Source organism: Hyperoodon ampullatus (assembly GCF_949752795.1).
Source record: "Hyperoodon ampullatus genome assembly, chromosome: 5".
In the NCBI taxonomy this organism is placed as follows: Eukaryota; Metazoa; Chordata; class Mammalia; order Artiodactyla; family Ziphiidae; genus Hyperoodon; species Hyperoodon ampullatus.
This window is the reverse complement of record NC_136918.1, coordinates 1,312,604-1,382,024: the sequence shown is the minus strand read 5'-3', so window position 1 is coordinate 1,382,024 and position 69,421 is coordinate 1,312,604. Positions and strand designations below refer to the sequence as shown.

Here is a 69,421-nt window from a genome sequence, read left to right as displayed (position 1 = left end):
ACGTAATTTTAGGGTTTTCTTAAGTTACTTATCCAACCCAATCAGATTATCATTGTTTTTGGTTTTATTTACACAAATTTACACCAGACTTAGAAGATATCTCAGTAGTGCCATTTTATTTTAGTTCACCTGTGTTTGTGATATCGGAATCATCTTCTAGGTCTAGTTTCTTTGCAGGAATCTTTCTAAGGTGCGCCTGCATTCTGTGAGATCTGATGAGTTAAATCACGTTACTTAATCTGTACATCCGTTTTACTGGGCATATGCAAACCACAAAATGTGGAACCACAAAAGCCAAAAGTAAAGGACAGTTCAGGGCGTCACAGCCTTCCAGCATCCCCTTCCCCACCCCACCCCTTGTGAGGCTTTCCCCGTCTTCCCTCAGGAACCTCAAAGGCCCTCCATGACGTGCGTCTGCCTGCCTTGCAGACCAGGTGGGAGGCAGTGCCAATCCTCATATGAAACAAGAGTGAGTGTTAACTTATTCATCATTTGCACGAGAAGTAAATATAATCGGAAGCTAGCATAAACTCCCCACGCCCCAGTAGACTGTCTCATGTACAAGGGGCTACACACGCCCCATTTCAGACAGTGCTACTTTAGCAGGGACTTTCTGTTTACAGGGGGACATAAGACAAGCCCGGCCCTCCAAATCCCTGCCTCACCGGGAAGAAGAGTGGCGGCTGCTGCCCTTGTGGACCCTCCGGCTCAAGCCATGGGAAACCCAGAATCTTGGCAGAAGGGGCAAATTCCTGCTGCCCACTGCAGCGGCATTAGGGGGTGGCCTGCCCTCATGGGGCACCTTGAGGTACAGAGAGGGGGATGGAGGGGGAAAGTCAGGGGCAGGGCTGGCTGGGAGAGGCTCCACAGAGCAGGACGCCCACACTCAGCTCATGCCTTCTACAGGTCCTGCCGTGAGCTTGCAGAGTCTGCCCAGAAGCAGGAAGGAGAGCTGTCGAACGTTGAGCTAATCCACAAACACACGGGAGCTTGGTGGAGGGCATGCGAGGCAGATGGACATTGATCCTCCCTGCTGGGCCCCTTCTGCACTCACACAGTGAGGCTTTCCTGAGGCAGCTCCTCCGGGGACAGGCCTACAGCCTGGCCTGAGCCCTCAGAGAGAGCACTCTGGCCAGGCTGAGCCCCCTCTGGGCCAGCCAAGCCCCTGCCTTGCCTCAGTGGAGCCCTCTGAGTCTGAGCCCAAGACATGCGGGGGAGGACGTACGGAGCCCACGGGATCCGAAGAGGGGCCGGACGAGACATGGAGAACAGGATCCGCACCTACTACACACAAGAGCCTTGGTTCTTGCTCAGGAGGACAGGAGAGAGGCCTGTGTCTGCCACTCCTAGGAGGCAGGGGTGAGGCCAGCTGTGGGTGCACATGAGTGCATGACCCTGGTTGTATGGCTGCGCCCACGTCTATAATGTGTATGGGGGTGTGTGGTGGTGAGAGGTGGAAGTGTCAGTGTTCTGTGTCCTTGGTGGCCCAAGACACTTGTCCCTGTGCTCTCCCTTATGGTGTTTAATTCTTTACTAGAAACACTCTGGAGTCAGGAAACTCATTGTCCCTCTTTTATAGCTTAATGATGGCTAATACTTGCGGAGAGATTCACTGGGCCCTCACCACAGCCCTCTGAGATCGGTGCATTAGAATCCTCATTTTACAGGTGAGATGAGGACACTGAGGCCCGGAGCGGTTATTAACTTGTCCAAGGTCAGCTGGCGAGCCAGGTGCAAAATCAGGCTGTCTGGTTCCAGAGCGTATGTACCCATCCACCAGGGACACTGCCTCTCCCATGAAACAGGGGCACACACAGAGGCCAAGAGGCTTGTCTGGGGTCACATTGAGAGAGAAGCAGACCAGAGGCCTCCAGGACTGCCATTTCTCCACAGACACACAGCCCCCATTTTCTGCTGCAGAGGGGTTTGTCTCTGGGAGAGGTGTGGGTGCCCCAACTGCAGCACCTCAGGCATGCACTGGCTCTTCATGCTCAGATGGAAGGAAAGGATCATGTCTTCAGCTGTTCCACATGCCAGGCACTGTTCTGGGGCAAGACCTTGTGATCTTGACGAACTGCCTAAGGAGGTAAGATCAGTCTCCCATTTTTTAGATGTGAACATTACAGTAAAATGACAGGTCCTCATTCACAGAGCTCTGGGACCTGAACTCAAATCTCCTAAGTCCCAGCTTTCTCTAGACCACAGCTGCCTTCTTGATACTGATCTTTTCTCCTTTTTTTTTTTTTTTAATATTGATCTTGTCTCCTTTTTTTATATTGATCTTGTCTCCTTTTTTTATATTGATCTTGTCTCCCTTTTTTTCTATATTGATCTTCTCTTTATTTGTCCAGAGAGGAGGGGAGAAAGGGAGGAAGGGAGGGAGGAGAGAGAGAGAGAAGAGAACTTCCAGTTACAGATGAATCTAAGTCATGATCCAAATCTTCCACCATAAGCTGAATAAAACTCTTAAATTTCAACAGGATTGGCCCTCTTGTTGAAAGAGGTGGACTTGTGTGTACATGCAGGGAGGTTGGGTAGCTGACCTAAAGGAGATGGCATGAAGGCACTGGTCCTCTGAACCAATATTTGTTTCTAAGTGTTGCCTCATTTACAAAGAAGCAGAACAAACAAAGGGCCTCTGTCTGCTTGAACCCGCCCTTCCTCCCCCCTCCCTCGCTGCTCTCTGCCCAACACCAAGGCTTCTCCTCTGAAAGACCTGCCTGTGGTCATTGGGAAGGTGGGATCAGGCAGCCTGAGAACTACACTCGTAGACTCCTTATCCTGCAGACCTGCCAGCTCAGGGATGTGTGGCGTGATGGTTGGTCACAAAGAGCAGAGTCGTTTTAGGAAAATGCCAGGTAATTTGTAATGTCGTACACCACCCACCTCTGTCTCTCTCTTAGTTCTACCTCTCAGAAGTCCCTGAACAATGGATGGTTCTTGGGTTTCTATTCTTTCCCCAGGGGAGCCCATAAAAATATCCTTTTCATGAAGAATAGTCCAGGAACAGATAGTTTCATGGATGAACTCTACCAAACATTAAAGAAGAATTCTTCTTCTTACACACACTCTTCCAGGTAATAGAAAAAGAAGGAACACTCCTTGACTAAATTTTTAAGGCAAGTACAGCAAAAACCAAAAACTGTCAAGGATATCATGAGAAAGATAAAAAAAATTCTTTTAATGAACATAGATGCAAAAATCCTAAGCAAAATCTTAGCAAATTGAATCCAGCAACATCTAAGAGGGATACTAAATCATTGCCAAGTTGAGTTTATTCCAGGAATGCAAGTTATCTTTAAAAAAAAAAATCAGTGTAATTGATCACATTAACAGAACAAAGGAGAAAAGTTATATGACCATCAGTGGGTAGAGGAACAGCATTTGGTAAAGCCCAACAACCATTCATTTTATCACCCTCTTAGCAAACTTATTCTAGGAAATTTGCTTAATCTGATAAAGAGTATGTACATGTGTATGTGAAATATACATAAAAGAAATATATATGTAAATATACATAAGAAATGTATATGTGAAACCGTCATATTCAGTGGTGAAATGGTGAATGAAAGTTTTCCCTTTGAGATCAAGGAAAAGATCAGAAGGTCTACTATTATCATTTCTATTCAACATTTTTACTTGCAGCCCTACCTGCCAGTCTGCTCAGGTATGAAAAAGATATAATATATAAAAGGATTGAAAAGGAAAAAATAAAACTCTTATTTTCACTAATGATATGATTGAAAATGTATAAAATTCTAAAAAACTAGATTAAGTATTAGAAAAATAAATGTTAGGCAGTGTTGCTGGATACAAGATAAATATACAAAAATCAATTATATTTCTAGATTAAAAATTTATTTAATGAAAATGCTATTTAAAGTAGTATAAGAATCACAAATGTCCAGGAATAAGTCTATCAAACGATGTCTAAAATTTTTACACACCAAACTATAAAATATTGGTGAGAAATATTAAAGAAACTCTAAGTTAATGAAAGGCTATACACAGAAAATGGAGTGGTGACTCAATATTATAAAGATGTCAGTTCTCCTCAAATTATAATATATAGGTTCAATGAACTCCCAATTTAACTCCTAATAAGTTTTTTAATATTTTTTAGTGGGAATTGACAATATAATCCTAAACTTTATAAGGAAATGCAAAAGACCTTAAATAGACATTTGTTTGGCTGTGTAAGTTGTAGCATTCCAAGATTAGAACAAAATGCATTTGATTTTTCTAAACTTTTCTGCCTAACTCTAAGTACTGACATCTGAAATATAATTGCCATGTCTATCCAATTCAGGTTTTCATTATCAATAAAATTACCTAAGTGCTTTCTATAACTTGATACTGGACTAGTAGTATGAATAAAAATTATATACAGTCCACTAAATATTTGTAGGCATACATCCACCACAGTTGGTATATAATTTAGTTCTTACGTTTATTCCAATTCTTTCACATTAAAAAGCAAATTAAACTCTTCACTAGCTATGGTTTAAGGTCTATTTCAAATTCCTCTTCTCTTCCAGATTCCTCTTCTCTTCCTCCTCCTTCTTTTACATAGATATATGAAATTTTCAAATATACACATAAGTAGAGAAAATGATGTAATAAACTCCCATGTACACCTTACCCAACTTCATCAACTGTCAACATTTTGCCAATATTATTTCATCCATCCTTCCACTTCCCCATTTTTTTCTGGAATAACAGACAGTGCGTTACTTCACCCACAAAGGTGTGCATCTCTAACAGCTAAGGGATTTTTAATATATAACCATAATGTATTTATCACACCTGTCAAAAATGAACAATTATTCCATATTATTATCTATTTCCCAGTTAATATGCCAGTTTACCTGGTTGTCAAAAAATTTTATTACCTCATTCAAATTAGAACCTAAAACAAGATCCAGGCATTGAATTGGTTATATATCTTAAATCTCTTCTGCTCTTTTCTTTTACCCTTTATGCTATTTACTTGTTGAAGAAACTGCATCATTTGTCCTTTGGAATTTCCAACATTCTGGATTTGGCTGGTGTGATTTAACATGTTATTTTGCATTTAACAGCATTTTACAGAAAGTCCCTCAATTTGGGTCTGTCTGAAATTGCTTCATGATTTGATTCAGGGTGTGCACTTTTGACAGCAACATCACAGAAGTGAGGCTGGGTTCTCAGAGTATTGCATTAGAAGGAACACAATAGTAATTTGTTCCATTATCACTTCTGTTACCTTTATTTGCTTGGTTAAGGTGGTGTCTGACAGGTTTCTACACTGTAAATTTTCCTTTGTAATTAATGAGTAGTCTGTGGAGAGACACTTTGAGACTACTTAACATTTTGTTCCTCATCAGACTTTCATCCTCCAGTTTTAGCATCCATTGATGATTCCTGCCTGAATCATTATTACTATATTGGTTGCCAAATAGTGATTTTTCTGATTATATCATTCCGTGTGCATTTATCAATTGCCATTCTAAAATAGACAAGTACTTCTCTTTCTCCATTTATTTATTGATTTCCTTTTATTTGTTTTTATCAGCATGGGCTTGGGTTTCTTTTATATTCAGTGGGTTATAATACTTTACTATTATTCTTTTTTTCCATTTTTTATTGTGGTAAAAAACACGTAATGTAATTTATCATCTTAGCCATTTTAAAGTGTACAGTTCAGTGATATTAAGTACATTCATATTGCTGTGCAAATTGTCACCACCATCCATCTCCAGAACTCTTTTCATCTTGCAAAACTGAAACTCTACACCCAGTAAACAATAATTCCTCATTTTCCCTTACCCCCAGCCCCTGACAACCACTTACCTACTTTCTATCTCTATGATTTTGACTACACTAAGTGCTTCATTTAAGTGGAATCATACACTACTTGTCTTTTGTGACTGTCTTACTTCACTTACCATAATATCCTCATTTCATACATGTTGTAGCACATGTCAATAATTTCCTCCTTTTTTAAGGCTGAATAATATTCCATTGTATGTACATACTATATTTGCTTATCCATTCATCTAGCAATGGGCACTTGGGTTGCTTCCACATTTTAGCTATTGCAAATAATACTTCTATAAACTATGAGTGTATAAATATCTCTACGAGACCCTGCTTTCAATTCTTTTGGGTATATAATAAGAAGTGAATTTCTGGATCATATGGTAACTCTACATCTAATTTTTTTTTGAGAAATCTCCATACTGTTTTCCACAACGGCTATACATTCTCACCAACAGGGTTTTAATTAATCCACATCCTCACCAACACTTACTACTTTCTGGTTTTTTTGATAGTGGCCATTCCAACGAGTATGTGGTATCTTAATGTAGATTTAATTTGCATTTCTCTAATGATTAGTGATGTTGAGCATCTTTTCATGTGCCTATTTACCATTCATATAATTTCTTTTCAAAAAAATTAAAGTTCTTTGCCCATTTTTGAATGGGTTGTTTGTTTTTCTCTTTTTGAGTTTTAGGAGTTTTCCATATATTCTAGGTATTAATCCCTTAACAGATATCTAATATGGAAATATTTTCTCCCATTCTGTGGGTTACCTTTTACTGTTCATAGTATCTTTTTTTTTTTTTTTTTTTGCGGTACGCGGGCCTCTCACTGTTGTGGCCTCCCCGTTGCGGAGCACAGGCTCCGGACGCGCAGGCTCAGCAGCCATGGCTCACGGGCCCAGCCGCTCCGCGGCATGTGGGATCTTCCCGGACCGGGGCACGAACCTGTGTCCCCTGCCTCGGCAGGCGGACTCTCAACCACTGTGCCACCAGGGAAGCCCCATAGTATCTTTTGACGCACAAAAGTTTTAATTTTCATAAACTTCAATCTGTCTGTTTTTGCTTTTGTTGCCTGTGCCTTGAAGTCACATCCAAGAAATCACTGCCAAATCCAATGTCATCAAGCTTCTTCCCTATGTTTTCTTCTAACAGTTTTATACTTTTTAGGTCTTAAGTCTAGGTCTCTAAATAATTTTGAGTTAATTTTTATATGGTATTAGGTGAGCATCCAACTTATTTCTTTTGCATGTTTATATCCAGTTTTCTTAGCACAATTTGTCAAAAAGACTATCCTTTCACCTATTGAATGACTTGAACCCCTTTGTGGACATATGTCAGTGATTATTTCTGGGCTTTCTATTCTATTCCTTTGATCTATGTGTCTATCTTTATGTCAGCACCATACTCTTTTGAAATCTGTAACATATAATGTTATGTTTGTTGGTATGTTTTGAAATCAGGAAATGTGAGTCCTCCAGCTTTGTTCTTATTCAAAAGTGTTTTGGCTATTCAGTATCACTTGAGATTCCATATGAATTTTAGGATTTTTTCCTATTTCTGAGAAAAAAAAGTCATTTGGGTTTTGATAGGAATTGCATTTAATCTGCAGATTATTTGGGGTAGTATTGACATCATAACAATGTTAAGTTTTCTAATCAATAAACATGGAATGTCATTACATTTATGTCTTCTTTAACTTCTTTTAGCAACGTTTTGTAGTTTTCATTGTACAAAACTTTTACCTCTTTTGTTAAGATAATTCCTAAGCATCTTTTTTTTTTAAACATCTTTATTGGAGTATAATTGCTTTACAATGGTGTGTTAGTTTCTGCTTTATAACAAAGTGAATCAGCTATACCTATACATATGTTCCCATATCTCTTCCCCCTTGTGTCTCCCTCCCTCCCACCCTCCCTATCCCACCCCTCTAGGGGGTCACAAAGCACCGAGCTGATCTCCCTGTGATATGCGGCTGCTTCCCACTACCTATCTATTTTAGGTTTAGTAGTGTATATATGTCCATGCCACTCTCTCACTTTGTCAAAGCTTACCATTCCCCCTCCCCATATCCTCAAGTCCATGCTCTAGTAGGGCTGTGTCTTTATTCCCATCTTACCCCTAGGTTCTTCATGACTTTTTTTTTTCTTAGATTCCATATATATGTGTTAGAATACGGTATTTGTTTTTCTCTTTCTGACTTACTTCATTCTGTATGACAGACTCTAGGTCCATCCACCTCACTACAAATAACTCAATTTCGTTTCTTTTTATGGCTGAGTAATATTCCATTGTATATATGTGCCACATCTTCTTTATCCATTCATCCAATGATGGACACTTAGGTTGCTTCCATCTCCTGACTATTGTAAATAGAGCTGCAATGAACATTTTGGTAAATGACTCTTTTTGAATTATGGTTTTCTCAGGGTATATGCCCAGTAGTGGGATTGCTGGGTCGCACGGTAGTTCCCTTTGTAGTTTTTTAAGGAACCTCCATACTTTTCTCCATAGTGGCTGTATCAATTTACATTCCCACCAGCAGTGCAAGAGGGTTCCCTTTTCTCCACATCCACTCCAGCATTTATTGTTTCTAGATTTTTTGATGATGGCCATTCGGACTGGTGTGAGATGATATCTCATTGTAGTTTTGGTTTGCATTTCTCTAGTGATTAATGATGTTGAGCATTCTTTCATGTGTTTGTTGGCAGTCTGTATATCTTCTTTGGAGAAATGTCTATTTAGGTCTTCTGCTCATTTTTGGATTAGGTTGTTTGTTTTTTTCTTATTGAGCTGCATGAGCCGCTTATAAATTTTGGAGATTAATCCTTTGTCAGTTTCTTCATTTGCAAATATTTTCTCCCATTCAGAGGGTTGTCTTTTGGTCTTGTTTATGGTTTCCTTTGCTGTGCAAAAGCTTTGAACTTTCATTAGGTCCCATTTGTTTATTTTTGTTTTCATTTCCATTTCTCTAGGAGGTGGGTCAAAAAGGATCTTGCTGTGATTTATGTCATAGAGTGTTCTGCCTATGTTTTCCTCTCAGAGTTTGATAGTTTCTGGCCTTACATTTAGGTCTTTAATTCATTTTGAGCTTATTTTTGTGTATGGTGTTAGGGAGTGTTCTAATCTCATACTTTCACATGTACCTGTTCAATTTTCCCAGCACCACTTATTGAAGAGGCTGTCTTTTCTCCACTGTAGATTCTTGCCTCCTTTATCAAAGATAAGGTGACCATATGTGCGTGGGTTTATCTCTGGGCTTTCTATCCTGTTCCATTGATCTATCTTTCTGTTTTTGTGCCAGTACCATACTGTCTTGATTACTGTAGCTTTGTAGTATAGTCTGAAGTCAGGGAGCCTGATTCTTCCAGTTCTGTTTTTCTTTCTCAAGATTGTTTTGGCTATTCGGGGTCTTTTATGTTTCCATAAAAAATGGGAAATTTTTTGTTCTAGTTCTGTGAAAAATGCCAGTGATAGTTTGATAGGGATTGCATTGAATCTGTAGATTGCTTTGTGTAGTAGAGTCATTGTCACAATGTTGATTCTTCCAATCCAAGAACATGGTATATCTCTCCATCTATTTGTATCATCTTTAATTTCTTTCATCAGTGTCTTATAATTTTCTGCATACAGGTCTTTTGTCTCCTTAGGTAGGTTTATTCCTAGATATTTTTTGTTGTTGTTGTTGCAGTGGTAAATGGGAGTGTTTTCTTAATTTCACTTTCAGATTTTTCATCATTAGTGTATTGGAATGCCAGAGATTTCTGTGCATTAATTTTGTATCCTGTTACTTTACCAAATTCATTGATTAGCTCTAGTAGTTTTCTGGTAACATCTTTAGGATTCTCTATGTATAGTATCATGTCATCTGCAAACAGTGACAGCTTTACTTCTTCTTTTCGGATTTGGATTCCTTTTATTTCTTTTGCTTCTCTGATTGCTGTGGCTAAAACTTCCAAAACTAGGTTGAATAATAGTGGTGAGAGTGGGCAACCTTGTCTTGTTCCTGATCTTAGTGGAAATGGTTTCAGTTTTTCACCACTGAGGATGATGTTGGCTGTGGGTTTGTTGTATATGGCCTTTATTATGTTGAGGAAAGTTCCCTCTATGCCTACTTTCTGCAGGGTTTTTGTCATAAATGGGTGTTGAATTTTGTTGAAAGCTTTCTCTGCATCTATTAAGATGATCATATGGTTTTTCTCCTTCAATTTGTTAATAGGGTGTATCACGTTGATTGATTTGCATATATTGAAGAATCCTTGCATTCCTGGAATATACCCCACTTGATCATGGTGTATGATCCCTTTCATGTGCTGTTGGATTCTGTTTGTTAGTATTTTGTTGAGGATTTTTGCATCTATGTTCATCAGTGATATTGGCCTGTAGTTTTCTTTCTTTGTGATGTCTTTGTCTGGTTTTGGTATCAGGGTGATGGTGGCCTCATAGAATGAGTTTGGGAGTGTTCCTCCCTCTGCTATATTTTGGAAGAGTTTGAGAAGGATAGGTGTTAGCTCTTCTCTAAATGTTTGATAGAATTTGCCTGTGAAGCCATCTGGTCCTGGGCTTTTGTTTGTTGGAAGATTTTTAATCACAGTTTCAATTTCAGTGCTTGTGATTGTTCTGTTCATATTTTCTATTTCTTCATGGTTCAGTCTCTGCAGGTTGTGCATTTCTAAGAATTTGTCCATTCTTCCAGGTTGTCCATTTTATTGAAATCTCTCATGATCCTTTGTATTTCTGCAGTGTCAGTTGTTACTTCTCCGTTTTCATTTCTAATTCTATTGATTTGAGTCTTCTCCCTTTTTTTCTTGATGAGTCTGGCTAAAGGTTTATCAATTTTGTTTATCTTCTCAAAGAACTGGCTTTTAGTTTTATTGATCTTTGCTATCGTTTCCTTCATTTCTTTTTCATTTATTTCTGATCTGATCTTTATGATTTCTTTCCTTCTGCTAACTTTGGAGGTTTTTTGTTCTTCTTTCTCTAATGGCTTTAGGTGCAAGTTTAGATTGTTTATTTGAGATGTTTCCTGTTTCTTAAGGTAGCATTGCATTGCTATAAACTTCCCTCTTAGAACTGCTTTTGCTTCATCCCATAGGTTTTTGGTCTTCATGTCTCCATTGTCATTTGTTTCTAGGTATTTTTTGATTTCCTCTTTGATTTCTTCGGTGATCACTTCATTATTAAGTAGTGTATTGTTTAGCCTCCCTGTGTTTGTATTTTTTACAGATCTTTTCCTGTAATTGATATCTAGTCTCATAGAGTTGTGGTTGGAAAAGATACTTGATGTCATTTCAATTTTCTTAAATTTGCCAAGGCTTGATTTGTGACCCAAGATATTATATATCCTGGAGAATGTTCCATGAGCACTTGAGAAAAATGTGTATTCTGTTGTTTTTGGATGGAATGTCCTATAAATATCAATTAAGTCCATCTTGTTTAATGTATCATTTAAAGTTGTGTTTCCTTATTTATTTTCCTTTTGGATGATCTGTCATTGGTGAAAGTAGGGTGTTAAAGTCCCCTACTATGATTGTGTTACTGTCGATTTCCCCTTTTATGGCTGTTAGTATTTGCCTTATGTATTAAGGTGCTCCTATGTTGGGTGCATAAATATTTACAACTGTTATATCTTCTTCTTGGATCAATCCCTTGATCATTATGTAGTGTCCTTCTTTGTCTCTTGTAATAGTGTTTATTTTAAAGTCTATTTTGTCTGATATGAGAATTGCTACTCCAGCTTTCTTTTGATTTCCATTTACATGGAATGTCTTTTTCCATCCCCTCACTTTCAGTCTGTATGTGTCCCTAGGTCTGAAGTGGGTCTCTTGTAGACAGCATATATATGGGTCTTGTTTTTGTATCCATTCCCTAGTCTGTGTCTTTTGGTGGGAGCATTTAATCCATTTACATTTAAGGTAATTATTGATATGTATGTTCCTATTCCCAATTTTTTAATTGTTTTGGGTTTGTTATTGTAGGTCTTTTCCTTCTCTTGTATTTCTTGCCTAGAGAAGTTCCTTTAGCATTTGTTGTAAAGCTGGTTTGGTGGTGGTGAACTATCTCAGCTTTTGCTTGTCTGTAAAGGTTTTAATTTCTCCATCAAATCTGAATGAGATCCTTGCTGCGTAGAGTAATCTTGGTTGTAGGTTTTTCCTCCTTCATCACTTTAAATATATCCTGCCACTCCCTTCTGGCTTGCAGAGTTTCTGCTGAAAGTTCAGCTGTTAACCTTTTGGGGACTCCCCTGTGTGTTATTTGTTGTTTTTCCCTTGCTGCTTTTAATATGTTTTCTTTGTATTTAATTTTTGATAGTTTGATTAATATGTGTCTTGGCATGTTTCTCCTTTGATTTATCCTGTATGGGACTCTCTGTGCTTCCTGGACTTGATTAACTATTTCCTTTCCCATATTAGGGAAGTTTTCAACTATAATCTCTTCAAATATTTTCTCAGTCCCTTTCTATTTTTCTTCTTCTTCTGGAACCCCTATAATTCGAATGTTGGTGCATTTATTGTTGTCCCAGAGGTCTCTGAGACTGTCCTCAGTTCCTTTCATTCTTTTTTCTTTATTCTACTCTGCAGTAGTTATTTCCACTATTTTATCTTCCATGTCACTTATCTGTTCCTCTGCCTCAGTTATTCTGCTATTGATCCCTTCTAGTGTAGTTTCAATTTCATTTATTGTGTTGTTCATCATTGCTCGTTTCCTCTTTAGTTCTTCTAGGTCCTTGTTAAATGGTTCTTGCATTTTCTCTATTCTATTTCCAAGATTTTGGATCATGTTTACTATCATTATTCTGAATTCTTTTTCAGGTAGACTGCCTATTTCCTTTTCATTTGTTAGGTTTGGTGGGTTGTTATCTTGCTCCTTCATCTGCTGTGTGTTTCTCTGTCTTCTCATTTTGTTTACTTACTGTGTTTGGGGTCTCCTTTTTGCAGGCTGCAGGTTCGTAGTTCCCGTTGTTTTTGGTGTCTGTCCCCAGTGACTAAAGTTGTTTCAGTGGGTTGTGTAGGCTTCCTGGTGGAGGGGACTAGTGCCTCTGTTCTGGTGGATGAGGCTGGATCTTGTCTTTCTGGTGGGCAGGTTCATGTCTGGTGGTGTGTTTTGGGGTGTCTGTGGACTTATTATGATTTTAGGCAGGCTCTCTGCTAACGGGTGGAGTTGTGTTCCTGTCTTGCTACTTGTTTGGCATAGGGTGTTCAGCACTGTAGCTTGCTGGTTGTTGAGTGAAATTGGGTCTTGGTGTTGAGATGGAGATCTCTGGGAGATTTTTGCCATTTGATATTACGTGGAGCTGGGAGGTCTTTTGTGGACAAGTGTCCTGAAGTTGGCTCTCCCACCTCAGAGGTACAGCACTGACTCCTGGCTAGAGTACCAAGAGCTTTTCATCCACACGGCTCAGAATAAAAGTGAGAAAAAGTAGAAAGAAAGAAAGAAAAAAGAAAGAAAGAAAGAAAGAGGATAAAATAAAATAAGATAAAATAAAATAATGTTATTAAAATAAAAAATAATTAAGAAAAAAATTTTTAAGTAAAAAAAAAAAAAAAAAGACAGACAGAACCCTAGGACAAATGGTGAAAGCAAAGCTGTACAGACAAAATCTCACACAGAAGCATACACATACACACTCACAAAAAGAGGAAAAGGGGAAAAAAGAATATATCTTGCTCTCAAAGTCCACCTCCTCAATTTGGGATGATTCGTTGTCTCTTCAGGTATTCCACAGATGCAGGGTACATCAAGTTGATTGTGGAGATTTAATCTGCTGCTCCTGAGGCTGCTGGGAGAGATTCCCCTTTCTCTTCTTTGTTCGCACAGCTCCCGGGGCTCAGCTTTGGATTCGGCCCCGCCTCTGCGTGTAGGTCGCCGGAGGACGTCTGTTCTTCACTCAGACAGGACGGGGTTAAAGGAGAAGCTGATTCGCGGGCTCTGGCTCACTCAGGCCTGGGGGAGGGAGGGGTACGGGGTGAGCCTGCGGCGGCAGAGGCTGGCTTGTCATTGCACCAGCCCGAGGCGCGCCATGCGTTCTCCCAGGGAAGCCGTCCCTGGATCCCGGGACCCTGGCAGTGGCAGGCTGCACAGGCTCCCGGGAGGGGAGGTGTGGAGAGTGACCTGTGCTCACACACAGGCTTCTTGGTGGCGGCAGCAGCAGCCCCAGCGTCCCACGCCCGTTTCTGGGGTGCGCGCTTTCAGCCGCGGCTCGCGCCCCTCTCTGGAGCTCCTTTAAGCAGCGCTCTGAATCCTCTCTCCTCGCGCACCAGGAAACAAAGAGGGAAGAAGAAGTCTCCTGCCTCTTCGGCAGGTCCAGACTTTTCCCCGGACTCCCTCCCGGCCAGCCGTGGCGCAGTAACCCCCTTCAGGCTGTGTTCACGCCGCCAACCCCAGTCCTCTCCCTGCGCTCCGACCGAAGCCCAAGCCTCAGCTCCCAGCCCCTCCCGCCCCAGCGGGTGAGCAGACAAGCCTCTTGGGCTGGTGAGTGCCGGTCGGCACCAATCCTCTGTGCGGGAATCTCTCCGCTTTGCCCTCCGTACCCCTGTGGCTGCGGTCTCCTCCGGGGCTCCGAAGCTCCCCCCTCCGCCACCCGCAGTCTCTGCCCGCGAAGGGGCTCCTAGTGTGTGGAAACCTTTCCTCCTTCACGGCTCCCTCCTACTGGTGCAGGTCCCGTCCCTATCCTTTTGTCTCTGTTTATTCTGTTTTCTTTTGCCCTACCCAGGTACGTGGGGAGTTTCTTGCCTTTCGGGAGGTCTGAGGTCTTCTGTCAGCGTTCAGTAGGTGTTCTGTAGGAGTTGTTCCACGTGTAGATGTATTTCTGATGTATCTGTGGGGAGGAAGGTGATCTGAGTGTCTTACTCTTCCGCCATCTTCCTCAACTCCCTAAGCATGTTTTTGAAGCTATCATGAATGGAATTGTTTTCTTAAATTCCTTTTAGGGTTGTTCATTGTTAGTATATAGAAAAGCAACTGCTTTTTGTGGATTGATTTTGTGTCTTGTTACTTTGCTGAATTTGTTAGTTTTTTCTTTTTTTGGTGGAATCATTAGAGTTTTGTACATCTAAGATCAGATCATCTGCAAACAGAGAAAATTTTACTTTTTCCTTTCCACTTTGGATGAGTTTATTTTTATTTCTTGCCTAATTGCTCTGGGTGGAACTTTCATTACTGTGTTGAACAAAAGTGGTAAAAGTGAGTATCCTTGCCTTGTTCCTGATCTTAGAGGAAAAGCTTTCAGTCTTTCACCATTGAGTATGATTTATGCTGTGCGTTTTTCCATGTATGGATTTTATTATGTTGAGGTAGTTTCCTTCTATTCCTAGTTTGTTGAGTGATTTTTTCAATGAAAGACTTGAATTTTGTCACACTCTTTTTCTGCCTCAATTTAGATGGTCACATGGAGTTTTTCCTTCATTCTGTTAAAGTGATGTATTACATTGATTGATTTTCATATGTAGAACTCTCCTTGCATCCCAGAAATAAATTCCTTTTGGTCACGGTTATAATCCTTTCAATATGCTGCTGAATTCAGTTTGGTAGTATTTTGTTGAGGATTTAAAAATCAATCTTCATAGTGATATTCATCTATAGTTTTCCTGTAGTGATCTTGTCTGGCTTTTGTATCAGGGTAATTCTGGCCTCATAAAAGGAGTTAAGAACTGTGCCCTCTTTTTCTATTTTTTTTTTTTTTTTTTTGGAAAAGTTTAAGAAGGATTCGTTTTACTTCTTTCCGCGTTTGGTAGAATTGAGAGTTTCTATTTCCTTGTGATTAAGTCTTGATAAGTTTTGTGTTTCAGGGGATTTGTCCATTTCATCTATGTTATTAGATTTGTTGGTATATTACTATTTATATTACTGTCTTAAAATCCCTTTTATTTCTGTAGAATCAGTAGAAGTGTCCCCACTTTCATTTCTTATTTTAGTAATTTGAGTCTTCTCTCTGTTTTTCTTAGTCAATCAAGCTAAAAGTTTGTCAATTTCGTTGATCTTTTTGAAGAACCAAATTTTGGGTGCATTGATTTTTCTCTAAGTTTTCTATTTTATTCTCTGATTGCATTTATCTTTAGTCTTTATTATTTCCTTCCTTTGGCTAGCTTTGAGTTTAGTTTGTATTCTTTTCCTGGTTTCTTAAGTTGTGACATTAAGCTGTTGATTTGAGATCTTTCTTCTTTTTTATTAAGCATTTATAGCTATAAATTTCCCCCTTAGCACTGCTTTTGCTGTGTCCCATAAGTTTGGTATGTTGTGTCTTCATTTTGATTCATCTCTAAGTATTTTCTAGTTTCACTTGTGATTTCTTCTTTGATCCATTGGTTGTTTAAGAGTGTATTGTTTAACATCCACAAATTTGTGAATTTTCCATTTTTCCTTTTATTGTTGGTTTTTAATTTCATTCTGTTCTAGTCAGACAAGATACTTTATATTATATCTATCTTTTAAAGTCTATTGAGGCTTAATATGTGGCCTAACATATGATCTATCCTGAAAAGAGTGTGTATTTGCACTTAAAAAGAATGTGTATTCTGTTGTTATTGGGTGGAGTGTTCTTCATATGTCTATTTGATCTAGTTGATTTAATGAGTTGTTGAAGTCCTCTATTTCCATGCTTACCTTCTATCTGGTTATTCTGTCCATTATTGAGAGTGGGATATTGACGTCTCCAACTATTACTGTAGAACTGTCTATTTCTCCCTTCAATTCTGACAATTTTTGCTTTATATATTTTGATGGTCTATTGTTAGGTTTGTAAATGTTTGTAATTATTATATCTTTTTGCTGTATTGAAATCTTTACTAATATATAATGTTCTTCTTTGTCTGTTATAAGCTTTTTTGATTTAAAGTCTATTTTTTCTGATATTATTGTAGCCAATCCTGTTCTCTTTTGGTTACTATTTGGATGGAGTATTTTCTTCCATCATTCCACATTCAATCTATTTGTGTCTTTGGATAAAAGTAAGTCTCTTGTAGACAATGTTTTATTATATCATGTTTTTTTCCATTCTGCTAATTTCTGTCTTTTGTTTAGAGAGTTTAATCCATTTACATTGAAAGTAATTGCTGATAAGGAGGGACTTCTGTCATAGTACTATTTGTTTTCTACAAGCCATACAGCATTTTTCTGTTCATTCCCAGCATTACTGTCGTCTCTTGTGTTTAGTTGATTTTTTTTTTTGGTAGTGAAACATTTTAATTTCCTTCTCATTTCCTTTTTTGTGTATTCTATACCTATTTTCCATGTGGTTATTATGGAGATTACATCCTAAAGTTATAACACTCTAAGTTGAATTTATACCATCTTAACTTGAATAACATACAAAAACTGCTTGTTTACAGCTCCATTCCCCACCCCTTTCAATTGTTGATTTCATAAAATTACATCTTTATACATTGTGTCTGAAAACATAAGCTAATAAATTTTTATGCATTAGTCTCTTATATATGTAGAAAACAAAATGTGGAATTATAAACCCTTGTTACAATAATACTAGCTTTTATAATCACTCATGTATTTTCCTTTACTGTGATCTTTATTTCTGCATAAGGCTTCAAGTTATTGTCTAGTGTCCTTTGATTTCTTTCTTTTTTTAATTAATTATTTTTTATTTTTGGCTCTGTTGGGTTTTCATTGCTGTGCGCAGGCCTTCTTTGGTTGCGGCGAGTGGGGGTTACTCTTTCTTGCAGTGCACGGGCTTCTCATTGCAGTGGCTTCTCTTGTTGCGGAGCATGGGCTCTAGGCATGTGGGCTTCAGTATTTGTGGCTTGCGGGCTCTAGAGTGCAGGTTCAGTAGTTGTGGTGCACAGCCTTAGTTGCTCCACAGCATGTGGGATCTTCCTGGACTAGGGCTTGAACCCACGTCCCCTGCATTGGCAGGCGGATTCTTAACCACTGCATCACCAGGGAAGCCCCATGTCATTTGATTTCAACCTGCAACACTACCTTTAGTATTTCTTGCAGGGCAGGTCTAGTGGTAACAAATGTCCCCAGCTTTTGTTTATCTGGGAAAGTCTTAATTTCTCCCTCACTTTTGAAGAACAATTTTGCCAGACATAGGATTATTGATTGATAATGTTTTTTCTTTTAGCACCTTAAATGTATCAGCCCACTGCCTTCTGTCCTCCAAAGTTTTGTTTTTAAATATTTATTTATTTATTTGGCTGCGCTGGGTCTTAGTTGGGGTATGTGGGATCTTCATTGTCTATGCGGGATCTTTGTTGTAGCATGTGGGCTCTTAATTGTAGCATGTAAGATCTACTTCCCTGACCAGGGATTGAACACAGGCCCCCTGCTTTGGGAGTGCAGAGTCTTAACCACTGGACCACCAGGGAAATGGTGGCCCTGCAAAGATTTTGAAGAGGAATTTGTTAATAACCTTGTTGAAGATCCCTTGTATGTCAAAAGTTGCTTCTTTCTTTCTGCATTCAAGATTATTTTTTTGTCTGTACTTTTGACAGTTTGGTTATTATATGCCTTGGTGTGGGTCCTGAGTTCATCTTACTTGGTGTTCACTGAGCTTCTTGGATTTATATTCAGGTCTTTCATCAAACCTGGGAAATTTTTGACCATTAGTTTTTCAAATATTCTCTCTACTCCTTTCTGTTCTCCTTCTGGGACTCCCACAATGTATATGTTATCCTGCATTATGCAGACACACTTGTCCCTTATTCTCTGTTGACTTTTGCTCCATATTTTTTCTTTTTGCTCTTCAGACTCAATAATTTCAATTGTCCTTTCAGTTCACTGACTCTTCTCCCTGTTCAAAAATGCCTTTGAATTCCTCTAATGAATTTTTATTTGTTATTTTATTTTTATTATATTTTTCTTTTAGGTTTTCTCTCTCTTTACTTATATTTCCATTTTGATTATACATCATTTTTTTCTTTGCTTACTTTCTGCACATATCCTTTTAGTTCTCTCTCTGAGCATTTTTAAAACAGTTGTTTTAAAGTCTTCATCTAGTAGACCCATCATCAGGTCTTTTTCAGGAGCAGTTTCTGTTGATTTTTGTCTCTTTTGAATGGTCCATGCGTTTCTGTTTCTTTGTATGCCTTGTTTTGTTGTTGTTGTTGAAAACTGGACATTTGAATCTAACAATATAGTAACTCTGGAAATCAGATTCTCCTTCCTCAGGGTTTTCAGTTTTGTTTTGTTTTGTTTTGTTTTCTATTGCTGTAGACTATCTCTGTGCCAAGGATCAGCTGAAGTACAAACTTAAGGTCTTTTCAGTTATTTTTGATCCTGCTCCTTTCCCTGGGTATGCACAATGACTTTCTAATTTCTCTTGAACATGCAGTTGCTTTTTAGTGCCCTAGTCTTAAATGTCTCACTTTCAAAAGGGAGAAAAAGAAAAAAGTGAGGGGGGGGGAGTGATAAAAAGGTATTGGCCCTTTAAACCCTCTGGAAGTCACTCAGAGGAGGAAAGTCTTGCAACAAAGAGGAGAAGTGCAATAACAATGGCTTCCCTGCTCTGTATCTGCACCTCCATGTTCGGAAGCCGCAATCAATGACCATAACACAGATCCCTAATATTTCATAACAGGATCCTTATTGCCCACCTTGGATCCCACAAGCTGTGTGCAAGCTGCTCCCGGAATACATACACAGCTGCCTGATGCGGGGCATGGGGAGGGAGATGGGAGCCACTGCTAGGCTAAGAACTGAAATTGACTGAAATTAATGGCAATTTACCCTTTAAACATTCCCCTGGAAGTTGGAAGCCTTCAATGGATGCCAACGTTCAAAAATACTTACATCAAACAGATTCTACCAGTGTAATTGTTGTTTGAGTGGGAAGACTGATTCTTGGTGCTTTATACTCTGCCATCTTCCCAGAACCCTCCTCCTCATTTATTTTGATGATTAGATTGTTGTGGCCCTTCATGCTTGCTCCTGTGTATTTGTTACAAGCCCCATAATTTTTTAGGCACTTCACTTTCTGGCAGAATAAGACATTCAGGCCTATCTTATACTTTCCCTATACTAGCTCTGGAATCTCTGTTTCAGGAATCTCATTTCTCTAAGACACTTTATCCTTTTAGTATAGAATAGTATTTAGGAACCAAAATGTGGGTGCTAGGTATGGTAACTGCTTTGGAGAGAAATTGATACTAGGATCTTTCAGCATATGTATAGATGATACAGATATAGATATATAGATATAGATCTCCATGATAACACACATCTACATCCATCTCTTCCTCCCTCCCTCCCTCTCTCTCTCTCTCTCCAACCATGAGTTCACACTGATTCCTCCAATTCAAGTTGAACATCGCAGCAAATCTTTTAGTTTTCTCCCTCCCCATATTTGCAGCTCCCTTATTCCTGACAGTGAGAAAGCTGGATCTTGATATTCTCAATATTTTTAGCTCCTTGTTCCATTCCCCTGTATATTATCAATCTCCTGATCCTCCAGCTGCCTCTTTGGCTCCAGTCTCTCAAGCTTCACTCCCCCTGGCCACCTCAAGGAGAGGAAATGAAGGAGAACAAATAAGTATTTTTTAACTGAAGAAAAGAACAAAAAAGGGAAGAGAAAGAGAAAAGTAGAGAAGAGGAAAAGGAAGAGGAGCTTTTTACCTGTCTCCACAGTCACACAGTAAACTGTGAAAGGCAGAGAGCAGGATCGTGTGCAGAATGAGGAAAAACTGAACAGAGATAGTTAACATTTTTTACCATTAAACAAAGCTCTGGGCTCCTTTTCCTCAACACAATCATTCTTCTATAATGTACTGGGAGAGACTAGCTGGTGTTTGTCCTTGTTTCAAAAGCCAGAGATGTCCATTCTGCAAGCAAAAGAACCTCCTAATAAAACTCTCTCCTTATCAGTATAATGTTCAACCTAACCTGGCTGTATCTGACCACTAGGCCAATAGGTGCAGAGGCCACTGACCCTGGAGCTAAGTGGACTATGGAAACTGTCATGTGTAAAGGAACAAAAGTCCCTGATCAAAGGCAGGTGTGCAGGAAAAGTTGGTCTTCTCTGGCATGCTCTTGGCAGGGCACTCGGACAGGTCTGGCAAAGATGGGAAGAGAGTTAGACGTCAGAGCTGGGGGACAGTTTAGAGCTCCATGGCAGGGTTGATTTCAGGCAAAATTGTGAAACAGGCAGGGTCAGTCCCAGGATGGAACATCTGTTCAAAAACCCCTCTGGCAATTGACTTCTCCCAGGCCATACAGCAGGATACTATGGAGGGGAAAGGAAGGCTGGGGAATTCTGAGAGCCTGGTATAAAGTGGGCCAGGACATCAGGGTGTCAAGGACTCTTCATTTTAAAATGAAAGAAGGATCTCAGGTAGAGGAATCTGCTCCCAGAAGTGGAGTTAATTTCCAGATTTGTATTTGGAAATCACCTGCCCAGTGCTAAGCAGGAATGTAGTGGTGATAGAAGGAGCATTAAGTAAGCATAAGAAATGATCACAACTGCAAAGACTGGGACAAGAGGAGAACCTGGCCCTGGTTCTCCTTGACTGGGGACACCACTATATCTAGTGTGATTTGGTCATTTGCTTCTACACATTTATTTCTATTCAGTAAGACTTTCAGTTGTTTAGTGACTTAGGCAAGTTACTTAACTCTCACCGCCTTTTGTTTCCCACCTAGAAAATGAGAATAATAATACCTACTTCATAGGGTTATTATGAGAACTAAATTAGCAATTAAAGTAAATCACCTGGTACGGTACCCAGCACATTATTCTCCTTCTTATTTTTATTTATGTCATGACCAATATCTTCCCCTTCAATTCCCGTGTGCACAGTGTTGTGACCCCAGCTCCTGAGTCACACCACATCAGGGAGCCCTGAAAGCATGCTCACCACTAGATCCTAGACAATGCATCATAAAGAATATAGCAAGCAGATGCTGCAATTTTTTTTCACCTTATGCTAGTTACCTATGCACGCTTTTTATTCACCTGTCCATTCTTGAGGACAGATACTGGGTATTATCATGTGCAATCTGTAGAATAAAATGGGTATGAAATTGGAGTCAGAGACTCCTCGTTTTGAATCATAGGCCACTTAGAAGATACATAATGCTGGACAAGTTACTTACCTATTCCTAGCACGTTTTCTCTTTAATGATAGGAATATGAGACCTTCTTGGGTCATTTCGAAGATTACTTACAGTGCTATTAAAGTGCTAGTCCTGACTGACATGTAGCAGTCAACAATATATAGCAATGCTATCATTATTATGGAACACTCAGCACAGACTGAGTACTAACAACACATTCAGTGAATTAATGAAGTGACCCCACATAATTTCTTTATGGCACCTTCCATTGCTAATGGGCCCTTCAGCAAAACACACCCTGCAAGTCCATTTAGCACAATGATCTCATTTTATAGAGAGAAAAACTGAAGCCCAGCCAGAGGACATAACTGGTAGGGTGCCCAGCAGACAAAGCCAGAACCCAGGACTTTGGACTCAATATCCTGAGCTATCCCCACCATCCTGTGACATGCTTTCTTGAAAGGTGTCATTCATAATGTCTTCTAAGTCATTTAGGGATTTCACTTCCCATGCTCTTTCACCAAGAGAAGCCAAGTCCTGAGATCATCAGGTGGGCCCATGAGGAGTGGCTGGTTAAGCTGAGCAGAGTCTAGTGCCCCTGGGGCAAAAGAAAAAGATCACAGATTCCTCTACTGCCCTGACAGCAAATGCCATTGTTTGATGTCCCTGCTCTGCATGGGAAGAGGATAGCAAAGTCCACCTGGTTTCTCAGCTGTTTCAAAGTAAACCTTTGATCTATACAGATTTGTAGACAATTGGTGTCAACTCTTGGTGTCTACAATTGAATTATCCTACCCTTTTAGTTGTCCTAAATGTTCCACAGATAGGCCTTTTACATAAATATATGCAACTTGTCTATATGTGCAACAAGACTTATTAGCCCCACAGGGTAGTATCTGCCTGAAAATAGATCAAGTAGCCTCTATCCCCACCCCTCCACCCCAGGGGAAAGTGGTGTGAGGTTGCAGAAGAATCAGTAGACTGGAGCTATGAATACACAAAAATTATACACCAAGGTGTGTGTGTGTGTGTGTGTATGTGTGTGTGTGTGTGTGTGTGTGTGTGTGTGTTTTATGATGGTGAGAGTCCCAGGATTTTATGAATACTCAAAGGGGTCCATTAGTACCCCAAACATGTTGAAATTCTAAATATTTATTATCTGCTCTGGTCTTTTTTCCAAGTCTTAGAATTGGGAGAAAGTAGAGGTAGAGTGCTTGATAGCTTTTCCACAGACAGGGAGAAGTCCCTGTTGGACCACGATCTTCAGGCTCCTGCCTCAAGTCTATTGCACTCAAGACTGCAAGGGTGGCTCTCCTGGTAGCAGAAACTGGTGGCAGAGACTCAAGCCCATCATAGGCAACAGTGTGTGAGGCTTCAGGCAGCAGAGCCTGAGGACCCTGTAGCAGGTGAAACTCTAGAAGAGAGTCTTCCTAGAAGCCCCAGTTTGAAGGATAAGCATGCCTGTGGCTTCCTAGGGGTATCCTGTAGGGAGACAGCCTAGGACGAGATGTGAAAATACCTTTCCCAGGAAGGACAAAAGGACCTGGAGCAGTCTGGAGCAGGAGACTGCTGAATGTGGAATCAAATGTGTGTAGGAAAGGGAAAACAAGGATGAAGTAAAAGGAAGGTTTAGACCAAAGTGGACAAGGGAATAAAACCAAAAAACCCAAGAAAGCAAGCTACTGTGTTTTTGAATAATGCACAGAACAACAGAAGACGGAGCTCTGTAAAGTTAGAAAATCTTTCCTGAAAATAGCCTTAGTCTAAAAGTTCAGGAAAGCAAATTTCACTTAAAATTCAGTAACCAAAAGTACTGCAGTCAAATACTATACAAAGTTATTACAAAATATTAAATAAGAAGGAAAATAACATCTCTACAGACAATGAAAGCATACCAGAAAGACATAGCCTCAAAATATCTAAAATCTATAACCTACACAAAAGTATGGAGAGAGCTAGAAACAGTCGAGATGTGGGTAAATATTAAAGATTTTTTTCATTTTAAAATTTCTTTAAAAGGTAATTGACAGCTTGATGTAAAAATAATAAAAATATACTGTGGAGTTTCTAACATATGTAGAAGTAAAATGTATGATAGTAAGAGCACAAAAGATAAAACAGGGAAATCAGTGGGGTAGTACAGCCAGCTTGTGATGGCTTGCAAAGGCTTATTGTGTGTATCTCTACTCAACTCTGAATTCATTGACATCACTTTGGTAGCTTGAAATCATCCATGGCGAGAGTACATACTCCATGAAACTGGCAAATGATACAAATCAAGGCTTTTTTTACCTTGAAGATCTGGTTGTTAAAAGTTTATCCGCACATCACTGAGGAAAGTGGAGCTGTACTATTACAGGATCTTATGTTAGACACAAAGTGATATAATGTTATTTGATGCTGGTATTAAGCTAAAGATGTATATTACAAACCTTGGAGAAGATATTAAAAGTAAAAGAATAGCTAATAAACCAACAGAGAAGATACAATGAAATACTAAAAATTATTCAATTAATCCAACAGAAGGCAGAAAAGAGGAAATAAGGAACAAGGAACAGACGAGACAGATAGAAAACAAATATCAACAATTACATTATATATAAATGAATTAAACACATCATTTAAAAGGGAAGAGAATGTCACACTGAATTAAAAAAAATAAAAAAAAAAAACAAAAACAAAAACTATGTGCTCTTTATAAGAAACCCTCCTTAATAGAAAGAAACAGATGGATTAAAAGTAAAAGAATGTAGAACAATAAACCAAGCACAGACTATCATGAGAAAGGTGGAGTGGTCATATTAATATCCAATGAAACAGACTTAAAGAGAAAAAGTGTTACAGGGACAACTAGGGACATTTCATAATGGTAAAGGAGTCAAGTCATCAAGAAAGCCTAATCTCCTAAATGTGTATGTAACAAAGCCTCCAAATATATAAAGCAAAATTTATTTAAACTGGAGGGAGAAATGAGCAAATCCATACTTACAGTTGGAGAGTTCAATCCTCTTCTCTCAGTAATTAATGCAAAAAGCAGATAGAAAATGAGTCAAGGCAGAGGATTTGAACAATAACTTTAGCCAACTTGACCTACTGCTACTTATAGTACTACACTACATATTACAGAACTACACCAAACAATTAAGAATACTTATTTTTTTTAAGTATACATGGAACATCCACCAAGATTGGTCATATGCTGGCCAAAAAAAAAAAAAAAAAACTTCAATAAATTTAGGAGGATTGAAGTTATATAGAATATATATCTTCTGACCACAAAGGAATTAAATTAGACATAAATTACAAAAGCATATCTGGAAAATTGCCAAATATTTGGAAATTAAAAAGAACTTTTAAATAATCAACAGATCAAAGAAGAAATCTTTGAAAAACTAGAAAAAAAAGTACCTCAATGATAATGAAAATAAACATATCAAAATTTGTGGGATTCAGCTAAATCAGTGCTTAGAGGGAAATTTATCATTTTAAATGTCTATATTAGAAAAATAAAATGGTCTAAATATTGATATAAGCATGCACCTTAAGAATCTAAGAAAAAAAGAAAAATAAATGAAAAATAAGTAGAAAGGAAGTAAGGCTAAGAACAGAAAATGAGATTAAAAAATAATAGTGGGACTTCCCTGGTGGTGCAGTGGTTAAGAATCCATCTGCCAATGCAGGGGACACGGGTTCGATCCCTGGTCCAGGAAGATCCCACATGCCACGGAGCAACTAAGCCCGTGTGCCACAACTACTGAGCCTGCGCTCTAGAGCCGGGGAGTCACAACTACTGAAGCCCCAAGCCTAGAGCCCGTGCTCTGCAACAAGAGAAGCCACCTCATTGAGAAGCCCACACACCGCAATGAAGAGTAGCCCCCGCTCGCCGCAACTAGAGGAAGCCCGAGTGCAGCAACAGAGACCCAACATAGCCAAAAATAAATAAATTAAATAAATAAAAATTTTTAAAATAATAATATGAAAATTTATAAAACTAAAAATTCATTCTTTGAAAAGTTCAAGAAAATTGATAAAGCTACAGCTACACAGGTCAAGAAAAAAGAAGAAAATACAAATTACCAGTATGAAAAATAGAAGAAGAGATATCACTACACAGCCTATAAATATTAAAATAATAATAAGGAAATATTTTGAGCAATTTTATGGCAAAAATAGACAATTTAGATCAAACAAATTCCTTGAAACACAAATTTTGCCGCTCTAGATTTTCACTGGTTCTTTTTTAAACCTTACACTTTTTACTTTGTTATGTTCATATATGTATGTATGTATGTATTTTTGGCCACGTGGCTTGTGGGATTTTAGTTCCCCAACCAGGGATGGAACCCGGGCCCTTGGCAGTGAAAGCTCCGAGTCCTAACTATTGGACCGCCAGGGAATTCTCTTCATGTTTTCATTTAAATCCTTGTGCCTGTTTATAACAATGGTTTAAAGTTAATTGTCTGAATACCATCATCTCTGTGGTTTCTAGGTGAGTTTCTACTGGTTGATTTTTCTGATGACTCTGGGTCACATTTTGTGCTTCTTTGCACATCTGGGAATCTTTGTATCTGATGCTGGATATTATGCATGCCACACTGTTGAATATTTAGATTTTGTTGTATTCCTTTAGTAAGTATTGAGGTTTATTTTAGAGGGCAGTCAGGTGACTTGCAGATCTGCTTGATCTCACCAAGGCTAGTGTCACTCTCAGTAAGGGCATTTATGGAGCAGCCCTTAGTCTACAGCTATTTCAGCCCCAGCTGCCTTCAGAGAAAAGCTTAGGTGTTCAGTGAGGTCTCTTCACACTGGTTGGTAGGAACGTGATTGACTCCTTGCCCCGTGGGAGCCTTGGGCATTGTTCAGCTTATGGATCTCTCACAGTCATTCTTTGCCTAGCCGGACTGACTTCAGTTCCATTCTATACACAAGCAGATTAGTATTTTGCCAAACATTTCAAGAAGACTCCTGTACAGATCTCTCTGTATACAAATTCCGGTCACTCTGGCTTCCCCAAACTCCTATCTCTGTTTCCTCAACTCAGTGTGATGGGCTCTCTTGGGTTCCTGCTCCCTTTGCCGTGATCTGGAAATTTCCTCTAAGGGAAAATGTAAGGTCATCACTCTGCACACCTCTTTTCTTTTCCTTCTTTCAAGGATCATAGTCCTGCACTGTTATAGTCCAATGTTTGAGAACATTTGTTTCACATATTTTTTCCAGTTTTTTAGTTGTTTATGGAAGGACAGCAAATCCTGTACTGGTTACTCATTCACAGGCAGAAGCAGAAGTCCACACACCAAACTGACACTTCACAATATATAACTTGGGTTCCCATGCAGCATTTATTGAGGCACTACCATAGGCTGGAATCATGGTAATAATAGATAAGGCAAAATCTCTGGTAAGAAACTGACTTAAATGAATGTAAATCACACTTCTAGGAAATTTACTGCAAAAGGGTAGTAGGATGAGATTTTTGTGGTAATTTTCATATTTTTCAATTAATATGATCAGGAGTTTGATTCCGCTTGACATTATGGATTTTAAGTGCTCAAATATATTTTTAAAATGCAGAAACTCATTTCTTATCCTTTATTTTCATTATGTAAGTCCTTGATACTGCACACACTAATGCTTTTTTTTGCACACTCAGACTCCCTTCAGACAGATTTATTGCTTAAACTCTATTTAAGTGAGTTGACTCTTGGGTAAAATCATCAAATAGGGAGGGAAGTTGAGCTAGTCTGGTAGAGGTCTAGAAAAAGATATAATTTAATACACACTAAATTCAGAAGCACAATTCTAGCATAAACAAACCATTTTCTACCCCTGCCTCTGCCAAAATCTGAGAACATTTCATGAAGTTTTCTGAAAGACACAATAATTTTTATTCATTTTATTTTTTGCATCAGTTACAGGACACAATTATAAAGATTAACTGATGTTAACACAGACCCACCATGCAGACAAGTGAGAATGTGGCCCCACTGGATTTGCAGGCTCTGAGCATCTCTGTGGTTGCCCACTTTGATCAATTTTTAATTTCCATGGAATGTGCAGGCATCCAGAAGTTCTGTGACAGGTAACATAAGAGAAAGACCATCAGGTACTGCCTATGCTTATTAAGTACGATGTTGTTCCTATTTTCTAAAAGTAAATGGTAGGTAATGAAAATTTTTTTTAAAAAATCTCTCTCTCTCTCTCTCTCTCTCTCTCTCTCTCCTCTAACTGATGTCAGTGCTATCCTTAAACATCTACATTTTCCTCTCCTCCTATTCTCCACGTCTCTAATACATGATATAATTTAACAAAAATTCAGGCACACTCCCAATAATTAGATTATTCCAGCTCTAATTTTATTTCTCCAACTTATTTTTTTTTGAGGCAGCTATGCCATGTCCTCAGTACAAAGAAATAGAGAGAAATGACTTACTTAGTGCCACTTCTACATATGTATATATGTAGAAGTGGCCTGCTTAGGCTAACAACACTTGTTTCTATTAATATTAATTATACATTTTATTTAAAATCTTTGAAAATTGGTCCACTATGAGTGGTATGTATGTGTCATTTCCAACCTCCTCCCTACACTGAAGTGCTCCAACACACAGACATTTTCATTCTATTAGCCAAAAAATGGAAATATACATGTAAACAAGTTCAATTTCCAAATGATCTTCAGTTCTGTTGCACTCTCTGGTTCCTTCAAATGATTTGGCCTTTTCAGCTAGTGTCTTATACTGTGGCCTAATTGACTGCCTCCCTGGTGAGCCTGAATCCTCCTGCAGGGCCAGGAGCAAGGCTTCCTAATCTTTGTGTCCTATTCGTACTGGCCCAGGCTTGGCACACCGTCGTCCTTAAAACAAACATGTTTACCTTGACCCCCACGTTATTGCTCCTTGGTGTTTATTCTACTCACCAGAGCGTAAGCACTGTCTCATGTTAGCAATAGCCCGAAGATACTCTGGCCCTAAGTATTTTTGATAAGTTGTTCTGTCCTGAAGGTTAGCCAGACATTCTGTATCATCGCTGAAGAGCAGATCCTTGGTTGAGGATTTGAACAGCTGGAACATCATGTATTCAAACCCGTTTCTTCCAAAGAGCTCCTGGGTTAGACAGACAGACAGTGAGTGACCAGCAGCACCGGGCAGCTCGGAGCTGTGTGTTCTGCCTCAGAAGCCCCGAGTCTGCTGGACTGCTCAGCGCCAGGCCCTGGGAAACCTGGGACGCAGAGACAGCTTAGGAGGTACCGTAGTAAAACGGCACAAAGCATGGCCGCTGGGTTCAAACCCAGGCCCTAGCTTTTCCTGTTGAATGACTTCAAGAAAATTCTTGACGGAGCTCAGTGAACCTCAGTTTACTCATTTGTATATGGAGGTAATTACACTAAATACTGAGATGATGTATGTAAAGCAACTGCTAAATAGAAAGAGCTCCAAGTTCACAGCTATATCACTATCCCAGCCAATCACTGCCGGATGTTTTCAACTCTCTGGGTCATCCTTCCATGTCTTCCTGTGGCCGGAGCCCTTGCTATCTTGCCTCTTCTGTTCTCTGGACCTGCCCCAGGCACTGACCCTGCCCCTCCCCTGTTTCCTGCCCTTCCCCCCTTCCTTTGTCCACTTTCCTTGTAGCCCAGTTGGCAGCTCGCCCTGTGTGGGACCCATCCCTTCAAAAGTCCATGACCAAGAGCCTCTGTATTTCCACCTGTCCCTGGGTCATCACCTTTTAACTGGGATGTGTGGGCAGCATGTGCTAAGATATGTATTACTCATTTGGGGCTCCTCCAGGAATGGGGTGTGCTAGGGAAAAAGGCAGACAAGGCTTTTGGTTTCCTTACGATCATCTGATTCAGACAGCCACTACTCCACAGGGTCATCCCTTGTTGGCTGCCTGTAGAGGTCATGAGTTGTCTGAATGTTGGCTCTTCGACTTTCACGAAGCCCAAAACAGTCTTAGCCTGCCCAGGTCCAGGAAACACACTGGGATCTTCCCTAGGTCACACAGAGCAACCTCCGTTCTGCCTTTTCCACATGTAGCCCAGCCTACTGTGAAGGCACTGGGCCAACTCCCTTATTTCTGTGACAGAACAAGCCCAAGAGGTACCACGACTGTGCTTAGAGAGTCAAGTGAGGCTCAGGGAGACGCTTGAGATACCCATGCGTCTGGGCCTCTTCCAGTCCACTGTGATATCCTAGACAGCCCCAGAGCAAGAAGTGAGTGCAGCCACCAGCCTTCCGCTTTCATCAGAGTCAGGGCCCACTGCCGAGGGAGAAAGAGCATGCGACTGGGCTGGGATGTGCCTGTGCAGCTCTGCAAGTAACCTAAGCATTTGTTTGGGGGATGAGGACTGAATTCCCACACCTGTTGGTTGAAGAGCATTCTGCGGACAAAATCTGCCTTATCTTTCCTTGAGACCACAGCATGACTTGGGACTATGGCCAGGTGGCAGCTCTGAGCCTCAGTCACAGGCTTCCTGGTGCCATCGAGGCACAGCAGCTGGAAGTCCTCCTGCTTCAGATCCTTCGCCCAGGCTTCAGGGTTCTTTCCTGGGGAGAGAGAGGAGGTGGACGGGCCACAGCTGACAGCTTTGGTCAAGGCACCCTCAATGGGGGGGTGTGACCGACCACCAGTGCCTGGGAGAATCACAGAGGCCAAAAAAAACCCAATAAAGCCTTTACAATAAAGCAGAAGAGAAACATTCATAAACTCATAGATTCTATTAAAGGCAAAGATTTCTTCAACAGACCTGAAAAGCACTAGGTAGAAAGGAGAAGATTGATGGATTGAACCATACTAAAATGAAGAATGTTTATCAAAAGACATCATCAAAAAGTGAAAGGTAAGCCTTTTCAGAGAGGGACAAGATATTTGCAATACACATAGCTGACAAAAACTTCTATCCTGAACGCCTAAAAATCAAGACAGCCAGATGTGCTCATATGGACTGCAGCAGCTGTGTGTTTGTCAGTTGAGTTCAAGACCAATGTGATAACCAGCCCTGTCAAGTCTGCCCAGACATGAAGAATTTTCTCAGTCCCTAAATAAAAAAGGTTAGGACCAAAGTTACCAGAGTCTGATGGAGTTAATAAACTTCCCCGCCTTGCCCATCTGGGGAGTGATTTCCCAGGAAGGATTCCGAGTTTTCCGAGAGAGGAAAGGACAGCGTAGGCGCCTACCGTCAGTGTTCCGCTGGACCGTGGGGTCCTTCACAAAGGCCACGTCTCCCTTCTCAACCAGACACCTGCACAGAGAGGTTCAGGTCAGCAAGGAGGACTCACAGCAGTGGGAGGGAGAGGCTCCAAGAGGGAACCACTGGGAGCTCCCAGCCCTACCCCGGGCCACTGGGCACATCTCACAGGGCCCACTCATGCCACACACGCTACTGTGATGCCTGCTGTCCCTGGGGACTCACGGGGAAATGCCATGGAAAAAAGAAGGCTGCTTATTTCGATTCTATTGTAGATACCTATGGTTTGGTTCCTTATTTTAAACACTGATTGGTTTCTCAACAAGAGATGCTTGTGTTCTCCTATTAATAGGGATATCCAAGGATAATTCTCTGGTTGGATCAAAACACACATCAGAGATTAAAATCAGCGTGGAAGACGTGATTCTGAAGGAGTCCTATCACATCCATATGTCTACTCAGCCTTAACGAAAGTTAATGTGCATCATGAGATATTTTTCATGCTTCATCCCCTGAAAAATGTTTCTCTGTGCTTAAGGTGCATTCTTTGTGAGAAATGTTGAGCGCATTAAAAATCAGTTTTGTGACATTCAATCAGTTGGAATTGATCCAGTTCTCTCTCTCTCCTAATCTTCGGGTCCCTCTATCATTAGCTAGGCTCAGCTGCCCCGTTCAATTTTCCATCTTGCTCTATTTCCTTGCTTCAACACCACGCCCTCCACCCTGGCCAGTACAATCTCAGTCCTGAAGGAGCCTGATCGTCTGCCTCAGGTGTGTCTGCACCTCGGCAGTGAGGTAAACCAGAGCTTCCCGATCGTGAACTTCACCTGGGCATTCCTGTTGTCCTTTCTCTACTCTAGATCTGCGATTCTCCAAGTGAGGGCTGGACCAGCAGCATCAGCACCGGTGGGAACTAGTTAGAAAGGCACGTTCTCGGGCCCCACCCCAGACCTACTGGCTCAGGAATTCTGGGGGTGGGGTCCAGCCATCTGTGTTTTAACAAGCTCTCTGGGAGATTCTGATTTGTGCTCAAGTGTGAAACAGTGCACGCCACCCCGCTCTATAGAGCTTGAGACAGCACCCCCTCAACTCTATAGAGCATGGACTCCAAAACGTTCTCCCACTTCCTGTAAACCTCTGTCTCTCCACACACCCCTACCCAACACTCACACTCTGACATGTGCTTTGGCTTCCCGGAGGAAACACAGAAATCATCACGTGGGCTTCCTTTCAGCATCCTTCTGGCAAATCTGGCAGCCCAAGGCTCCAGGACTCTCCTGCCCTCCAGGGACAAAGGAGGAGGGAAGGTCTCTCTCCAGCAAAAGTCTCCTCCCTGGGTGGTCTGCACCTCACCCACGCTCAGGCACTTTCCACTATAGTCATCCTCTTTCTCTTCTATAACCGTCTTCACTCTTCTCATCAGCTTCCACACTTCTTGTAAAAACAAACAACAAGCCCTGCCTTGACCCGCACTGCCCTTAGCAACGGGCCTCTCTCCGGGACTAATCCAAACACCTGAAAGGATCATCGCACCTGCCATCAGCACCCCTGCACATGACTCTCTGACCCTTGCCAGTCATCTTAGGGGACTGACTCAGTATTGAATCTCCTCCCGCCCGGTTCACCAGATCCAGGAGCCAGTTCACTGTACTCATTTTATTTGATCTCTCAAGTTCATCCTTTCCCCAGTGATCTGAAATGTCATCTTTGTTTTAGATTAAATATAGTATGTCCATGTACCTGTCTTGGAAATTTTTTCTCTTCCACTGATTTATTTGTCATTTTTCACATAAACCAGCCTGTATTGATCACAGCATTACCGTATTAAGTAGTATTATAATATGATTTTTATATCTAAGAAAACAAAATTCCCTTTGTATAATTTTGTCTTTAAATTCTTGGCTCTTGTTTGGTCTACCAAGCGTTACTCCTTTTTTGAGTACTGACTCCCCCTCCCCATCCGCTTTAATCCATCTGGTCACAGCTGAGGCAGCTGGAACTTCACAGTGCAACTTCACGGCATGAGTTATGTGAGTGGGAAACTTTCACCTGAACTGGGCTGACAATCCTATGTCCTGGGACCTGGGACTAATACATTATGGTCTGTGTTTGCTTCTTTATAACTGAAGACCTGTAATGCTGGGGCTGCTGGTCACAGACATTCCCTCTGTGTAGACTGAGAAACAGAGAAAACCACCCTGTGGGGAAAGAGAAATGAGGCAGATGTGCAGGGGTGGAGGGGGGGAGAAGCAGAGTGCTAAAAATTCAGTTGTCATTTATCTGGAATTCTAATTTAACTGGATGCCCTGAATTTTACCCGGCAACCTTCACCTTAAAGTATCTTGGCTACTCCTGAGGCTCAGGTCTTAGCCCTTACAAGGAGGAAGCTCCCATAGCACCTGTTAAAATATGCCCTTGCCTTAAGATGGTTCACATGGGTGTTTTCACTTGCAACCAAAGTCCTCACTCACTTTATTAAAGAAAAATGATGTGAACCAAGATCAGCAGATAAAATGTATAGTATTCTAGAGAGTGAAAAGTGTTAAAGAAAACATAAAGCAAGAAAGGCAGATATGAAATATTGGCAAGGGTATGTGTGTAAAATCAGAGAGTGGCCAGAAAAGACTTCCCTGAGAAATCTTAAAGGAAATGAGGGAACTAGCCATGATGCTATGAAAAGGAGGAGCACTCCAGATGGGGGTAAGAGCAAGTGCAAAGGCCCTGAGGCAGGAGTGTGCCTGATATCTTCAAGGAGCAGCTGTGATGCCAAGATCACAGATGGAGCAGAGACAGCAAGGGGAAAGATGTAGGAGATGAGGTCACACGGAGCCTTCCCAGATCACAAAGGGGCCACACAGGTCAAAGAAGGACCCTGACTTACTCTGAGTAGTATGGAAAATTACTGGGGGGCTTTAAGCAGAGAAATGTGATGCTCTGACTTGTGTTTAAACAGAATCACTCTCGTTGCTGTGTGGAGACAGCACAGCAACGAGAGTGGGGGAGGAGGAGAGGACAGATGCATGGAGAGCTGTTGGGGGTTATAATCCAGGGAGGGATGATGGTGGTTTAGATCAAGGTGGTATCACTGGAGATGGCCGATGAGGACAATTCTCGTTACCCTTTGCAGGCAGAGCTAACGTGATTTGATGATGACCCAGACATGGGGTTTGAGAGAGAGAGAGAGTAGACACGGTTCTCACACACCAAGGCTTTGACTTTTTCCTAAAGGAAAAGTGGAGTTGCCTTTAACTGAGATGGAAGACCTCAGGAGGTACTGGTTTGGGTGGGAGTGTGTGAATTCCAGAAGGTCAGCTTGGGACATTTAAACTTGACCTGGTGATTAGAAATCCAAGTGGACATGCCCAGGAGGCAGTTGGATATATGCGTTTGGAGTTTCATCTGGAGTTTTGAAAAGATGTCTGAACAGGAACATAAATTTGGGAATTGTCAGCATATAGATAGATCGAGACTAGATAAAACCACCAAGGTCTGAGCATGAAGAGAGAAGACCAAGGCTGGAGCCCTGGGGCACGCCAGCTTGTACAGGTTGGGGAATGAGGTAGAGCCAGCAAAGAGGCCGAGATGCAGTAACAGGAGAGGGAGGAGGGAATCCAAGAAAGTGTGGGGTCCTGAAACCAGGGAAGAAAATGTATGCAAGTGGGGGAAGAGATCGGTGGTGTCAGTGATCTGGGCTTTGGATTTATTTAGCAACACAGAGGTCCGTGGCAATTTAAATGTGCAGTTTCAGCTGCGTGGTGGGTGGTGGTATACAGGGGAGGGGGGGTGGGAGGTGGGGAGTGGGGAGGTGTGGTGGGAGTAGTCTTCTCACGTGCCAACGGTAAGGAGGAATGTTTTCTGTAGATAATTTAAATACAATAATAAATCCAACTCCACTGGTTGGGGTCGGGGAGGTGAACAGATTCTTAAACTAGGCTTTGGGGAGATTGAAAGGAGAGAAAGTGAACCGAGCAAGGACATTAAAGTATCCTCCTTCAAGGAATTTTGTTGTAAAGAGGAGAGACATGGAAAGCTGCTGCAGAGGAAAGTGAGATCAAGAGAAGTTTTACTTATTTCTTTATGTTTAAGGTGAGAAAACAGCAGCAGGTTTGTATGCTGATGGAAATGATCCCGTAGAGAATAAGATGCGAGAACACAGGAGAAAAGAGGGGGAGGAGCGCTGGGGCAACGCCCTTGAGCGGGCTGCCTGCCGGAGCCAGTGGCTGCAGGTGCGGGCTGGGCTCGGCGAGGAGATGGCCCGCTCCTCCCCAGTAAAAGGAGGGAGGGCAGCACACACGCCAGCACTCAGCAGACGTGGCAGTGGGACGCTGTGGAGTTTCTCTTTTGATTGCTTCAATTTTCTCAGGTGAAACAGGAAACAAAGGTGTGACAGATGGAGGAAGAAGTGTTGCAGGATTGAGGAGAGGAAAGAGGATGGAAGGGTCTCGTAGGAGCGTGTGGGGTGGGAACGCACCAGAGGCTTCTGGCTCATCCGAGCCGGGTTCGCGTTACTTTAAAGGGAGGCCGGGGCTTCCCTGGTGGCGCAGTGGTTGAGAGTCCACCTGCCGATGCAGGGGACACGGGTTCGTGCCCTGGTCCGGGAAGATCCCACATGCCGTGGAGTGGCTGGGCCCGTGAGCCATGGCCACTGAGCCTGCGCGTCCGGAGCCTGTGCTCCGCAACGGGAGAGGCCACAGCAGTGAGAGGCCCGCGTACCGCAAAAAAAAAAAAAGGGGAGGCCAGTCAGCCTGGAGGCGCTGGCACCGAAGTAGAATGTTGCACCCAACCCAGGTCGAGGTTCAGCCAGGAGAGATGACCGGCATTTGAGGATGTGCCCAGTGGAATAATTATCAGGGTTGGCTGTGGAATGTATGCTGCATCCGGAGGGGGAAAAGGACATGAGGGTGTGTGTGAACAGGATCAACGGACCTCAGGTCAGTAGGAATGGTGGAGCCGGGAAGCTAGAAGGAGTGCAAAGGCAGGCAGGTGGTGGCGGGCAGAATGGGATGTCTAGAGGTAAGATTGTGCTTCGTGTGCTCGTCTTCGCTTTGGAGCTTCCGTGGTTCTGGATAGACCTCTGAGGACACAATTCCAGGTCTCTGTGATTCTACTGTAATCACACCAAAATGGGACCATGGACCCTAATACCAACGTGCTTCCCAGTGTAAAGAGAAGTTCAACTAGTTTAGTCTAGGTTTAATGTTCAGCATATATTTTTGTAATGGGATCTGTGAAAATATGTAATTTATGTATGGCTTATGAAAGAGACAAAACTTTGGAGAGGGAGGGACGAAGCAGTCTGGCAGTGTGATGCATAGAAGGCTCCTTTCTAGAGGCTCACGCGTTCTCCACACCACCCTAACTCCACAGGGTGCCCTTCATACTGAGAATTACCTCTACCTCCTTAGCCAGGCCCGCAAGGCACCGAGACAGCCAATGCCTGCAGCTCCAGCCTCCTCCCTCACCTGACCCCCTCCCTCCCAATGCTCTACTCTGGCGCCTTCTCTGGCCTCAAATATGGCATCATTTGTCCAGCTCCAGCCTTTGTCCTTGCTGTTCCTTCTTCCTGGATTACTCTTCTCCAGATTTTCTCAGGCCTGATTCCCTCTCAACATTTAACCCTCAGTTCACATGGCCCCTCTGATCCTGAGGCCTTCCCTGACCACCTTTTCTAAGATTGTCCCTGAGTCACTGCCATATCACCCCCCTTGGTCACCACCCCCACCCCCAGCACTTATCACAGTCAGGAAGTGATTGTGCTTTATGTGTTTATTGTCTTACTCTCCCCACGAGACTCAGAGGCTGTGTCTTGCTGTTGCTCTAACCTCTCTACTTAGAACAGTGCCTGCCACATACTAGGTGCTCAATAAATATTTCTTGAATGGATGGAGGAGCCCAGGAATATGTGTTTTTAAATATACTCTTCAACCAGGTGTAAGAAGCATGTAGCCAGTGTCCTTCCTTTGATCTTAAACTGGGGCTCTGAGAGATGCTGTGACTTGTCCACAATCACACAGAAGAACAGACCAAAAGTAGAAGCAGTGGTGTGACATGTGTCCCTCAGTCTTGCCTCTCCCCAGGTGCCCTGAGTCCACCCAAAAGTGCTCCAGGAAGGGGCCGGGCTTGAGTCCTCAGGGCCCCTGGGAACCTGCAGTTCTGTTCTCTAATTCTGGCTCCTCCTAAACGCAGCACCCAGATGGTGGGATGATGAGAAAGGTGAAAGGGCAGGAAGTTCACCGGGCTGGTGCCAAAGTGAAAGGTGGTGGACAGATGCTACTTGCCTGAGCGCCCCACTCGAGCCGTAGTACCCCTCGTGGCTGTTGGGAGCACACGTGTGGGCTGGCGTGCCGCTGCCGTTGCACAGAGCACAGAGACTGGACGCTGGATCAGACCCAGGGGCACAGCTTTGACTGAAGAATTCATCTGCGCAGGAGGACAGGAGAGGTCAGCTCTTCCTGCCTGTGTTGGCAAGAAAGCCTCAGACTTTGTTCCTAAAATTGCCTGAGTGACATAAAGACACACTCAGGTATTTAGTACCATATGATTAGAAAGAAGAACCTTATGGAATTAAAAAAAAAAAGGTTGCAGCTGAAGCAAAGTAAAGGGGGCCTGGCTGAAGCTGGGACAAGGGTCTTTGAGATCACAGAAGTCCCGGCACAGGTCAGTGGTGTGGACGGGTGGACACAGGTTTAACCCTGAGAGAGTGGACAGAATGGGAAGTCCTGGGTGGTTGGACCTGTCCCGTGTGCTTTCCGATCTCTACTGCCCTTGGCCATCTTTACAAGGTCTGCCATCGTGACTCGAAGGCCAGGAAGGGGCCCAAGAGGTCCAGCTGCCCACCCCGGTGCTGAGTCCCAGGGCACTGTGGTGAGGAAACTACACAAGCCCCGCCCTCCTGGACCCCAAGTTTCTGTGGGGACAGTCACGACTCAAGTAACCACGCCAGTGAATTCGTGTTTCCCCATCATCGTGTTTCCCCACCGTGCTCTGGGAAAAAGAACATGGTTCCACGGCTACAGATAAAGGAACCTGGTGCAGACCTGGGAGTCAGGGAGAGGCCTCAAGTGGAGAGATGAGGAATGAATAGGAATTACCCAAGTGAAGCGCAAAGGGACGAGTTTTCCAGACAGGGAGCAGCATCTGCAAAGGCCTAGGGCGGGGTTGGGGGAGGGGCAAACAGCACAGAGAGCTTCATGGAGGCCACTGGGCCCGGACCACCCGGTGGTCCAGTGAGTGGGAGGGGTCAGGGTCCAGACCACATGTGATATTTTACACCTTCGTGTACATTTTTTATCCGTAGAGAAACGGGGAGCCTCTGACGGGCTTTAGACAATGTGGGGCCAGGGGTCTAGCAGCAGGGTGAGCCAGGACAGATGTGGGGTGCAGGCAGCAGGCTACTGCAGGGGTCCAGGGGACATGGGGGCAGCTTGAAGTAGCACAAAGGGGAGGGAGGAGCTACATGGAAGGAGGAGAAGCGGATATCACTGGTGATGGACAGGTGTGTGTGGTGGATGGCAGATTCATTTCCAGCTGGGGCCAGTGGATGGACTGTGGGGGGCCTCCACCAAGCTAGGCAGCTCTGGAGCAGGACCAGGCTCGGCAGAGATGATGCATTCCATGTTGTACAGGTTGAGTTTAATGTACTTTTTGAAATACTGGACTAGATGATGTCAGACAAGCAGTTCAATATACATAGGTTTGGAGATCAAGGAGAGATCTGTGCCAGGGACAAAAACTTGCCAGTTATCAGCATATAGACACAATAATAGTACAGCAGCAAACATTTATCTAGTGCTTGTTATGTGCCTAGCTTTGTATGTATAATGTTTGTTTAGATCGTCATATAGGCTATAGGCATGGATGTGAGGGCTTGGGGGTTGAGGTTAGAGTGGGGAAAAAAGTTGCTTTAAGCAACTCAAACATTTATTAACCAGGTTGGGAAAGGGACTTTGTACGGATAGGAGAAAAAAGAAGCCAGTGTGTTTTCACAAAAGCCAGGAGATGGTGGTTTAAGGTGATCTGAAGCAGCAAAGGTCATGGAAGCACAGACTGGAGCCCATCCTTCCAGTTGAGCAACATGGAGGTCCCGGTAGCCTTGACCAGAGTTCTCCCTGTGGAACCAGGCGGAGGAGCCAGAGGGCAGTGAGTGCAGCCGTGAGTGGGGTGAGTGGCTGAGACCATGATTTTAAGAGGTCTGGCCATAAAGGGGAGAAAGAGAAGGCAGGAGCTGGAGGGGAATGTGGGGAGAGGGAGGGTTTTTAAAGGTGGGAGACACTGGGTGCGTTCACATGCTGAAAGAAATTGTTGGGCATATTGGAAGAGGTAGTAACTGAGGGTGCAGCTCTGGGGAGGGGCGAGGCAGGGTCCACAGCCAAGTGCAGGCAGGAGGACGGGCTGCGTTGTGGAGGGAGGCGGAGCAGGTGCAGCCCGCAGGAGCCCCCAGCTTTGGCGGTGGGGTGTTGATGGGAACCTTCCTGAGGGTTTGAAGTATCTCTTGCAGGTGTGGATGAGATCATGTGCTCAGAAAGGGTGATAGGTAGGTAAGCGTGGGATGGACATGTGCGGACAACTAGGACATCAGGATAATTATCGGGAAGTGTGGGTGTGGGGCAGAAGAACGGCGGGGGTGCTCGTGAGCGCCAGGGCAGGGCAGGGGTGCTGGGGTCAGCAGCTGGAGCCTCTGCATGGAATCAACGGCTCTGCCCTGCGACATCCTCCAGCTGTGTCCAGCTGATCAGGTGCAGAGGGCCAAGAGAGCGGGAGGCGGGGTTCCTGCAGGGCTCGGATTTGTCAGATGGCTGGGGAAAGCCGGGGAGCAGGAGCCTTTTAGGTGTTGGCAAGAGCGTTGCTGAAATGACTAATAACGGAAATTTAGGAGCGGTGAGGGCGGAAGTGAAAGCTAAAGCACTCAGAGACTTACTGGTGTAAGGTTTTCAATTAAGAAAGCAGCCAATTCAGTTTATGTGGGAAAACAGCACATACACACAAACACACACACATACCACATGCGCACCCCTACGCCCCACTCTTTTTTTGTGTGTGGTACGCGGGCCTCTCACTGTTGTGGCCTCTCCCGTTGCGGAGCACAGGCTCCGGACGCGCAGGCTCAGCAGCCATGACTCACAGACCCAGCCGCTCCGCGGCATGTGGGATCTTCCCGGACCGGGGCACGAACCCGTGTCCCCTGCATCGGCAGGCGGACTCTCAACCACTGCGCCACCAGGGAAGCCCCCCTACGCCCCACTCTTGCTTTGCAACCCAGGCCGCTTCCCTGAGCCAGATTTGAAAGACATAAAGAGTAGCGTATTTCCCTGAGATCTGCCCTTTGGGCCAAACCACTCCCTCAGAAGCAATGGGTGAGGAGAAAGGGGAGTCCTGCTAAGGAGATGTGAAGCTCACCCACATGGCTGTCCAGCCCTTGTCCACACCATCCACTTATGCCATTCATTGAACTGAATTTCTCCCCTACACAGGCACAGGCCCAAGGAAGGGGCTGCCGCACCACCACCCAGAGCACACTTACCAAATTTACAGGACCCAGTTTGGTTGTATATGAAACCCATCGGGATGGTCCAGCCTGCAGAAGTGCCAACTGCAGTGTGGCAGGACTTCTTGCCTCGCAGAGAGGTCCAGGTGAGGTCAGCATCTGACTTCTTGACCACTGCCACGACGTAATAACCTTGCAACAGAGATACCAAGATGCAATTTCAATACCTCAGGGCCCTCCCGAAATGTACTGCAGAGCTGCTGCCTGCCACTCTCCCAGTGGAGGGGGAACAGCTCGAAGCCCTCATCTTGCTCTAGCAGATCCTCCCAGTAACCGTCATTGGTAGGTACTCAGCCAAACAGAGTGACTCTGCTGCTCTCCAGATATGTCTACAGGCATACACTCACTAATATTTACACACACACACTTCATACTTTTTCAACAGAATCCTGCCAGTGCATTCTTTTCTGCCAGTGCTTTATTCTTCCTCAATGATATACCTTTTTGATTCAGTAGAAATAGATATGGCTGTCTCATTCTATTTATTAGTTGAATCTAAGTTATGTCCACTGTATAAAAGTACAGTGTTTTATAATCCCCCTACTGGTGGGCATTTAAGTTGTGACCCATTTTTCCCTATGAAAAATCATTTACCTAAATAAATCTTTGTATGGGGTGTGCACCTACTTAAATATTTCTGTTGAATAGAAGTCCAAAAGAAAGAGCGTTAATGGCTTCTATTTTAAAGTCAAGTCTCTGATTTTCTAGGTTTATAATAATACCATTTTCTAATAATGACAATTTAATCTCTTCCTTTCCCCAATATTATTTTTTCCTTTTTTTTTTTTTTTTTTTGCGGTACGCGGGCCTCTCACTCCAAACCCAGGTGAGCACTTGTTTTCATCTCAAGATCCTCCATCACAATGGTTTTCAAAGCTTAATATGCATCAGAATCATCCCGAGGGCTTGTTAAAACACAGGGCAGTGGCCCCATCCTGGACCCCAGCAGACCTGTGGTCAGACTCAAGGACACTCACATCTAACAGGTTCTCAGGCGATGCTGATGCTGCTGGTCCAGACACCACACTACCTAGAGAACCACTGCTCTAGCTAATGCCCAAGACTAGGTACCTCAGGGACAGACACAGAACCTCTCTGCCCATGTGGAGACACAGAGGGGAAAACTTGTCACCTGGTCTCCTATTCTGAAGAGGAGGTCAACTCCCCAGCTATTCCAAGCCAGCCACGAAAAGCTAAAGGGTCGATTTCATTTTCATCCTCCTCCTCTTCAGTAGCAGCATCTATGGCTGCCCTCGTCCTCCGCTGAGCATCCACTGGGCCCCAGAAATGTCAGGAACGGGCTCCCGCCCCGGTGCAGAGATGGGTGGCAGGATGTGACAGGGAGCACTGCGGTGGGTCAGGAAGGGCAGGGGGGCTCCAGTCACGGCGCCTCTGCTCAAACCCAGGTGCAGCCACCTCCCGGCTGTGTGGCCCTGGGCAAGTCACACCGCCCCTGGGCCTCACCTTCCCATCTACGTGATGCGGCCAGCGATGTCCATGCTCTAGAGGACTGCTGAGCAGAGTGAGCAGAAGCAGTGCAAGCATGAGCCCTCTGTCCTCTGTGACATGCCCCACGATAGACCTGCTCCTTCACGGTGGACTGTGGCGGTGCCATCTCTCTCTCACTTTTTTTTTTAAACAACTCTAGTAACTTTGGTTTATTTGTAATGCTTTACTCACCCCCTCCCTGACAACAGGCCTTCACCTTTTTTTCTTTTTTTTTTTTTTTTGCGGTACGCGGGCCTCTCACCGCTGTGGCCTCTCCCGTTGCGGAGCACAGGCTCCGGACGCACAGGCTCAGAGGCCATGGCTCATGGGCCCAGCCGCTCTGCGGCATGTGGGATCCTCCCGGACCGGGGCACGAACCCGCGTCCCCTGCATCGCAGCTGGACTCTCAACCACTGCGCCACCAGGGAAGCCCAGGTCTTTACCTTTGAGCCCCAGTGTTACTGATTCTGACTCACCTTCCGCAGGTGTGTTCACACACTTAGACCCAAGCTGCTCTTTGCCATCTTGAGACACTAAAAAGAGAAAGAATTGAGGTACAGGTCATTAAATTCTCACATTACTCAAGTCCTAACTTTCTCAGTCTCAATAGTCAAGAATAAAATGAGAAACGCTAGCTAATCAGTTTGTCATTGGCCATCAACAAGCCGAGATCCTGCAGTCCTATTTCACCTCCTCTCTCCTGACCTTTGCCACTGGAACATTAGGTTCTGTCCCAGAACACGCCCAACACTCGGGGAATTACAGAGAAAGAAAATGAGATGCTCATTGAAGGGGGTGGGTGGGGAACAGAAGCCACTGAAGACCTTGACAGAGATCCTTTCGATTTGCTGTGTGATTCTAGGCATACGGACATTCTTCCCTTCAGAGCTCTGGGCTGTGTAGACGATCCTTGTAGTCATGCTGTGTTGGAGGGGAAGGATCCAGCCCATGGGTCAGAAAGACCTAGTTGCAGTCTTTATTCTACCTTGGACACATCATTCAACTTCCCCAAGCCTTAGTTTTTATACCTGTAAAATGGAGATACCACTATTTACTTCATAGAGTTGTTTTGTTTTGAAGGATAATGTATGGTTTCTCACTCACTGCATAGCAGATGAGGCGTTTAACAAATAGTGGTGAAATCCTCTTTTCCCCTGGCTTTATTTTTCCAAGGTGGATGGATCCCCACAAAGACCATGACCTTGTGGCCCCACCCCTCAATGTCCCAGTGCAGCTTGGGTGAGCTAATTTTGGATTAGTAAATTTGGCAAAAGGATCTAGGCACCTATGGCTCTTTCTTTGTTGAAGAGGATGGGGAGAGGGTGGCTTCGCTCTCATCTATGACGGAATGTGTTTTCCCTCCGCCCTCAGCATGCGGTCTGCCAGCAGGCCTGTCCTCCTGAATTGGTGGGTGACTCGAACTCAAGGACAATTTGACAAGCCCCATGGCTAGTTCTATGCCATGCCCTCCAATATCACTCTTTCAGTAATAAAGGTTTTATTTTGATTTCTTTCTGCCTAATTCCGCATCTGTATCTTAACTGGTTCTGACTCTGGGGAAGATAGATGTTATCTACTAGCTCCCTGCACTGCAGATAACAGCTATTGTTATCTCCGCACTGAACTAAATTATTTCCTCACCTTTCTGTGTCCATAGCCCAGAGGGAAGAAAACACAGAGACCCTCCCCTCCACTTACAGTAGTTCTCTGCCAGGACAGGCACCAGACCACATTTGCCTGCTGTGTAGATGAAGCCTCCATCCAAGCTCAGGGCATCAGCCTCTCCTTTCTGAAGTTAAGAAATAAACCAATAGCACAACAGTGAGGCTGTTGTCCTGTCTCACCCTCAGAGGTTGCCATCTCATTGGCTTCATGTCACACATCCTTGTGATAAACCAAATGGTGTATGACCTAAAGCTTCTGCCACATAAACACAGGGTTTAGAAAACTGGACATGCCTTTAGCCTGTTAACCCAGAAGCAAGCACGCAACCCAGGTCATGCTCCCTGGTCATCTCTGTGCCCTCGCGTGAGACCCCGACCTGAGGACTGGACATGCCATCACTACACTTTCTTTGTGACCATTGTCACTCACTCGACAATCAGACTCAGGGTATGTGTCTAATCTGTTTCTATGGAACACGTTTTCTTCCGTATGGCAGAGTTCAATTCTGTTCTTATAACCCCATTAGTACTCTACTGTAATTAATAATTCATTAATAATTAACTTATGATTTTAACCAATGAACTTTTCCAACAACAGAGACAAAAAAATGCATATTTATATTCATAGATAAGGTCATCAAGAAACAAACACACAGACACAGGCACACGCTTTGCTCTTCCCCTGTTAATTGCTCTTCTAGAAATCTATCTTAAAACAGTAGTAACTATAGAAGCAAAAGCTTATCAAGTCCGTACTATGTGTCAGGTCCTTTTCTAAACACTTTACAATGATTTCCTCATATACTCCCTCACAGAACCCAGTAAGGTAGGTACTATAATTCTCCCCCTTTTATGCCTTAGTTAACTGAAGCAGAGAGAAGCTAAGTAATTTATCCAATAGATGGTCACTAAGACTTAGGTAGTTTAATTCCTTAGCTTCTGCTCATAACCACTATGGAATGTGTCAGCCTCCAGGATCTGACTAATCCAAAGGACACATCCCTAAATATTATTCTAGGTACGTTTTTTTCATGCACAAAATGGGTGAAAAATCTACCTCATAGGCTCATGATGAGGAATAAATGAGTTAATACCAGTTAAGAGCTCATACATATGCATGACACAGACACATTCACTGTCATTAATATTAAAGATATACTTAGAAATATTGATGGGTATAGAACAAAAATCGTCAATCCCATATTATTTATAACAGCAAAGGATTTGGAAATCATTCAGATATAGACATTTAGAAATTGGTTGAATAAGTATTTGGTGGACTATTATGCAGCCATTGAAAACATATTTTAAATGAATACTTCATTACCTAAGAAAGTGCACCAATTGTGTTCGATACTTGAAATCATAATAACAACCGTTAACATTTATAGACTGCTTATTATATGCCAGGCAATGTTACTAGCGCTCAAATTCATTTAATTCTTATAATTGACAATTTAGGAGACTGTATAAATAGCAAGACTTTAATCTTAGAAGTTGGTCCCAGGGACGTTTACCAAAATTAGATCTTCTTTCTTAAGAAAAATTGTAGTCTCCTAAGTTTGTCATTTTTTCAATCTTTTATTTATAAATGTATTTTTTTCTAATCTCAAAAATATTGTCTGCTCATAGAGAAAATGGACGGTTGATACCAACACAACATCATAACTCAGAAATTACGTGGTGGGTGCTGATTTCTAAGTTATGAAGCTGTAAATGATATCATTTATTTTTCATTTCTCTTCCAGCAAGTAATAATTTTATCACCAGAAAAAAAAACTGAACCTGTCCAGAGAACTGAAAAGGTTGATTTGCTTTCCCAATCCACAGGGGTCCTGACCACACCCTGGGGTGTCACCCAGCTTCCTAGGCAGGACCCCTCAGAGCTCCCTGGGCTCCAGAGCTGAGCTCCTGAGGAGTCTGGGTCCTGGGCTGCTCTGTGTTTCCGCCCGCCCTGAGCAGGAGGGGCCTGTGGGAGCAGCGGGTTGGGGCTTTGGAGAGTTGGGGGTGGGGGGTGGGGGAAGGCAGCACGTAACAGGTGCGTCTCAGCCTCACAGCTGGTGGGAAGACATCCGGGAAGGGGGCTTCACCGCCAGCCTCGCAGAAGCGCCGCGTGTCCGGGTGTCAGAGCCCAGCTGCAGGGGTGGGGCCCTCCTTACCGCGACGGAGGCGATGCAGCCCTCGGTGGTCTCCTCCGCAGTGCACTTCAAGATGCCACCGCTCAGGGCACTCCACTCGTCACACTTGGCCTTCTCGTGCTGGCCCACTGCGCACCACATCACCCTCTGGGGGTCTTCTGTCCCTAGGTCTGGTGGAGAAGAGCCAGGGATCCAAAGGAAGCCCCCGGATGGGGGAGGGAAGGGGGGCGGTTAGCGCCACTGTCTTCCGAGCGGCTGCCCAACAGCAGACTTGGCAGCAGTGTCTCATGCCCATGTCACCGCTCATTCCTGCCTATCACCTCCCAGGAGAAATGGCGAACTCGGTTCCCAGAAAGAGCAGTGAAGGCAGAGCCAGCACCCTCCTGACCTCCCCTACTCAGACGTCACCATCCCACCACATCAATCTCAGTGGCTTTTGGTAGATGCTCCATAACTACTGGTTAACTAAATGAAGGGGGGAAAAAAAGGAGAGAAGGAAGGAAGGAAGAAATAAACCATGGGGAGCCAAAGGAAAGCAGGCACTGGATTAAAACCCTCTGAAATTCTAGCTGTGCTCCTGATGGTGGCAGAGGCTGTGTTCCCACTGCAGTTTAGGATAGGCTATTTTCCCTGTCAAACAGACCTACTGCAGGGTGGGGCGACCCTGGTTCACACAAGGGAGCCAGGACCATCATTACTTCAAGTTGCCTGTAATCTGAAGGTCTTTCAAAGCCTTTTGTGACCCCCTAATTCAGGCCTTTTCCCCAGCTCAGCAGAAAATCCTTGCATGAACCCAATGCAGGTGGTAGCTCCCTTGGGCCCTGCAGCCCAGTGAAGGTTGGGTGAGGTGAGGCTTGCGGGCACCAGGAAAACCTCCATGGCCACACCCTTCCCCATGCCCAAGCTCTCCAGGTCCCCCCCAGGACCTTACACACCACTCATTAGATGCTGGATGGCAGAAAAATACTCGTATCCCAGGTATAGCTTGGCGTCCATCTTAGGTGGGACTCTTAAAAACCCAAGGGTGGCGTCCGTAAACAGCAGGTCCTTTCCATGAGGAGAGCCAAAGAGCTGGAATTCTGCTGACTTGTTTTTTCCAAAATTCTCCTGTTCAAAGGATAAAAGAAACAGTGAAGGAAGGAGGCTAGCATAAGGAAGTAAAGGAAAAACAAACCCCAAACCAGACAAGGAGAGCCGAAAGCGAGAGAAATATGAGCGCCTGAGACTAAAGACCATGCCAAGGCCCTCCAAAGTCCCTGTGGCTCATGGGGTTCTCAAATCTTCTCCAGCAAATCCCAGCTTGTCTGCTTTGTGGGCCTCAGGGAGACTGCCAGGTGCTGCCCCCAGGTCTGCATAAAGGGAAATGGTCACCATGGGCCAGGCAGCTGCCCAGCTCCTATGGTACATTCCCATGGGGCAGTCAGTGATGGTGGCCTTGCTGCTGGCCATCTGATTGCCCCAAGTGGCTCTGGTGGGCTTCATCCTGGAGCGGGTGGTGATCCAGGACCATCAAGCCTGGAGATCAGAAGTCCTGGGCGCATCTGCCACCCCAAGCCTGCCCCTGAAGGCCTTCAAGCAGTCCCTTCCTCTTTCTGGCCCCCCAAAAAACGAAGGGCCCTTTGTGTATAACTCCCGCTGACTGGCCCAAAGCCGTTCCTGATGGTAGCTGACGGTAACACCTACCCACACGTTCTTTGCGACGTCTGTCTGCTTTTTGCTTTTGCAGTGGCTCTGCATGTTGCCTTCTCTGGCAAACCCCACATTTCCTTGGGGTGCCCACAGCTTACCCCGGGGCCCAGGAACCTTTCCAGATACGCCCTGCAAATCATTCCCTTCAAAGTACATAATCCATGTCCCTAAGGTTGTGCCCTCTGGTGATTATCTGTGTGTATAATGTGCTCACCGTATCTTCCACAGTCGTCTGTGAGTGACCCAAGGGCAGGTCTGTGTCTAGTTCATCTCTGACCACCCAGTGCTGAGCAGAGGGTGCTGACAGAGATGGGACGGGTGACCGGATGAGGGCGGGCTGGGAGAGTGCGCTGCCAGCGCAGGACACAGAATGCTCACGGCCGAGAACCTGCCGCTAGGGGTCCCCACCAATGGGATAAGAGGGGAGCACCTCATGGAGGAACAGCACCTGTAGTGTAGCCTGAGGACCTCTTTACAACTGAGAAGAATAAAATGGGGCAACAAGGGGCTTCTGTGGAGTCTTTGGCCCGTGGCGTCGATGATGCCAAGGGAGGGAGTTTTATGGCCACTGCTGCCCATCACGTAACCAGACCGAGTACTTGTCAGTGAAGCGGAGGACGTGTGGTGTGCTTCCCGCTGTGCTGGACACCCACAGTGGCTAGAAGGGAGTGAAGGAGAGCGCCCCAAATCCAAGCAGGGACCCCTACGCAGGAGGGGAGGGTGGTGGGCGGGGCTACCTGGGCCAGGTTGAGAAGCTCCCAGATCAAGTCTTCCTCGCCGCCCACGCTTCGGGCCACGACGGCGTGGGAAGGGACCCGGGCCAGGTGGCACCTCTCGTACTCGTCCACAGGCGCCCGGGTGTTGTCCCTGCAGAGCAGCTCATACGCGTCTCTGTCAGCCTTGTCAGCTAGGTTCTCTGTGGAGGGAAGCCCACGTGAGCCGCCGGCAGGCAGAGCAGGAGGTGTGGTCCCTGCCCCTCCCAGTATCCCAGATTGTTCGGGGATTTGCTGAAATAACTTTCTAAGCCCAAGATGGAGCCGCTCCTGCCTGGGATGCCACGTCACCACGGAAACTTAGATCACTTCCTGTGCCTGTAAATGTTCTGCTTGACCAGAAACGCAGCCTCTCCCGTCAGCCAGGCCCCCAGTGCCAAGCCAGCTCTGGACTCCACACTGCCTTCCTTCCTCCTTCTCACCCTTGGCAGAGTGGCCCCAGCCAATCAGATATTATCTATTTTTCTCTCCGTTGTCCTTTACCCTCTCAAAGCTTCCTGCCTTCTGCCCTTTTTGCAGTTCTCTGAATGGAGACTGCCCACTTCAAGAAGTGTTGAAGTCTGTATCACCTAAACTGTCTTCTTTAATCATTTTCTAACAGCCTGAGGAGGACTAAAAGAGAATCTTTTCCAAATACATTTTATATAGGTGAGCATGCTGAGCCCTCAGGAGGTGAAGTGACACGTTCTCACTGCAGAGAGACCCAGGGCTGGGAGGCATGCTGGGCCCGAGGCTCTGCTAACAAGGATGGTGACAGCAAATGTTTTCTGACTGACCTGAAGGCTCTCCAAGCTCTGTCTCCTTTAATCCTCATAACAACTGGGGGAGGCTGGAGATTATCCAGATTATCCCATTCTAGAGATGAGGAGACTGAGGCTAACAGGGTTAAGGGAACTCATCAAAGTCTGAGTTAGTCTGTGGCTGACACAGCGCTAAGCTAGGACAATCCAGGTCCCCCACTAAAGCGGCAACACTCCCTTGGGGGCAGACCCTGCTGGGGAAAGGTGGCAGAGAGGTTGAGGGACAGACGGAGGCCTAGGGGCCCAGTCAGGACACTGTATAGGTGCAAATAAGGACCGGAAAACCGTGTGAGGAAAACAGGCTCTTTGGTTCCCCTTGTCTAGGTATTGGAAGGTGTTCTAAATTGTGTCCCCCTAAAATTCATATGTTAAAGTCCTAACCCCCAGCACCTCAGAATGTGACCTTATTTGGAAACAGAGACAGTGCAGATGTGATTCGTTAAGATGAGGTCATAGTGGAGTGGGGAGGGCTGGGCCCCGGATCCAGTATGACTGGTGTCCTTCCTAAAAGGGGAAATTTGGACACAGGGAGGATGCATGTGAAGAGAGAGACAGGGATTGGGGTGATGTAACTGCAAGCCAAGGAGCAACAAAGATTGCCAGCAAACACCAGAAGCTATGGGAAGGGCATGGAACGGGTTCTCCCTCACAGCCCTCAGGAGGCACCAACCCTGCCAACAGCTTGACCTTGGAATTCTAGCCTCTAGAACTCAGACGATGAATTTCTGTTGCATAAGCCACCCAGTGTGCGGTACAGTTGGTCCACTATTTCTGCAGTGGATGTGGGTTCCACATCGGCAGATCAAAGATTTTTTTTTTAATTCCAGGAAATTCCAAAAAGCAAAACTTGAACTTGCCACACAGGCAACTATTTACATAGTATTTACATTGTATTAGGTATTTAAGTAATCTGGAGATGATTTAAAGGATGTGCATAGGTTATATGCAAATACTACACAGTTTTATGTAAGGGAGTTGAGTGTCGGCAGACGTTGGTATCTGCAGGGGTCCTGGAACCAACACCCCATGGATACTGAGAGATGACTGTACTTTGTTACGGAAGCCCTAGCGAACTCATATAGAAGATCTTAGGTTGATAAAGTCTCACGCTGAAGGGGAAGAAGTAGTACAGTTAGAGTCCCTGGGAAGAGTTCTGTGTTAATCGAGCACGTTGCAGAGAAAATACATTGTAAATCTTTATATTAAAAGAAAAAAAGTTAAACAGTTTGGTGATGTTAGAATGAAAAGAATCAATATGATCGAACATCTTCAGAAAGAAAGAACTTTTCCACCTCAGTCCCTCTAGGGCCCAGTGGTGGCAGCAGCTCACCATCGACACTCATTTACCCTACAGCCCAGTGGATCGTCTCTCAGAAACTTCTGCTTAAAAGACAATGAGGGATCTTATATAATAGTGGACATGTGACTTTCAGCAAAGGGAAATTGGGATGGTCTCAGACAATTGGTTGTTTTCAGAAAGTGAGGATGTTTTCAGTTCTCCAGGGTGAGCATTAGAAGATGCTACCCATTGGCCTAACTGTGCCAACTTGAGCAGCCAGAGGAAATAACAATGACGGCTATTGGGAACAACTTGATTCTGGGAGACAAAACCCATAGATGATGCCACAAATTAAAATTATTGATGATAAGATACACAGAATTGCCAAAATGCTAGCAAACCAAGTCAGTGTGTGATAATGAGGGGACAGTGAACTGTGAACAGCTGAGCAAGGGAACAAAGCCACTACACTTCTGCTCCATGTCAGGGAAAGACACCAGGCTGAGAGCAACCAAGGCCCCTGGAAAAAGTGAGGGCTCAAAATTCTCCTTGAGGTGGCAGACACATTTTAAAAAATGAACCTAGCATAGAATACACATCTCTTGTTTAAATATCCTAAGTGATACAAGTGTGTTCTGTATCTAATAGAAATTTAATTGGTTATAAAACCCAGAATCTGTAAACTGAACTTGTCTGAAATATTATTTTGTTTGTTTGTTTCTGATAAATTGCCCAAAACTCTGGAAGCTTTTTTTTTAAACATAGAAATACATCTTTATCCATGGTAGTAATGCTTTTGCAACAGATTTAATTATAGATGTGCTAATAATTTCTGAAATCATTATAATAATCTGTGTTTGTTTAAGGTGATTAAAGCATTTAGGAGCCCTTTATAATGAAGCATTCAGGAGAAAGTGATTAGATCTGAAACTGGTATTCCAGTGACTAAGAGAATCTGATTATTAAAACTTGTTTTGTTTTATTAGTTGGTAAGTAATGCTTAAATGCTCAGATTTGTTTGATAGATTTATAGACTGAACAAACTGAGCACTAAACAAAGTACAAATAGTGGAAGTGTTTTTTATACAGAAACTCTCCTATTTCATTAAGATCTTAGCACCACCCATCTCTAGATGTAAGGCAGCTCAGGATGGAATGAGTCCCTCTGGCCAGAGGGTGGCCCGCAGGATTCTTCCTCCGTCCGGCACTTACCAAACACCGTCATGTGCCTCACGAAGCTCACGTCCCCCACACCGTCCTGAAGACACCTGAGGACCAGGACAGCTGTGGTCAGGCACTGTCCACAGCACAGTCTCGCCCCTCCCCCAGTACCCCCCTCCCCAGGCTCTGCCCCGGCCACTGGCTCACAGGGCTTCACCCACAGTTTCCCGGGCTTCAGTCTGTCCTCACAGGGGTGATGGCCCTGTCTGAAGACCCTTTGAATCCCCACAGCCAAGCCCAGGTCTGAAGCAAGCATGAGCCCCCTAAGCTACATCCCAGGCAACTCTGGGGAGGGAGGATGCAAAAGAGGGACCCACCACCTTCCTCTTCGAAGGCAGCCAAAAGCAACAGATTAAAAAAAAAAAAAGGTTTAAAGCCTTTTACATAGAGGATAAAAACTCTAGACAGCCTTGGACTCCCGGCCAGTTTTGCTCTGGTTTTGAGCAGTAGCTATGTCTCTGGCAGGGCGTGGAGTATGGAGAGGTGCCTGTAGGCAGGGGGCTGAGAAGGAGGCGGGGCGAAGCAGCACGCGTCCCTGACACGGAGATGCTCAGGCAGAGAGAAGCAGCTGGTGCGGGTGAGGGCTCCTAGCCCTTGGCCCAGCTGGGAGTCCAAGCCTGTGTCCACGGATCCCAGAGACCTCCCTGGTCCAGACCCCCCCATCTGGGGAGACGAGCGGGGCTCCCCCACGGAAGACTGCCCCTCAGGACGGGCAGGAACGAGGGTGGGCCGTGGGAGGCCCTCGAGACCCTGCGTTTCACACAGACACTCTAGGTGGTCTGGGGCAGGCCCCGTCCACTCCCTGTGCCTTAGTTTCCCCATCATCAGAGTGAGGAGGAGGAGCACGGGGGCCCCACTCACTTGAAGGCCCCCGAGTAGCCGAAGTACGGTTCGTGGTTGGAGCAGGCGCACTTGTCCGTCCCTTTCCCCGCACACAGTTGGCACAGTTTGGGGAAAGCCGTCTGATCCGCACAGGGCACGCAGCTGCCCGCGAAGAACTTAGCCGCTGCTGCTCAACACGGAGACACACGGACCTCAGGGCATGAGCTGGCGGGGCCCCTTGGTCGTGCATGCGTGTGTGTGTGTGTGTGTCCGTATGTGAGAGCCCAGGGGTCTGCATGCACTGCCCGGGACTGTCATGAGGAAGTCGGTGTGCAGAGGTGGCCGACAGTGCCCGGGTCTGAGGGCGTGGACGGCTCACGCGTGGGCCCGGGGCTCCAGCCCAGGAGAAGCTTCCCAGCCTGTCCCCTGCAGGGCGCGAAAGCTGCTGAGCTGCACTGACCCAAGCTGCAGCCCCAGCACCACTCACCTGGTTAGCTCACCAACACGGAGGCTCGGGGGTGGTGGGGGAGGCCGTAGAACTCTAAACACGCAGGAACCCCTGACAGCCCTTCCTTATCTCAGGACGTGGTCCCACCCACCCCTCTCCTCTTCTGATCCAGGGTCTGTGGTGGCTCCCGGGGATCCCTCTTCCAGGAACTCATGGGAGGGGGGTGGATTAACTTGCCTCATGGGCGCGGGGCTGTACCAACAGCCGCATCATAACCGCCCAGACGGACGTCCCACAGCGTCTGACACCGGGGCAAGCAGGAACCCCAAGAAAGGGCACACATGGCCAGAGCTGTGGCCCAGGCTGCAGCACCCCATCTGACCTCTGCAGCCCCAAACACAGGTGAAACATAAATGCTGCAGAGTCGGCAGGGCTCAAAAAGACACACTTTTGCAGAGCACAGAAAATTCCGCTGTCACCTTTCAGGGGCTGAAAAGGCACCCTAGGCTCACCACGGCTCATCGGAACTGAACAAGAGACTGGAGTACACAGAAAATCATAGCTCCGGTCCACTCATCCCCTCTCGCCTTCGTCCCAAGCCCTCACCCACAGCACTGAGGCCTGACTGCCGGCGGTATGGCGATCATCCCCAGCGAGCCTTCCTGGGCAGCTGGAAGGGAGTTCCCCTTTCTCATTAGCCTCCACGATGGCCCTTGTCAAGCCAAACTGCTGGGATTACCGTGAATGTGGGGCTGCCGGGAGCTCAGAGACCGGGGTTCCTTTGCTGAGAGAAGGAAGGACTCAGCTGCCAGTTCGCAAGGCTCGCTGGTGCAGCAAACCCAGACAGCGCACGTTTAAAGCAGGTTGTCCCCATCTTGGAGTTTATGAAACCTGTATGCCTGATGGTGATTGTAAGGCCCCGATAGAATCCACGTGGGTGCCGGGAGTAGGAGCCCTGCCTCGGGGCACCCCGTCCCAGCCAGCTTACCTTTTTCAACCAAGTCAGTGGGAAGAAGTATCCCGATGGGGATGTTCCACCCAGCAGACCATCCCAGGCCTGTGTGGCAGGACTTCTTGCCTTGGAGCTGGTTCAGCTGGAAATCGCTGCCCTTTTTCACCACGGCTACGACGTAATGGTGAGTTTGTGGATCTGAAAAGGAGCAGAGAAAACAGGGCCAAAGGAAGAGGCCACATCATTGCCACTAATCTTCCAGAGTGTGCGCAATGGAACTTGGGGGGATCCTAGGACCTGCAACATCTCCTGGTAAGCAGGCAGAAAAGGAAAGGGAAAGGCCCTTGATTGACAGAAGAAAGGAAACTGCCCCTTTTCAAGGCAATACACTTGAGTTCTTTTTCTGCACCAGCTATTACAGGGCCTGCAGCTCCCAGTCATTGAGATTTACTGTTTCTCCCCACGGGCTCTTCTCCCTTCTCTGTCTGCAGCCTGGACACGAAGATGAAGGTGTGGGAGGAAGGTATGGAGGGCATCTCCAGGGTTTCACCAGGGCCCTGCAAGTTGGACTCAAATTGAGACAGACCGTGCTCACACACACACTGGTGACACTCACGGACAAGTATGGCAGGCACCCCATTCTTCGACTCCCCAAACCCCATTCTTCAAACTGTGTTCTCTAGCACCTGCAGAGGACTTGGCACACGGAGAGGCTGTCCAGGTCTGTGTGTCTCCAGAGATGGGCGACCCCACCAGGTGGGCAGTGGACTCTGGGCAGCATGCCCCCTCTCACTCAGCAGCACCAGAAGCATTCCCATCAGGATGCTCAAAGTTCACAGCTTCCCAGAAAGAGCCAAGATCTCAGCCCCCATGAGTTAGCAGAGGTAACAGCCTCTCACAGTCTAAAGAACTCCAGCAGCTTTGTTCCCTGCAAGTGTAATGCCAACAGAGTCCCTGCCTCCCGCTGTGGCTGCTGTGTCAGAACAGAGACCTAGGTCCCCACGGAAGACGCACCATCTTTTGACCCGTAGAATTCTGCCACGACGGGCTTCAGGTTGTAGGGGGCCAGGCCTGCCTCAAACACCAAACCTCCATCAATGGTCACGGCATCTGCTTTGTTTGCCTGAAAGAGAAAAGGCTAGACATGAATGAAGCCCCTCACCTCTGAGGAAGACTCACCTAACCCTCTGCCAGGGACACTTGACAAGTATCGCCATGGATACTTGGTATGGCTCAGACCTCTTCCACTTCCTTAGTGTTGGCTCAAAAGCCTTCTCAGTGAGCCTTTCTCTGACTGTGCTCTTAAAACTACCACCTCATAAATGCTGGAAGCCCTCTGTTTCTCTCCTGAGCCCTTATCAACCATCTGACAAACCTTCATTTATTGTTTGTCCTCCCCTTTGAAATGAAAGCTCCACCAAGGTGGGGATGTTACTGTGCGGTTTTATCCTGCCAAATCCCAGCACCGACTGCCAGTAGGTGTCCAATAAATGTTGAATTGAGTGCATGAGTTGTAGAATATTTCCACCCATAAGAAGTCATGGTTTTCACTCTTGAGTCTGGATTCCCTCTTCAAGGATCTCTCAGCCAAGAATTCCTTTCTCCCTGAGAGAAATAGTAACTTCACAGCCTCTTCTCAAAAATGAGGTTGGATTATTCCCTACCCTTCATTTCCTCATGGAAATCTTTTTCTTTTCAACTGGAAGTTTGTACCTCTTAATCTCCCCCACCTATATCTTTCCTCCTCCTGCCCATCTCCCCTCTGGCAACCACCTGTTCTCTGTATCTATGACTCTGTTTCTGTTTTGTTATATTTGTTCATTTGTTTTGTCTTTTAGATTCCACATATAAGTGAAATCAAAGTGAAAGCATTTGTCCTTTCTCTGTCTGACTTACTTCACTTAGCATAATACCCTCTGGGTCCACCCATGTTGTCACAAATGGCAAGATTTCATTCTTTTTTATGGGTGAGTAATATTCCATTGTATATATACACCACATCTTCTTTATCCATTCATCCACTGATGGACACTGAGATTGCTTTTGTATCTTGGCTACTGTAAATAGTGCTTTTTATTCATTTCTTAATTGACATTTAAAGTAATTTAGCTTTTTATAAGTTTAATGCTACATCTCTGTATACTTGCCTCCCTTTGCCCCATCTCATTTTTTCTTACATATATTTTACAATGTGTATTCATATGCAAGTATATGTATACATATGTATATACATATATCAAGTTAGTATTCTGTTGGTTGCATGTATCAGAAACCAGTTTAAGAAGAGGAGGGATTTAGTATAAAGGTAAAAGACAAGAAGGCCACTAGGCCTTGTGAACACCATCAAGGTCAGAAGCAACAAGAATTGTCACAGGTTTCAGTCCATCCCCATGGGCTCTAGCTCATGACTGAGGTTCTAGATGGTTCTCACTCTTTCCTGCTTTGCACACATCTTCCCCCTCTGGACCACCTCCTCCTCAAGTTCCAGTATCAGATGCAAAGACAATAGTCTTACAGACATCTCTTAACCAGGTCCCACAATTGCATAAGGTCATATATAAATATGAATGAACTAGAGAAAATAAATAAATAAAGGTTGTGTACATCTTTATGACCCTTACTGAATATTTCCAAATTTTTCTCCAGGAATGATGTAGAAATTTATAATTTCTAATGCCCGTAGCAATGCATACCAATTTCACGCAAAGCTACTGGCAAGAAATACTATCATTTAAGAAAGTTTATCACATTACGAGATATAAACTGCTACCTTAAGGTGGTTTTATTTGCATCCTTTGATTATTATAAAGGATGAACATTTTCCCTTCCTTACTTGTATCGTCTATTAGTTGTAATTTCTGTGAGTAGTTTGTTTATAGCTTGTTATTCTTAAGCATTTCTTATAAATTTAAATGACATCTTTATATAGCTTTTACACTATACTGTTTCATTATAGCTGATGTCAATATATTTTTCTGTATGCTTAGAGCTTTAATTTTTTTTCCTTTGTCAGAGATTTAAAATTTTTACATTTGCAAATTTGTCCACTTCTGTGATTTATCTTTTTATATCTATCTACATTAGTCAAATTGAGTCAAGCTGGGAGTTTATTTTGGTAAATGGATTAAAAATCTCACTTGATTTTATCTCTAAATGGCTATCCAGTTGCCCAACTAAAGAACCCTTTCTCAGACATTTGTTTGGAAAGTATGCCTTATCCTACAATATCTAAATCTATGTGTATGTAACCATTAAGCCTAGGACCATACTGTCTTAGTGTTGGACATTCATCATAGTTTGCATCTACATCATATCATGTAGATAATTAGGTAGATGGACGTATAGAAAGCTCGGAATATGTCTGAATTTTGTTCTCTTCCAGACCTTCTACATCTGTCCGAGGACCCTGTTCTTTGTCATACTGTTATTAAATATGTTATAGCTTCAGGCAGCCCTCAGCTACTCCTCCGCTCATTTTATTTTTCATAATACTATTTTATATTCTCACCCATACTTCTTCTTAAGAATTGTAAACTTATTTTACTGACTTTTTAAATTTTATAATATAATTTTGATAACAATTATATTAAATTTATGAATTAACTTTGGGAAAATGAGCACATATATGAAGTTTAGTCTTCCTGTCTGGGAATATGGCATATGTTTTAATTTATTAATAAGTACTGTTCATTTGTCTCAGACTTTTGTATTACATGTATAATAATCTTGCGGATCTCTCATATGATTTTTTCCCTGCAACATTTTTCTGTATATCATTTTAAATGTAAATGAGATCACAATTTGGGGTTATTTTTCCCCAACTAGTGACTGTTGATATATGAAAATGACATTAATTGTGATATATTTATCTTTTACCAAACTAATTTTTTCATTAATAATTATGGTAACATTTCTCTTGATTCCATTGTGCTTTCTAGGCATACAAGCATCTGAAAGTAGTGATATTTTGTTTGCTTCTATCTCATATGTATTTTATATCATTGCATTACTAGGAAATTCCAAAAACAATATTAAGTAATAATAGTGATACTAGAGCTTCTTGTTTATTTCTGAGTCTTTATAGATTTCTCTTTCAGTGCAATTCTGGCTTTGCTTTACCGTGGCCATTTTCACTGAATCCTTTTCTATCAGTTGTTTAATTATTTTTATTGTTGTTTTCACTATTAATGAATGTTGAGCACCTATATTTTCATCTACACATAGTCTCTGTACTTTCAAGTCTTTAGCTTATTTCTTTCTCCTCTAAAACATGGTCTAGTTCCTTGGGGGAGAAAGTTGTTCTGAAGCAATAAACTATAACAAGTACAGAAAAAGAAGGAGAAAGTATGGATTTTCTTCCACTCTTCTTAGGCAGCAGTGACTTACCACAACGGCCTTGATGCACTCAAGGTAAGAGGTTCTCTTCACACAGGTGACATGAGGACCATCCACTGAAAGGACATTATTCATGTTGTCATGGAAGCTGTAGCACTTATTGGCCTCATGACTTGAGACAGTGCACCATCTCACAGTTTTTTCAGGGACAGCCAGACACAGCCCTACGGGAGACAGGCCAGGGGTGTAAGGGACCCACAGCATTCACCTTTCTCTGCTGTAAGAAGAGGTTAAAGACAAGGTCAAGGGTTGGCTGAGAGGGGTAGACACAATTTGGACTGGCTGCCTGGCTCACATAAATTCTCAGGTCCCATTTCTCTGGTTGTGCCTTTTCCCTTGGAGAAAAAAGCCAAAGCATCCCCCAAAAGTTAAAAACAGAATTATCATATGACCCAGAAATTCCACTCATAAGTATATACCCAAAAGAATTGAAAACAGGTGCTCAAATACATATATACAAATATTCAGAGCAGCACTTTTCACAATGGTCGAAAAAGGTTGAAACAACCCAAATGCACAGCAATGAATGAATTGATAAGCAAAATATAGTACATCCACAAAATGGAATATAATCTACCGTAAAAAGAGTAAAGTACTGCTACATGCTGCAGCATTGATAAAGCTCAAAAATAATACGTTAAATGAAAGAAGCCAGACACAAGAGGCCACACATTATATGATTCCATTTATATGAAATATCTAGAATAAGTAAATCTATAGAGGCAGAAAGCAAATTGGTGGTGGCCAGGGGCTGGGGAAGAGGAGGATGGGTACAGGATGTTCTCTTGGGGTGTTGGAACTATGGTGGAACTAGATAGAGGATGTAGTTGCATAACCCTGTGAACATACTAAATACCACTGAATTGTGTCCTTTTAAATGATTAATTTCATTTTAGTGAATTTCACATCAAAAAGAACATAGTATTATGGGAAGGAAGATTTGGGCCTAATGATTTAGTCTTTGTCTTGGCATTAGATACTCGTAACCTTACATGGTAGTAACTGCTGGGGCATTAAAACCAGTGTCTGTTCATTTCACTGGCACTTCAAGCTGTAGTAATTAGTGTTAACAATAATGCAAAGGTAAAATGCTGTTTACAGATCTGTGGTATTTGAGCAAAATGTCATCTTAGATGAAATCTAGCAGATGAAAGTAACAGCAGTCACAGCTATGAATTTTTGAGGAGGCCCTGTGTGTCAGGCAGTGGGCCAGGCACACGACCCTGCTCGAATGCCCACAATTGTCCTGCCAGTTAAATATTGGTGTTCCCATTTTGTAGATGAGTTTAAACAAGCAAACAAAAAAAAACTGTCAGAGACATCAAATGACTTGAGATGAAGCTAATACTTGAAACACCCAGGTCTGTTTGACTCCAAAGCCTGTATTGTCTTTTAACTGTCTGCAAGTAGGAAATATCAAAATAAATGGGACAGGAGATGTCAAATTTCCTTAAGAGAATCCCATACCAAAGACAGGGAGTGACAAATGGAGTGCTTCAGCTCTGTTTTGAACAGGCCTTCGATAGTAGCCGCCAGGGTAGAAGAGCCAGTGAGAGAATGAAGCTGTCAGGACAGATGCCCTTGGGCAGAATAGAAGTGTGTGGAGTAATAGCTCATATTGTATTTTGAGCCTTTCAAAGCATGCTTACTCTGCTTGCCAATACAGATTCTTAAAACATTTCTGCTCTTAGAAATGACTGGTAACTGTAGAGACAATACAACTCTATAAGTGAAAATAGCTTTGTAAGCAGGTTAAGTTACACAAAGAGCTACTGTATACAATTGCAGGTTTTTTTTCTTTTTCAAAGGTTTGCACTTACTGAGAAAGCCTTTTTGAAAGTCTATTTTCAGTCACCTGTGCTTATGGTCAAATGATTAAAACTGTAGCTTTTGAATTTCCGATGTTTTAAAATTATTTATTTATTTATTTATTATTGAATGAAAGATTCTTTAAATTCTACCGTGCTTTACAATTTCCAAAAGTTTCACACAGATAATTTCATATAATCCTATAATAACCTTTTTTTCCCTCTCCTACCTCTATATTGCCCCTCATCCCTTCCCTCTCCCCAGTGGTAATCACTAGTTCATTCAGTGTGAGTATAAAATAGGGTGAATGATATTTGCATCGTTAGGGGAAAAGCTAAAGCCTTGACAAAAACATGGTACTAAAACAGGGAACTAAACAAATGCAAAACAAATAAAACACAAAACAAACAAACAAAAAATCAAACCAGGATGGACTTCTGTTTCCACCTATGAGAAATAACTGATATGGGACTTGCCCTAGCACTTTAAACAGGTGAGGAAAAAAAAAAACTGGGGAAAAACATATGAAAAAAATGTTTTAAAACATTGGACAATAGGAAGTGCAGGACTGTGATCCCTGAGAGAAGGGAAACAAATAAAGTAAGCCCTGTAATCACACTACCAGGGCAGAGAAGAGAAAACAAATAGCCCGGTGGTCATCCCAAGCTGAGGAGACAGAGATCATAGTTTGGTAAGGTGGAGGCAATTAGAATGTGCAGCACAGGGTACCAAAGAGCAGAGAAGGCAAAAAGAGGGGAGAAAGAGAAGAGAGATTGAGATCCAGAATTGTCACACCTTGGAGATTTGGCTGAATATCAATTTGAGCATTGTGGAGGCCAGGCAAGGACAACTGCTAGGGAAAGAAAATTTAATGGGGAGCTTAAACCAAACATTTCTCAGAACTCAAATGGGGCTAGGAATCATTTGGATTCCCACCATTCAGAGTGGAGAAAATCTTATTGAATAAATAGTGCATTTATGAAAGATTCCATAAGTAAGCTAAACTAGATCTAGAAAGAAGGGTATTCTAGACACTGTCTAAACAGCTTGAAAAATAGTCTTGAGAAGGTTAGCTGATCTGAAGACAGTATGAGTGCCTGCCAGAAAAAAAGGTTGACACTCCTTAAATTAAAAAAAAGCAAAAAGCAAAAACCAAAATACAATACTCAGCAAGGTAAAATTCACGGTGTCCAGCAACCAATAAAATTAATACACAAGTGAAGGTGCAGGAAAATGTAACCCAGAACCAGGAGGAAAATTAGTCAATAGAATCAGAACCAGAAATGAAAGAGATAAGGAAATTAACAGAAAATAGCTTTAAAACAGCTATTTAAAATGTTATAAGTATGCTCGGAGAGTTAAAGAAAAGCATGAACATCAGCGCTGCTGGGGGCGCTTCCTTTCCGCTCCCATGCTTGTCGTGGTGCCACCAGACATGCCCTCAATGTGCAAAATGATGCCAGAGAGTTCGTGGACCTGTATTTGCTGCAGAAATACTCTTCCAGCAACTGCATCATTGGCGCCAAAGACCACGCATCAGTCCAGGTGAACTTGGCTGAGGTCAACAAAGTAACAGGCAGGTTCAACACCCAGTTCAAAACCTAGGCTATCTGTGGGGCCATTCACAGGATGGGAGAGTCAGATGACTCCATTCTCCGACTGGCCAAGGCCCATGGCATCCTCTCAAAGAACTTCTGACTGGAGAGGATCATGGATGTGGAATATTTGTCATAAATAAATAGTGAACCCTCCCCCCAAGAGAAGAAAAACATGAGCATAATGAGGATACAAATATAAGATGTAAGGAGCCAAAAAGAATGGCTAGAGATGAAAAATAGAATATCTGAAATGAAAATTCCAGTGGATGAGATTAACAGCTGATTAGATATGCGGAAGAAAAAAGATGATCTAGAAGACATTCTTACAAACTATCCAAAATGAAGCAGAGAGAAAGAAAGATAGAAAAACAAATGAACAGAGCCTCAGTGACTTGTCTTACAGTATCAAGTGATCTAACATATGTGTAACTGGAGTCCAGGATAAAAAAGGGGGGAAGGGGCAAGAAAAAATATGTGAAGAAAGATTTGACCAGAATTTTTCCTAATATTACAAACTCACAGTTTGTAAAACTACAAAGCTCAGAAAACTACAAACTCACAGTTCTAAAGCAACCAGAGAAAAGAGACAAAATTAGGTACAGAGCAGCAAAGACAATAAATATCTCAGACTTTTTGTCAGAAACCACACAAGTCATAGACAATGGAATATCCTTAAAGTGCTAAAAGGAAAATAACTAGAAATCTAAAACCAATGAAAATAGCTTTCAGAACTGAAGGCAAGAATAAACGTTTCCAGACAAACAAATGTTGGGAGAATTTGGGTACAGCAAACTTGTGCTACAATGAATGTTAAAGGAAGTTCCAGACCCAAGTGGTTACACTCATGAATTCTATCAAACACTTAACAGAAATAACACCAATGTGGCAAAAACTATCTTATAAAGTAGAGGAGAAAGTAATACTCCTAACTAAGTTTCTAAGGCCAGCATTAACCTGATACCAAATCCAAACAAAGTCATTATAAGTAAAGAAAACTACAACTAAATATACCCCATGAACATAGACACAAAAATCATTTACAAAATATTAACAAATCAACCCAGCCAAAAAAAAATTCTTGAGTACATGAACACACACACACACACACACACACACACACACACACACACACAGGTTTATCCCTTGCCCAGGAATGTGAAGTTGAATTAATGTGCAAAAACTAAGCAGTATAGCTCACCATATGACAGAATAAAACAGAAAAATTCATACGATTATCTCAATAGAACAGAAAAGGCACTTGTCAGTTCAAAATTCCAAGCAAAGTAAGAATAGAAAGGAATGTCCTCAACCTGATAAAGGTCATCTACAAAACACCCCACAGTTAATATTATACCTAATGGTGAAAGACTGAATGCTTTCCCCTTCGGGTCAAAAACAAGGCAAAGATTGACATTCTCATCACTTCTGTTTAACACTGTATTAGAGGTCTTAACCATTTTAACAAAGCTCAAAAGAGAAACAAAAGGCATACAGATTGGAAAAGAAGATAGAAAATTGTCTATATTCACAGATAACACGTTTCTCTACACGGAAAATTTTAAGGAATAAATGATTTAGAAAAGTCTTAGGATCTGAGGTCAAAGCGCTAAAATGAGTTGAATCTCTACAATGCTAAAAAGAAAAAACTGTAAAATGAAACTTTAAAAATACTACTTACGGGCTTCCCTGGTGGCGCAGTGGTTGAGAGTCCGCCTGCCGATGCAGGGGACACGGGTTCGTGCCCCGGTCCGGGAAGATCCCACATGCCGCAGAGTGGCTAGGCCCGTGAGCCATGGCCGCTGAGCCTGTGCGTCTGGAGCCTGTGCTCCGCAACGGGAGAGGCCACAACAGTGAGAGGCCCGCGTACCGCAAAAAAAAAAAAATACTACTTACAATGGCTTTCAAAGATATGAAATATCGGAACTCCCCTGGTGGTCCAGTGGTAAAGAACCCACCTTCCAATGCAGGGGGCACGGGTTCCATTCCTGGTGGGGGAACTAAGATCCCACATGCTGCGAGCCAACTAAGCCCTTGGGCCACAACTACTGAGCTCACATGCCTCAACGAGAGAGCCCACCTGCCACCAACTACAGAGCCCACGCGCCCTGGAGCCCACACACCACAACTAGAGAGAGAAAAACCTGCATGCCACAAGTAGAGAGAAGCCTGCGCACCGTAACGAAGAGCCCGTGCCGCAACAAAAGATCCCACATGCCTCGACGAAGACCCAGCGTTCCACAACTAAGACATGATGCAGCCAAGAAAAATGAAAGAAAATAAGAAAAAAAATCTAAAAATAATATATATGAAATATCTAGAGATAAATTTAACAAATTATGAACAAGAGCTGTACATGAAAACTACAAAATATTTCCAAGAGAAATGAAAGAAGACCTAAATAAATAGATACAGAATGTTCATGGATTAGAAAACTCAATATTGTTAAGATGCCAAGCCTCAAAATAATTTATAAATTAAATGCTATCTCAATAATAATCCAAGCCTAAACTTGTTTTTTATAGAATTTGATAAACTGATTCAAAATTGTGTTTGGATATGCAAAAGATCTAAATGGCCAAACCAACACTGAAGTAGTACAATAGAGTAGGAGGATTTATACTACCTGATTTCAAGACTTATTATAAAGCTACAGTAACCAAGACAGTGTGATATTGGCACAAGGAGAGATATAAAGCTTAATGTAACAGAACAGAAAGTCTAGAAATTGACCCATATATATAGGGTCAGTAGATTTTCAACAAAGCTGCCGAGGTAATTCAGTGAAGAAAGGATATTCTTTTCGAAAACAAGTCCTGGAATAACTGGATATCCATAGGAGGAAAGTGACTCTCAACTCTTACTTTATACCATACACAAAAATTAACTAAAAATGTATCATAGACCAAAACATAAAAGCTGAAGCTATAAAACTTCTAAAATAAAACAAAGAGGAAACTATTGCAACTTTGGGGGTAGCCAATTATATCTATATTTTTAGAGAGGACACAAAACATAATAACAAAAAATAAAAATTAGGTAAGGGAACCTGATCAAAATGTAAAACATCTGCTCTTCAGAAGGTATCATTTAGAAAATGGAGGGCTTCCCTGGTGGCACAGTGAATCCGCCTGCCAATGCAGGGGACACGGGTTTGAGCCCTGGTCCAGGAAGATCCCACATGCCATGGACTAACTAAGTCCATGCACCACAACTACTGAGCCTGTGAGACTAGAGCCTGCGCTCTGAAACACGAGAAGCCACTGCAATGAGAAGCTCGCGCACGGCAACAAAGAGTAGCCCCTGCTCACCATAACTAGAGAAAGCCCGCGTGCAGCAGCAAAGACCCAGAGCAGCCAAAAATAAATAAATAAAATAAATTCTTTTATTGGTGGTGTGATGAATTGGGAGATTGGGATTGACATTTATACACTAATATGTATAAAATGGATAACTAATAAGAACCTGCTGTATAAAAAAATAGAATTCAAAAATTCAAAAAATTAATTAATTAAAAAAAAAGAAAAAGAAAATGGAAAGCTAAGCCACAACATTATTACTCATCAGGGAAATGCAATTTAAAACCGTTGTGAGGTATTACACACACCTATCAGAAGGGCTAAATGTGAAAATATTGACAACACCAAGTGTTAGTGGGATGTGGAGCAACTGAAATTATCATATTGTGGGTGGGAATGGAAAATGGTACAACTACTCAAAAAGTTTGACATTTTCTTAACAAGTTAAACATAACTTACCATTATGACCCAGCAATGCTACTCCTAGATATTTACCCAAAACAAATGAAAATATATGTCCACCCAAAGACTTGTACACTAACATTCATAGCAGCTTTAGTCATAATATCCCAAACTGGAGACAACCTAAACATCCACTAACAAATGAATGGAAAACAAACTGTGATAAAGTCATACCATGGAATACTACTCAGCAATAAAAAGGAATGAACTTTGATACATACAACAATGTGGATAAATCTCTAAACGATTGTGCTGAATGAAACAAGCCAGACAAAAAAGACTACGTAGTGCATGATTCCATTTATATGAAATCCTAGAAAAGGAAAAACTTATCTAAAGTGGGAAAAAATGGGAATGACTGGGAAGGGGTAGGGGACAGTTTGGGAGTGATGGAAATGTTCTATATTTTGGTTGTGGTGGTAGTTATGGGGGTAGGCATATTTGTTGAAATTCATTGAACTGTATGTATACTTGTAGGAGAGCATTTTATTCAATGTAAGTTATGCTTCAATAAAAATGATTTTAAAAAGAAAGAGTGTGTGCAAGCAAGCTAAGGGTCAATGGAGTCAAGTAACCTAAACTAGGCCAGCCATCAATAACACTCCATCCAACCATGTGACAATTTCAAGAAGGGGCAATCAGGGCTTCCCTGGTGGCGCAGTGGTTGAGAGTCTGCCTGCCGATGCAGAGGACACAGGTTCGTGTCCCGGTCCAGGAGGATCCCACGTGCCGCGGAGCGGCTGGGCCCGTGAGCCATGGCTGCTGAGCCTGCGCGTCCGGAGCCTGTGCTCCGCAATGGGAGAGGCCACAACAGTGAGAGGCCCCCGTACCACAAAAGAGAAGAAAAAAAAAAAAAAAAAGAAGGGGCAATCAGAGCCCACCATGAATATTTCAGTCTGCTCCTAGAAGGGAAAAGCTGCTGGTGGCCACATGCTCACTGCGTGGAGAAATCTCTTCCCTGGAAGAGCAAAAGGTAGAGAAAGGAGGTGGCAGCCAAGGTGGAGGTACAGGCTGTACTGAGCCCCTGGTTCTTGGCTCTTGCAAGGCCTACTAATCACCACTCTCGCTCCTCTGACACTTTTAGTTTAAGCTAGTTTGGTTACACTCCTGTCAGCGGCCACCAGAAGGGTTTTTATAGGAAAAGAACACTGAGCTTTGAAGAAAGCACGTCCCTGATTCCAGCCTTGACAAGTGGCCAAGAGAGAAGGAATGTTGGGATGGAGTGGGCGGAGGGCCAGGGAGGGGCAGCTCTTGCCTCTGTTTAGTAAACACAGAGCCGACTGGGAAAGTGAACTTTTGGTCAGTGCCTGACGCTGCCAAGAGAGGGGACGGGGGAAGAACAAACAACAGAAGCCTTGTTCAGGACGAATACGGGAGAGGCCAGGGGGCTGCACTCCGGATTTTCTGCAGCCATAGTTGGACCACAGCTGTAGCGACATTGCCAGCCTTCCCCAGCCCCAGCAGAGCTCCCCGTGTGGCCCTAGGTGGCAGCACTGGGCCAAGGAGGGCCACCCCCATCCCTGAAAGCACTCCTTGCCTTTCCTGCCTTCTTCTGCTCAACCCAGGTTACCCCTCCCCCCATGACAGATACCCTACCCCAGAAATGATCTAAGACAGCCTGAGACCTGACAGAATCAGGGCTGGACAGAACCCAGTTGTCCCGCCAGGCAGGGGTCTCCACCTGCATGAGGTCAGTGACTTTGCACCATTACCTTCCTTACAGTTACCCAGCCAAGAGCCCTGACAGCCCCCCAACACGGGAAGGGGCCCCCTACATTTACATGCAGGATTTTTTTCCAGTGATAACTCACCTGTGCCTAGAGCTCTGCCCTTAGGTACATGACTTCATGTCACTTTCACAGCAACAGTGTGTTTGCTGTGAAAAAGTAATTTCTACAGAACTGAGGAGGGAATTAGCTCAGAGAGGAGGGCAAGGGACCACCCAGTCACATGGCACTGAGTGGCAGGTGGATTCCATTCTAGGGTGATTGTTTCTCCCCTATATTCCGCCACCTCCCTAGTGTGTAGTCGGGATGGGAGGCATTGTACAGTTCAGAGCAGGAAAGATGCTTCTGGTTAGATACCTGACATGACAAGCTTACCTGATGTGCCCCTCCCCCTCTTAATAATAGTCCTTGAGCCCTCGGAAAAAATCCCTTCTCTCCTCTGACCCTGTTTCCTTCACTGTAAACTGGACGAACAGCCTCCAGGCCAGGGGTCATGAACTTTTTCTGTACTGGGCTAGCTAGGCAATTACTAGTTTTGTGGGCCATACAGTCTCTGTGGCAACTACTCCACTCTGCCCTTAAAGCCTGAAAGCAGCCGTGGACAATACTTACCTGAATGAGCATGATCGTGTTGCAATGAAGTTTTATTTAGGGACGCTGACATTTGAATTTCACATAATTCTCATGTGTCAAACTATTTTTCTTTTTATTTTCTTTCACACATGTAAAAATGTAAAACCCATTCTTAGCTCTTTCGGCTGTATATCAGGCAGCTGGCAGCATTTTGTCGGCTGGTCAGAGTTTGCGAACTCCTGCCCTAGCCTGCAGGGCTTCTGCAAGGGCGAAAGTTGGTCAGGTGCGCTGATGCACCACCGGCGGTGGAAGGCACCTTGGGGCCAGCCGGGCGCTGGGCTGCTTCGAAGCCGCCTAGACGAGGCAGTGCAGTGTCCCGCCGTGGCTGACCCTCGGCTGGCACCCGGTCCCATCCTAAACGGCCGGCCCCCACCCGGCTCCCAGTGCGCACTCACCCAGGGCCCCCGCGCACAGCACGGCGCACACCGCGAGCCTCATTCTCCTCGGCGGCGCGCGACTCCTACCCGGCTCCCGGGGCCTCGGCCCACTTTACCTGCCCGCGAGGGGGCGGATCCGCCTCCTCCGAAGGGTTCGCCCTTCCGGCCCATTGCCCTCGCCACACCCCCACCCCTCGACCAGACAGCTCGCAGGGGCTCGCCGCGGCTGCACCTCTGCCCAGCGCCCGGAGCTGAGAGGCTGGATGTCTGCTCGCGGGCTACGAGTCCGCACCCCGCAGGTACGAGCCGCAGCAACCCCGGAGCCCGCTAGAGAGAGAAGCCGAGGCCCAAGATGAGAGTGACCGCCTGGGCCCCAGATTAGTTACTAGAATGCGGGTTCCTTGACCCCTGGACCTTCATCTAGACAAGCAACTCTTCGATGTCTCCAACACAGACTCTTCGGGACTGAGGGGCGGTCCACGAGGTGAACACTGTGGACCCTTCCCCCAGGAGAGCATGTGCACACGCATACACAACGTTTTGAACGCAATTTTCAGGTATCCTCAGACTCTTCCTCCAAAAGCGTCTCGGTTGCCCACTCTGGGTCCCTCCCCCACCCCCAATCCCCCTGACACGGTCTCCTGCGACCCTGGCTGAAGGCTGAGGTCAGGTGAAGCGCTGAACCCTGGGAGGGCTGCTTCTACTCACCAGTGCAGCCGGCAGCCCCACCCTCCTGAAGTCTATGAGCTCTGCCTGGGGGAAGTCTTCCGAATTTAGATTTTTCAAGAATTTTCTTGAAGCGTAATAAACATACATAAAACTTAACATATCCTAAGTATACAACTTGAGCAATTATCACCAAGAGAGCACACCCATGTAACCAGCACCCACATCAAGAAACGGAACGTGAACAGAGCCGGGGCGGGGTGTCTTTCCTCCAATTACCTACCATCTCCCCACAAAGATATCCATTATCTTGACTTCTGGCAACATAGACTAATTCTGCTGATTGTTTAACTTTACAGAGATGGAATCATACAATATGTACAATGTTGCATCTGACTTCTTTCTGGTTACATTTGTAAGATTCATCTATGTTGTTGTGTATAGTTGCCCGTCAGGAGATCTTGGTGTTGCATATGACCCCATATTGTATATGCAGGACTTGCTATTTATCCTGCCTGTTGATGATAGTGGTTTCTAGTGGGCTCTTATAGTGTGGGCTGCTGTGAACATTCTAGTACATGTCTTTTCCTGCACATAGGTATACATTTCTGCAGGATATTTTCCTGGGAGAGTAACTGCTTGGTAATAAA

General features: G+C 43.8%; 1 protein-coding gene and 1 pseudogene across 2 annotated transcripts; one reads left to right on the top strand and one right to left on the bottom strand.

Moving 5' to 3' along the window:
- Window positions 1–27,838: 27,838 nt before the first annotated feature.
- On the bottom strand, window positions 27,839–68,166 carry LOC307054040 (inhibitor of carbonic anhydrase; the record flags this gene model as incomplete). The annotated part of the gene is made up of 17 exons (XM_079705541.1): window positions 27,839–27,873; window positions 28,720–28,906; window positions 30,165–30,349; window positions 30,980–31,044; window positions 37,269–37,410; window positions 40,511–40,666; window positions 42,499–42,555; window positions 43,721–43,811; window positions 45,846–45,988; window positions 46,760–46,931; window positions 48,251–48,429; window positions 51,578–51,633; window positions 52,448–52,595; window positions 53,845–54,006; window positions 54,823–54,931; window positions 58,195–58,367; window positions 68,124–68,166. The coding sequence occupies 17 exons, from the start codon at window positions 68,164–68,166 to the stop codon at window positions 27,839–27,841; spliced, it is 2,103 nt and encodes a 700-aa protein (XP_079561667.1).
- On the top strand, window positions 59,279–61,710 carry LOC307054032 (small ribosomal subunit protein eS21-like; annotated as a pseudogene). The gene is made up of 2 exons: window positions 59,279–59,286; window positions 61,446–61,710. The product of its transcript is annotated as a small ribosomal subunit protein eS21-like (transcript).
- Window positions 68,167–69,421: the final 1,255 nt, after the last annotated feature.